Raw genomic sequence first — 62,410 nt, 5'->3', positions numbered from 1 at the left:
ATACATTTGCAGTGGGAGAGTGAGGGAGAGAGATTTCTACACATCAACAATTTGTGCCTGTGGTGCAACATGTTATCCATGTGCACTTAACCGATCTAAATTGGCAATGTGACTTGATTTGATTGGTCTAAATTGAAAGCAAGAAAAAAAGATATCTCATTTACCATATTAAAATACTAAATTTTCCCCTAGAACTTAAATTCGTAGAATTTAATGTTAAGGAGCTAATTGTTCCAATTCTGAAAAGTCAAACACAAGCAGTTTGATTATAGGTAGTTAAAAATATTCACCTACACAAATATCAAGTTTTGTGAAATCCAGATATGGCAAGTTGAAAGCATTATTGTATGCTGTCAGGTTAACTGACTTGAAAATTGGTTTAAACTAAGAAATAAGCACCCTAATGGCAGTTGACGATGAAATGACAGTATTGCATTATGTATCTGTATATAAGGCAGAAGAAAATGTAGATAACAAACTAAAAGAGGAGAACCCTATATAATCACAGTTTAATAATAATGACAATGTGGGGGTGGGGTGGGCCTGACGGCCTTAAAGTTGCCTTGATAAGGATTCTATCAAAATAAACACCTTAAACATCTATGCAGAAACACAATATGCACGTACTCATAAAAACAAAATAGAATAAAGGAAGGGAAAAGGAAATTGATTATACCACTGGACTAGGAAGCTGGAGTTCCACAAAAAACAAGACACGAGCATGTATAGAAATAAAAGGAACTGAGAAGGTGACTCTTGAGAACATCAATCATAGATCAGGGCTACCCTGAGTATAGCCAAAGAACATGCAAGTTACAAGAACCTGGCCCACTCTGTTGTGCATTTTGGATCAGCTCATGAGCCTCCAAGTCAAATGCATATCTACCTGCTTGGACTTAAAAATAGACGATACATAGAACTGGTGAGAGGTGAAAAAATTCAATAATTGTGCTAGATTCACAATTACATAAATGGCTAGACTTCTACGAAGAATAAGCTTCACATGAAGACTAAAGCAAAATCGGTATGGTTTAGGATCTCATACAGAAAAACGCAAAATCCATGCAATTTCCAACATTGTGCAATTATCAATCACTAGCAAAACAAATTTGTGACCTGGAGATCAAGAGCAATTTAGGGGCTTGAACAAGTTCAGTGCAAAGCAAAGGCTTGAGAATGTGGTACCTAGCAAGCTCTCCAGGATGCTGGCTACAGATTACTAGGTCAGATTGCAGCAGATCAGGCAGTGAAGGGATCAAAATTCTCGGCCTCTTCTCATCAAGACAAGTGGTGCCCAGACCATCATGCAAATTGGAGCAGAATTCGATCTGCAAATGCACAATGTATCAATGACTGCTGGAACTGGGAAGGCATGGAGAAATGGAAACCTATTCTCAACATGCCACATTGTTTGGCACATAACATACTACCATAGCCAATTTTATGATCCCAGACTACGAAAAGATTATAGAGGATTAATCCATTGCCAAAGCAGCTGTCTCCTAATTTTTCAAATAACCACATGATTAGTGCTATCGTAGCCTGCATGATGGACTTCCCTATGGAAGGTGAACTGAAATGACCTCCCAGTAGGCTCAAACCTATTTGTAAATGATCAAGAGCAAGACCAGACACATCACTCTCTTGGGTCCAGTTTCCCGCCTCAGGTCCCACCTTTTGGCGTCAGTGCTAATCATGAGTCTTCAGTTCTGAGATCCCTTGCGGACCCGGAGCATAGTCGAGAGCAGGTGCCCCTGCGTAGATACTCGAGGCGCACCAAGGGTTGAATTGTAATTTTGGTTTACATATTTTGTTTGAGATCCATTTTGTAAGTATGTTCATTGTATCTTTGTGGATCCATTTGGATCTAGAGTACTTGTTCAGGATCCGACCCGTTACTACTCTTGCCCCTATAAATGGGCGATGATTCATTTTGTATGTTATGTTGAAGTTGAATGAAGTAGAATGTTATTTTCATTAGTTTTGTCTCTTCTTCTACTTTGTTGTCGACACAACGCTTCAAAAGAGATGAGTTGTGCACTCAAAGAGAGTGGGGCAAACCTTCATTTATATAACAATTTTCAGTTCATACAAAAATCACATCATACTTCTCAATATACATATGACAAAAATGCCTCCAAATCACAACATTGATGTCTTACAAAAACAAGACATCAACGTGACCCAAAACAAGACGCGCCGATACTCCAAAAGACCCAAAACCTCTCCCGTAGGATGTGAGTAGAGCCATCTGATCAACCTGCTGCCCCAGGTCCACCAACACCTAAAAAAGAATGACAACTGAAGGCTTAATATTCGTAGTATGACAACAAGCTAGATAAATCTCTAACCCTTTAAGGTAATGGCTCAAATATGAGATATAACAAATATGAAAGCAACTCACTATGATATTGTGATAGGGCATATATTCACATGACTTGTCATGAAAGCCCCTCACATATATCATGACATGTAAAGGCCACTCAATGGCTACAATCATCATATTTCATAATCACATTCACTTCATGCATATTCACTTCATCCACATACATTTCATTCACATTCGCATTCTTGTCATTTACATTAGCTTTAGTGAATTGATAGCTCCTATGGGTACAAACACAGACACGTGCACACCGCGACCGTCCTACACCTTGGAGACAACCCCCGTGGTGGCCCGAAACAATATAGATCTATTCACGCTGCAGCAGAAGAGCACTCGTCTATGGATGTGTGAATTCCAAGAAAAGATACTCAACTTTCCCTATGACACCCAGTGTGGGAAGGCGGAAGCCCAATGCTCCAAGCACATTACACAACAATACCCTGAGACCTTGCACCACCTACGCTCCGAACAGGCGAGACCAGTGGCGAAGGTGGGACATCTCCCAAACACATTACCACAACCCACTGGCCCCTCTCATCTCTTGTTCTTCCTTTCTTATCATTACGATTGCACATTTACAAAATGATTGGCTAGCTTATGAGGTTGGTTCACTTCACGAGTGCACTCACACCTCCAATTGCCTTCACATGAGGGCTACACATATCATTAACATTCTTAGCTAGCTGTCATAACAATATAGGTACAACTATCATTCATTTGTATTATTTTCATGGCAATGCATATGAAACATTATAACATTCACATCACACATCACATCAATTATATCTTTGAAAACTTAGCCAAACCACAGAAAGTAGTCTCAATCCGTGATTGGTTTGTAGTTGTCCTATGCAGTTATTATTCTAAAATGCTTTCTAATGCACACTTGGGGTCGAGGAGATATTCGACTCGATAACCCACCTCATTTGTCCTAAGCAGTTATCATTTTTAGCATACAAATGCAATTGCATAGAAATTTTAAAAACAAAACTAAGTACATAAGCACTCAATTCTCATGCATACATTCATTCAGTTACATTACATTCATTCAATCACATTACAATCCTAGGATTCAACGATTCTGGGAACACACATTCACAAATTGACCCCAGGCAGAGATTTGCCTGGAATGCCGTCATACCTGTTGTGCGTCTACAAAACACCCAAAATGTCTCGAGCTTCACGTCTTATTGCTCAAGGTCTACTGGGCGTGCCAGATGTACCTGCAAACACAATCAAACGATAAGTTTTCTACTCGCTTCACTTTACAATTTATACAAGTATGAAACATAATCATTGAGGCATGTCATCTCCTCAAGAGAGTGTCGACAGGTAGTGTCGACCCACAAGCCCACTAATAGTCCTCTCCTCAAGTACTTGAGGTTGTCACCAAATGATTTAAGCTCCGCACTTTCAATTTGAACCAATCACTAATCTGTTTCTCCCTTGCTTTCATAGTTGAGGCGACTTCCCAATAGTTAGACCCAACTCACGTATTCTTTCCCAACTAACACCATGATTCACACATTTACAAGAGCATGCGCCACATGTTCCCGAAAGCAGTTCTAAATCTTCTCAACCACGCTAAATCTCTACTATGTTTCCTAATCACTTCAAAAATTAACCCAACATGCTAAAGAGATAGATACACACGTGGATCCTCGTCCTTTTCAAAATAGTCTCAAACTTTCTCCAAAATAGCAACATCGCTAGCATGCATTATAAATAATCAAATCTTAAGTCTAGCATGCTCAATCATTAATTATACATGTGTTAACATGAAATATTAAACAATTTAGACTCGATTAGGCCTTGCTCACTCCAATCTTAGTGTTAAAATTGCTGCAATGTTCCCGACAGCCACCTCAAATATTTGATTGATCCCCAAACGCCTAAAATTAACTATTGTCATCGCCTCTCATGCCTTCAACTCGTTGGTATGAGGGGAATGATGCGTCACCAAGCTGCAATCCAATCCAACAGCCACAAAAGAGTCAACATGGACAAAAATGGAGTTCAAGATTGGGGTTTGTCATTAGAAGGAGGCAATCGGCTGTGAGGGAGACAATGGGAGAGGGGAAACCAAGGTTTCAGGTGAGGGGGAAAGGGATTGGCGCAAGAGAGAGAGGGCACCAATAGAGAGACGATGAGAGCGAGAGAAGAGCGTGTAGAAAAGAGAGAATGCAATAGAGAGTGAGAGGGTTGTGCAAATCGAGAGAGTTTGGGTAGAGGGGAGAGCATGCGGGAGGCTGGAGATGAGAGGGTAGCAGAGGAAAAGGAACCATGCGGGAGAGAACTAGCGGGAAGAAGAAGGAGAGTGGCGAGGGAGAGAGAGCAGATGCGAGAGAAAGAGGGTATGGGTAGATGGACAGACAGTCAAATAGCGGGACAGGGAGGAGAAGGAAGAGAGGAGAAAGGAGAGAGAGAAAACTGGCGAGCTTACCTCAATGCCACCGCACCTCCGCCACTGATCCTTCTTCTGCCTCCTTCTTCTCTGTGTCGGGTCACCTGCGGCTGAGCGGGCAACGAAGAGGGACATCGAGAGGAAAGACGAGGGAGAAGAGGGAAAGATGAGAGAGAAGAGGTGTCGGCTCCTCTTTGTGTGTGGAGCTCAGCTCTAGGTTTGGACCCTGATCTGACCCGACCTGACCAAAATAAGTAACGTTACAGTAACTATTTAGTTTTTAGAAAGTTTGATTACATCAGTTTGATATTAGAGCGACACTTCGTCCATATTGTGTGCATGGCTGCAAAAGAAGCAAAAGATAAAGAAAAGGCAAGCAACTTTGTTGCTACAGAAAAAAAAGTTGTAGAGTTTGCATCGAATGCAAATGTAGAAAATCCAACATAAGTCTTGTAATCGGAAGAAGAAAATCAAGAACTCTTACAACAGACAGTGGGGAAGCATGATTATGAAATCACCCACATTAGACAGGATCTTGCAGTTATAACCAAGAACATTGACGAGATCAAAGGAATGCTCTGCTCGTTTTTACAGTATGCAGAGAATAAAACAAAAAATTACCAGGCGTTTCCTGCTGTAAATGGTATTCCCAATGTTTGTGTTGGGAGCTGAAGAACGGTAGCAGATTACTCTGCAAAAGACACTGGGGCTTTGGGGGGAATCTGGAATGCATCAATGGAAGGAGTTCCCGCTGGAGGTCTGTTGCCGGTAGGTGTAGCAAATCTGATGTCAAGGCTACCTGCTAGAGCTCCTCTATTTCCGTTTGGGGGAGATGGAGAACCAGCTGCGCCCTCCTCCCATCGTCAGGCGGAAGTTTGTCGGACGAAGGGAGCGTCAGCGGCAATGACTCTTCTCATCATGACGAGTGGACAAGGTGAAGCACGGTGGACATTGCCGTTTCCGTCGCCAGCCGGTGGTGGTGTACGGAATACAGCCAACACTTCTGCAACCTGGGGGCGAAAACAAGAGGTGCCTCCGTCCGACCGGCGGCCATCTGTCGCTTTGCCTCGCGCCAAAGTACGAGATCTGAGGGGAGGTCACCCGCCACTGCCGTCCACACACCATCATCATGGGTGGGGGGCGGTGGGCAGTGGGCACCCCACCCTCCGCCGATGGTTTCCCCTTTCTGCCTGAGGTGGAAAGGGGGAACCCTGACCCCGACCACTCGAGTTCTTTCGAGAGGCCCGATGGGTCGAGCCGGTCTCTCATGAGAGCGGTTCGAACCGATTCGGGCCATGGCCCCAATTCGGAACCATATCACTCGATTCATGGATATATAGGTTTGAATTCGAGTTCAAGCTACATAAACGCCCGATATTGTCTTTTAGTCTGGTTCAACCTTGTATATGTGGCCTCGAACCTACCTTTAGACCCAACCTAGACCATAATCAGACTCAAAACCCTCCCATTTTGTGTCCTGGACCTGGTCAAAACCAGACCCATCCTCTTACGGATTTTGGATCGAGTTCAAACCCAGCCTACTATCCACAAAACTTGATTCAGAGTCCAACCCAAACCACTCTGGGTCCCGACGAATAGTTTAGGAACAAACCCGATCCAAACCTAAACCAGCCCGAACCCTTATCCAAACCAACATCCAAATCCGTATTTAAACCCATATCCAAATCCTTCCATGAATCCTTACCACACTCTATACCCATTCCCAATTCCATACCCATATCCCCATTCGACTATCCATGTGACCCAAGCCCCAGGTCCACTTCCATTTGGTGCAGGTACAATCATGGATCTGCCACTTCCTCAAGCTCACGAGCAGAAGTGTTAGCAAATGGGTTCCCTTGCAGATCGGGCCCGCTCGAGGTCTCCTCCTATTGAGCTGCACCGACACCATGCACCAGTCAAGGATGACAATGACTCAGCAACGCGCCTCTAGATATGGGTGAGGTTGAACCTTCCAGAGTTTGTTGGGAGATTCGACGCACAGGAGTACTTTGACTGGGCATATGCAGTCTAGTTCTTCTTCGACTACCACTAGGTGGAGGAGCATCATAGAGTGCCATTAGCCATGACCAGGTTGCATGGACTTGCTTAGACGTGATGGTTTGAGCTTCAGAGATTGTATGAGCGGTGCTGTCAGTGACCGGTGCAGGCTTGGGGCAAGATGTAGAGGATGATGTAGACAAATTTGTACCTTCGGACCACATTGAGAGGGTATACAAGGAGTACCTCAATCTTCGTCAGAGCTCGAGATCTGTAGCGAATTACATGGCAGAGTTCATCAACTATCACTGCGCATCCAGATTGTGGAGACCGAGCGTCAACAGATTATCAGGTATGTTTCTGGTCTTCGTCCCTCTATTTCTGATGAATTTAATTGTGCAACAGTAGATACTTTAGATCAAGCAAGCAGTTATGCAATGAACATAGAAGAAGCCTTGAAACATAAGCATGAACCCGTGTGTCTAGGGGTGACACTTTGTACCGTCTCAAGTCGAGTCATCCAACCAGAGGAGCTAGCTCCTCGAAGCCTGTTGAGTCAAGGCCTGTGCCACCTTTCCTAGGTAAGGGCGAGCGGTCATGTCCTGCCTATAACACCCGGTCTAAAAGTCGTAGTTCAGACCAGACCATCCGTTGTTTTAGATGTCTTGAGTTAGGTCACTTAGCTTCAAAATGTCCAAATTCCCAAAAGAAAACTCATTTAATAGAGACTATAGAGGAACCGCCAGATTCTGATGGTAAGGAAGTCTCAAGTGGCTCGTCTGATGCAAGTTCTGATTAGGATGATGCTATACACTTTGATGGTGATGACATAAACAACCTTTTATTAATTTGTCACATCATGACTGTAGCAAAAGGAAAATCTGATTCTTCATTGTTGCGTAGTAACATTTTCAGGACTCGATGCAAGTGTGAGGGGTATATTTGTGATGTGATTATTGATAGTGGTGCATGTGAGAACTTAGTTTCACAGGATGCAGTTACTACCCTGGTTTTGAAACTTGAGAAGTGTACTCAACCTTATAAGATGACTTGGTTTAAGGAGGAAGAATAAGTTCATGTCACCCAACGGTGCCTGACGAAGATTTCTATGGGGCCACACTACCTAGACGAGGTGTGGTGCAACGTTGTTATAATGAATGCATGTCACATTCTTCTTGGTCGACCTTGGCAATATGATCAAAAGACTATTCATGATGGGCACAAGAATACATATTCATTTAGATTTAAGGGCCGGAAAGTTGTCTTGCTACCCACTAAAGAAAGCACAACACAAGGAGTTGACTATCCAGTACAACCATCCAATTTTGTGAGATTATCTCGTAAAGAATTCTTGGATCATTGTGGAGAAGACAAGTTTTGCTATGCTTTGGTTGTTAAACCTATGTCTATGACCTCATTAGTCATTCCAATAGAGGTAGTGCCGCTCATTTCTGAGTTTCAAGACATTATACCAGATGATTTGCCACCAAACCGGGATGTTCAACATGCTATAGACTTTGTTTCGGGAGCTAGTTTGCCCAACCTACCGGCTTATTGGATGAACCCCATTGAGCATGTTGAGCTGCAAAGGAAAGTGAATGAATTGTTGCAAAAGAGTCACATTCGAGAGAGTGTTGGTTCGTGTGCAGTTCCAGCTTTACTAGCTCCAAAGAAAAATGACACGAAACAGATGTGCATGGATAATCGAGCTATCAATAAGATCACTTTAAGTACCGTTTCCCCATTTTGAGATTGGATGATATGTTAGACATGCTAGCGGGAGCTCAAGTGTTCTCGAAGATTGATTTGAAAAGCGGATACCATCATATAAGAATTCGAGAAGGAGATGAGTGGAAAACTGCGTTTAAAATGCGAGATGGACTCTATGAGTGGCTAGTCATACCATTTGGACTGTCCAATGGACCCAGCACTTTCATAAGCGTCATGACACAAGTGCTTCAGCCGTACATTGGAAAGTTTGTTGTGGTGTACTTCGATGACATTTTTGTCTTTTGCCTTACAATTTCTGATCATCTTGGTCATCTGCATCAAGTCCTAGAGACCTTGCGTAAGGAAAAGTTGTTTGTCAGCGCCAAGAAATGTAGTTTCTTCACCTCAAACCTTGTCTTCTTGGGGTTTATTGTTTCATCAAAAGGAATACCGGCTGATCCCTCTAAGGTGCAAGCTATTGTAGATTGGCCAACGCCGAGAACAGTGGGTGATGTCAGGAGTTTTTATGGTCTAGGCACTTTCTACTGGAGATTCATTTGAAACTTTAGCACCATCATGGCTCCCATAACATAGTGTCTCAACGGTGAAACTTTTAGGTGGACTTCAGCGGTTGAGGATGCCTTTTGCACTATTAAGGATCACATGACTCATGCCTTAGTACTGGCTTTACCAGACTTCGCTAAGGTATTTGAGGTAGAATGTAATGCTTTCAAGGTTGGAATTAGAGCCGTGCTTAGCCAAAATAAGAGGCCTGTCGCTTTCTTTAGCGAGAAACTAAAAAAGCAAAATGCTAGTATTCTACCTACGATTTGGAATTCTATTCTGTTGTACAAGCACTATGGTATTGAAGACACTATTTAATCTACAAAAAATTTGCCCTGTATATAGATCATGAGGCACTTAAGTATCTCCACAGCCAAAAGAAGATGAGTGCCCGCAAGAATACACCTTCTCAATTCATCATCAATCAGGAAAGCTAATTAAAGTTGCAGACACCCTCAGTAGAAAGAACAACCTCCTAATGTTCATGTCTTTAAAGGTAGTTGGATTTGAAAGCTGTAAGGATTTGTATCATACTGACCCGGATTTCGGTCACATTTGAGCCGAGTGTTCTACAACATTTCAACCGTTGGACTCTAACTTTTCCATTTATGATGGCTACCTTTTTCGTGGAAATAAGTTGTCTATCCCTCAGTACTCATTACGATTATAACTTATCGCAGAGCTCCATGGTCAAGGAATGTCAGGACATTTTGGGCAGGACAAGACATATTCCTTGATGGATGAACACTACTATTGGCCTAAGATGAGGAACAATGTTGTTAAATTTAATGTTGCCATACTTGCCAAATTGCAAAGGGGCATAGTCAAAACAGTGGTTTGTATGCTCCTCGACCTATGCCAGACAGGCCCTGGGAGCATGTTTCTATGGATTTTGTTGTTGGACTTCCCAAAACCATCGGTAAAGTGGATTCAATAATGGTGATTGTAGACAAATTCTCGAAAATGGCTGTTTTCATTCCTTGCAAGCGAACAACAGATGTGTCATTGGTGGCCTCTTACTATTTCAAAGATCTAGCATGGTTTCATGGACTTCCTTGTTCAATCACATTGGATCGAGACACGAGGTTACTGAGTCATTTCTGGCATTCACTATGGTCTCTGCTAAATACTTAACTTTAGTTCAGTAGTGTTTACCACCCTCAGACTGATGGCTAAACTAAGGTAGTCAATAGAATTCTAGGAAACTTACTTAGGTGTCTTGTAGGATAGAGTACAAAAACTTGGGACTTAGTACTACCACAAGCTGAGTTTGCATATAACAACTTAGTCAACTGTTCCACAGGGAAGACTCCTTTTCAAGTGGTATATGGTCGGTCCTAAACCATACTGTTGACTTTCCCCAGTATCAGGTGTTGGAGAACATGCTCTGGCAGCACTAGATGCTATTGAGTATATGCGTGATGTCCATAGTCAAGTCAAACTGAAGCTCCATAAGAGCATAAAACCTACAAGTCCCTTGTTGTTCGGAGTTGTTGAGATGTCAATTTTGAGGTAGGTCAACAAGTTTGGTTCTACCTGCGACCTGAGCGATGTCCTATTGGTACCTATAGTAAGTTAAGTCCTAGGAAATATGGCCCTTTCCGTACCAGTTATCGTCTAGGAACAAATGTTTATCTGCTTGAGGTCCCTAAGGATTAGCAAATTTTGTCGATCTTCAATGTTTCTGATCTATTTCCCTGCTCTGGTGACAATGATTTGTTGAAGATGACTTCTCTCCAACCAGGAGAGAATGATGTAGAGCAGGACCAGACACGTCACTCTTCTGGGTCCAGTTCCCTACCTCAGGTCCCACCTTTGGGGGTCAGTGCATATCATGAGTCTTCAGTTGTGAAATCCCCTGTAGACCTGAAGCATAGTCGTGAGGAGGTGACCATGCATAGATACTCGAGGCACACCAAGGGTTGAATTGTCATTTTGGTTTACATATTTTGTTTGAGATCCATTTTGTAAGTATGTTCATTGTATCTTTGTGGATCCATTCGGATCCAGAGTACTGGTTCAGGATCCAACCCGTTACTACTCTCACCCATATAATTGGCGACGATTCATTTTGTATGTTATGTTGAAGTTGAATGAAGTAAAATGTTATTTTCGTTTGTTTTGTCTCTTCTTCTACTTTGTTGTTGCCTAGCGTAACTATTTAGTTTTTAAAAAGTTCGATTGTCTGTTCTACAAGTTTGATTACGTCAGTAAACAAACCACACAACCAATGCAAGGAATATCTGAATTCTGCTGTTTGCTAGATGGCATAAAATGTGCAGCAACTTCAATATGGAGCACATAAAAGATGTGCAAGCATTTGCTTGACTTGCTCCCAATGACATTGTTTAGATTAATCTGAAAAGTGAAGTAAATAAAAAATGAAGAAAATTGAGCATGAACTAAACCGCGGCATTCATAAATTGGTGGAAAAATTTAAGATGGTAATAGTTACAGTAAAGGTTCAAAGATAGCAACTATATAATCAAGGAAAGAGAAAGAAGCATTTACTTTTGTATGCATTATAGTGACATTTTGCAAAAAAGTTGGTATAAGTGGCAATAGTTAGAATTGAATTTTGACTAAAGTGGTTCCAAATTTCAAATTAGAAAAGAAACCATGAAAGGAATGAAGAACCAAAATTGTTGAAAGTGGTTTTCCTTTTGAAAATGAATTTCAGTAGCAAAATCTTGCAAACTATGACATAAAACCTAATGAAAGGAAAACTGACCAAGCATTATAAAGAATATGTCCACTTTTTGTGGCAAAAACAAATGCAGCAAAAGACCAAACTCACCATTTCCATGTCATTGAAGAGGAAACAGTTATCATAAACATAGAATTTGATAAACAGGATCCACACCATAAAATTCAAATGATTAAAAATATAAAAGCAAGAAATGCCACAGAAATCCTCGTGAGAAATGTTGAAAGCAAAAAGACAGTGATATTTTCTTACGAGCAGCTTGAAATAATTTATTTGTTTAAGCTTTTATCAGAAACATATTTGTACATAATACTATGAGACCAGAAAATAAAATTAAAAAAAATGATTATAAGCATCAGCCATTTACTGCACAGTCTTTGCTATTTTGGAAACAAAAAGGCTTGCCCTGTTATGAACGTTTCAGCATCATAAGGACCTTACGAAACTCTAGCATCAGCTAAACCTACATTTACATCTCCTAGCACCCAGACACAAGTAAGATCCAGAATGCTGATTGAAAGAAAAAGAATGTAAAAAAAAATCAAAAGTTGGCTAAGTAAGATCACGAAAGCGAAAGAAGAATGAGCAACAACTCTACAGTCCCCCAGGCCCCAAGTTCTCTTCCCTGCTTTTACTTTGGTTCTTGTTTCATATACCTTTCCTCCAATCCCATCAACTATGTTAATCTACAGTTTTCAAGGATTTCAAGGATTTCAAGTTTCCATTTTTTGTTTCATATAACTGTTTCTAGTAGATTTCTATTATTATTATTATTATTATTATTATTATTATTATTATTATTATTAGTAGTAGTAGTAGTAGTAGTAGAAGAAGAAGAAGAAGAAGAATAAAAAATGGTGGGGTAACCATGCCGGTAATGGCGCCCTGCCGGATTTCTCCCAGCCGATCACCGCCTTCACGGAGCAAAGGCCATATGGCCACGGTGAGAATGATTAGCGCTCTCCAGTATTTGTCTCTAAACTAATTATGCATTTTCATTCCCCTCTTCTCATCAACCACATAGAGACCCTCCAAAATTGAAATTACTACAAGAAACCCATGGGACATACTATGGAATATTAATCTATCCAAGAGACGGTTTGATTCTAACATCCGTTTTAAACCCTTGAGTTGCTACATCTTTAAGGGCAAGGCCGCTTAAATTGGAACCAGCGACTATAATTCACAATGAAATAAACCTGAAAAAACTAAAAAGTGGAAAAAGAAAATTCCTACTATAGGATCAAAGTGAAAGAACGGAAGCCCTTACTAAAGATGCTTGCAATCAGGGGCGGAACCAGGATTTTTTCTAGGGTCGGGCCAAGACGATTTGCGGGCCGGGCCAGGGTCGGGCCAAGAGGAGCGACGAGGAGTGACCGGTCGGGCCAAATTAAAAAAAAAATTGATTTTTTCAATGTAAAAAAGGAAATTTTTCCTGGGCTCACCCGGGCCATGGCCCGGGCGCCCCCCCCCCCCCCCCCCCTCTCCCTCCGCCCCTGCTTGCAATCACTGGCTTCGCTGGACCGCAGATCTGCATGTAAATGCCTGCAATCACTGTCTTCGCTAGATCCGCAGATCTGTGTATACGCCCATCCCGATGGCCATGAAATGAAACCCTAACTCACCAGCATTCGTATTCCCTTCTTTTTCCTCTGTAGATCAAACAACTGAGTTGCTAACTATGAAGAGAGATCGGGAAAATGAGTGCAGGCATGAAATCGGGTGTTTTAAAACTTTGGCGCCAAGAAACCTTTTACAGTACGTTGCTCGATTTCTTTATGAATAACTGCAAAAAGCTCATATTTTTAGTGTTTTGCATCTAGCTGCTTAAACTCAAATAGAAGGCGCACGTTCCCACCTTTTATCAATTTTGACAATTTTATAGGGAAAAGTTTTATTTAATTCCTACTTTTGCCCTTATGGGTGGAAGGCCTTCTATGCAATCAATAGAGGCGTTTTGATCATTTTTAATCCATAAGACATGGCATCCCGTTAGAGGCCATAACATATAACTTGCTTCACTCAAATTGCTCACCATTAAGAGAATGTCACAGCTTGAAAAAGAATAGGTCTTGTGAAAACTTTAGCCTTATAACCGAGTTTGGATGACAATTCTTGAGTTTTAGGAAAAGTTTGAATGTTTGGTGGATTGGACTGTTGGTTGGGGTGAAAAGAAGTGTTGGTTTTCCAAATGGAGCCCATTCAAGAAAAGGTAATACATTCCACCCTGAACATGGAAAATAACCAGAAGAGGGGACCCCTTTAAGGGAAAAAGCTAGAGGATAAAAAGTTTTTGACAAAAAAAAAACCCTTAAAACATCACGTATAAAAATCCATTGATTCTACCTTAATGAGTGGTAATCCTGAAAATATTGTCTAGAATTTGTTTAAAAGTATTTGGACTTCTCGTATTACCTGCCAAGTCAAACTTGAATTTGTAGAAACTTGATGAACCTGGAGAATACTGATAGTTAAACCCAAATGCAATTGTAAAATTGTCAAAATACTGATCGAGCATCACCTGGAAATCATTTATTTGGTTAGATCATTTTTATTTTGGTGGCAGACCCTTATTTAGTATTTTCCTACTTGATGTTTGATGGCATTGTAGACACTCTAAATTTTTTTATTGCCAAAATAACCATTTTACCTCTCTTAATGTGCTGATTTTTTCAAATATGTTTTGGATGCAAAGGCCAAGGATCACACAAACATTGATTTTATAATCCAAGTGTTAAGCAACTGTACCCAACCACCTAACCTGCCGCTAATAAAAAACAATGACCATTTTGCCCATGGGCCTCATTTTCACCAAATCTCGACTAATTTTCATGAAATAGCTCTAGAACTCCTGAGAATTAAGTTCTACCATTTCAATTATGAAAATTCTCACATTTGAAAATTACCAAGAGCTTCGACAAGCCATTTTTCAGCTTACATTTAGTCAAATTTAGCTCAAAATAGTCTATTTCTGTTGTTTTTTGATAATTTCTTCACACTAGGTCATCCACTGATCCCACCAACTTGATTTTTCAATTTTTTTTAGTATCAGCAGACTATTTTCAATGAAACCCCCAATTTCTAGGGCCAAAATCCTTTGGAAACCTTCCATTTCCCTTCATTTCAACTTAAATGAGCTCACTAGTTCAATGATTCACATAATTCTGAACACTGATACCTTGACAGTATTCTTGAAGGTCACGTTAAGGTTTCCTGAGTTCCAAGAGAGTATATTTGAATTTATTTTCCGCTAGTTCATCACAATTTGATCTCTAGAGAGTTTCCTAACATCAAAGTCATGCTCTCTTCTTCATGTTAAGTGTCAATTCTATCAATATGGGGCTAGTCAATCTATGTCAAGCTAACAACATGTTCTTTAGTGTCAGAGCTGACTATCTTTAGCTGAATTCAGATTAATTCATTTGAAACCTTGCTCATTTTCTATTTCCACTCGTTTCTCTTAAATATCTGGAGCCCCTGGAGCTCCCATTGACAACTCAAACTTCTGACTTGAAATTCTCACAGTCAGAAATTTAAATTGGTAATTTCTTCACACCAGTATGATAAAAAAGATTTGAATAGAATATTATCATCTTTAGTTCGGATAGAGAACCTTAAGAACATACAACAAATCACTGTTGTGGATTGCACTATCTCGTCTTAATCCGAACATTATCATTTGTGGCTTCAAAGCTAAATTCTGTCACTCCGGGATTCTGATTTTCAATTTGAGCACCTAATTAATTCAGTCACTCGAAGAGTCAACACATTTATTTCCCATGAACAACTTAAAAATCATTCATTTCCATTTTGCCCTCCACATTTTCAGTTTACAACTTGGTCAATTTTAAAAATTTTGATTTGTTAAGGAAAACTCAAGTCATATTTACTGAAATTTCACGTAAGCATATACTTTTACATGGTTTATGATCTTACATGGTCTTATGTCCAACATGACACTCATAACCTAGTTTTATGTTAAGGGCAAAACTATTTTTTTGGCCAAATGTGCACCATTTTCACATTTTCTTAAGTTGGGAAACACAAAAAAACTAACACAAATATTTCAAGCATCCAAACTAAGCCCAGTGTGGCTCAAGCAGAGCCTGAACCCAACTTGGAAATAATAAGCTGAATTTGACCTGAAACTGCCAGTTGAACTTAAGCTTAGATTGGGCCTACATCCAACCTAGCTGAAACTAAAAACAAGCCTAGGTCAACCTCCTAGCACTGAGCTTGAGCTCACTGAACTCATGCTGAGCCCAAGTTTTGTTCTTGGATCTCATGTTCCAAGTTTATGCTCCAAATCTGCAATTTGGATTTAAACTGCATTGTTTCTGATTTGGATCTTGTATTTGATATCCAAAATCACTGTTCTTGATTTAAAGAATGATCTGAACCTCTGACCCAAATCGAAATTCTAAATCCATATCCAAAATCTAAATCAAAATCTAGATCAAGCATCATATCTCCAATCAAAAGTCTTGAACTGATCAATCTTGAATCAGATCGATCAGGGTTGTCCATCTCAGGGCTAGCCAGGATTTCTCAACATTTTCAAAAAGGAAAAACCTGGAGTGCCACACTAATTTCTTAAAATATTAATTTAATTACAACATCATCAAGCCAATGTAGGCCCTTTAGTGGATTCTTGGACAGATTCTGACCATTGATATGTCTGACGCATCATGAATCCATGTTTTCATTTTCTAAAATTTTAATTCAATAGAATTAGCTGAAATTTAACAAAAAAATCATTATAAATAGAGGGGAGGGGCGTCCAGCCATCCATTCCTCTCTATTTGGCATGGTTTTCAAGGTATGCTATCCTGCATCTTTCTTGATTTCCTTAGTTTATTTTTTAGCTTTTGCTAACTAGATTTCCCTCTATTGGCATGGTTCCCAAGGTACTCCAAGATGTTTGGACATGGTCTAGCAGAAGAGAAGAAGAACAAAGAAAGAAAAAGGCAAGTCTCTCTTTCCCTCCCTCTTTGATTTTCATGCCTCTCCCTCTCCCTCTCATGGACTTCACATAAGCATCCTCCTACTCATGTCCCATTGGTCTTCATTAATTTTATTCTTTTACGTAGATCACATGCACATGCACATAGTCTTTGATCTCATGCATAACTTGCTTATTTTGTTTCATTTTATTAATGTATCTAATCACTATTTTGTAGTTTTCTTGCTTTATTTTGAATTTCAGCATGATTCATTGATTGATTTACATGATTAATTGACATGATTAATGTAGTCTCATTTGAGTATTTACTTTAATATTTGGTTTAAGAGATGTTAAATATTGAGTTAGATGAAAAATAGACTTGTTGTCATAAGCCAGATTTTCACTTAACTTCAAATGACTACATCTCTTAAACCAGAAATCATTTTTGTAATCCATAAAAAAACCTAGTCTTGTGTATTGTTTAGTTTATGTCTACCAATTGTCTATTTTATGTCTACCAATTGTCATGTATTTTCGTTATGATGTGACACCTCTGTTGCATCAATTTACAAGACTATTTTTTCTATCTCAAATTTCTGACTGAATTAAGTCCTGAAATTTTCTTAGATTAATTAACTTAGTTCTCTCAGTCCAGAGGGGCTATATATGTTTAGTTCCTTCACCTATATTTTCATATAATTTTTGGCAGCTTTCTGTAACTTTTTGCAGAACTCTACAGAAAACACAAATTCAGGTCAACTTCAGACTTGAATTATTTTTTGTTTAGTTACTCTTTTCAAGTGCTTTCAAGTCTCATAGTTTCTCTATCATGTCATGAGTCTACCACAAATTTTTAGCCAAAATCCAAGTTTTCTACCCCCTTCAAATAGGATCATAAAATTGGGTACTTGAATAGTTCACTGCAGAAAAACATATTTTTAATTACTTTGTCGCTTTCTTATTTTATTATATGAAGCTCTGTTTTAAATCTGTAACTTTATGCAGACTCTCTGGTATGTACTGAATTATAGACTAAATAATAAACCAAAATGGACTTTAAAACCTTACTTTACATCTCTTTGAGGTTCATGCAAAAACCTAAACCGTAATAAGGTTAGACATGTGGTTATTGAAGAAATTAGATCTAGATTTGAATGATTCGGGTATTCGATTTGAGCTCAAGCATAAATTGGATTAAATATAGATCTAGATATTATGAGAATTAGATCCTAGGGTTGGATTCTACATCAACATTTTAGATTTGGATCTCATGCAATTTGGATCAAGATCTTAAACACTTGTTATAGGCTTTAAGATTCCTAAACCCTGAGATTGGATCATTAAATTCATTTTGGATTTGGATCATTAATTTTGAATCAAGAATCATTTATGAACTGGAACAAATCTCAGATAAGGGTTTGAACTAGACCCTATTAGAATGACCTTAAGACTAAACCCTAGATCTGGATCAACTATTGAATGTTTGGATCATCTTTAACCAATGAATTTGGATTTCAACTTTGAATTAGATCTTCCTATGTCCACGTCCCAAACTTAGAAAACATATCTCCATTATGTATTTAATCTAGTTTTCCATGCATTTATTAGATCTAGGAATTAACCTTTGCATGGATTTGTGATGATATACATCATGAACTTTTTACTTGATTAAAGAATTTCTAGTTCTTGCTCCCCAGTTTTTAATGATTCACTTAGTTTTCTAAAACTTCTCTATTTCAAATTCAGTACTCCCATTTTGCATTTATGTTTGACGACAATCATATTGTGGGACATTAAATACTTAATCTAGTCCTTGATCAAATTACCCCTGTTAAATACGGTAAGAACATCAAATCTCGTACTGATGAGTCGTGGATTCCCACAATGAGAATACAGAGGTGAGTTAGTATTTTGATCATTTTTTGTTCATCCTAAATGAACGGTCATGACGTGTAAGATTGTGAAATTTTAAATTGATCAACAGAAGTGACAATTGTGATGAGACTTGACCTCATTTTTTACTTGATTAAGTTTTAAAGGTCCAAATGTAATTGTCGTCCCACCTTAGATCCATTTAGGAGTCCCCACAATGTTTGTGCATGTTAGTTATTTAAGACTTAGAACTGAGAAGGATATTTTATGCCCTCCTAGATTCAGATCAAATACAACCTTTCCCAATTTAGAAATTCATTCAAAACAATGTTTACTCTCTCATGACTTTAATCTCCATCTTAGGCCCAAGTACATTAATGCCCTTTATTTTAACATGTGTTCATATTTTTAGACCACCTTTGACCTATGCAATGTCTATCTCTACATGCCATAGTACTTTCCCATTAAGCAACAACTTCAGGAGGTTAAATGGCCCCACCAACCTACTGGGGGCAGGTATTAGTTCTTCCCCTACCATCTATTTGGGTTAAATAGCTCTATATATAGGTAAGGACCCAAAGAAAATGAGAAACCCCAACTTGTAGAATATATGAAAGAGTCTATGCCACGGATATTGGTTTCCATCCAAGTATATCAACATACCACGTTATAAAACTGCTGATGATTACAAAAAATCTTAGAAAATCCAGTGTGGATGTCTAAGCCCATTTTCAAAACAATCGTGTTAGAACTGCATCTCTAGGGAGTGTTGTATTTGTAGCCTTGTTTGATACTTGTGTGATGACATCTTGTGGAGTTTATTAAAACTGGATGTAGTTTGCAAAATGTTCTTCATTTTGCCTTGTCAACACCATCCAAAAAATTAAAATTCAGTAATTCTGCCACTTAGGACTTATCTTAGTTTATTCTAAGCCAAACATGTCCATCATTTGTCCTCATTTAGTCCCGTTTGGTTATCTCAAGATATTGATCAATTGTCTGTCTTGACCCCCACTGGTTTTTGTTTTCTAGTCATAATGTTCTGAACACATCCCTGCCATCACATTGTACACTCCATCATACGAGGAGATCTAGACACCATGACCTTTCCCATGGATATCCCCATTGTATGATGGTTTTCAGAGTGGCTAAAGCAGTTCCTGACAGCTAAACTCAGATATCTTGATGAAATGCGGATTAGAGACAATGACCAATGCTTATAAAAATGAGGTGCTAGCTGAGAGATGGAACCTCTGTATGAGCACATTCTGGTTTCCATATGGAGAGATGGCACTGCCCATAGACAAGTTTTTTGACGTTCGTGGCCTCCCTGACTCAGCAGACGATATTGGAGACCCAGTGGAAAGTCGGTTCTTGATCGGTGATTTAATCTTTAAATCCTCATGTTTGTGTTTGGGTAGGGTTCAAGGAGTCGTTGTTCGAATTCGATCGAAATCAGAGCTAAAACAAAGAAATTATGTGTAAACCAGTGAAATTTGGCCCCAAAAGGTAAAATTGTCTTTTTCTTTTAAAAGAATACATTTTTTAAATCAAGCGTGAGTTTTTGATTTCCAAAACATGCTTTCCATTTGGGCTTGCATTTTTATTACAAGTTGCTTAAGTTTAATAGGATTAGAATAAATTATTTAGTAAAGAAAATAAACCATCTAGAACTATTTTGAAAAGATGAGTTTACAAAGAGGCTTCTTTTTGGAAATCTGACTTTTTCATGGAATTTTTATGAAATTTTTTGAGCTGGACAGAAACCCTGGCTCGTTTTAGTAAAGAAGAGCCCGACTAGCAACTCTCTCTGTCTCTTTGGAGCTTCCTTGGTGAAGCCTTAGGAGGAGGAGCTCCATCTGACTGCCTAGGTGATGCCTCTTGGTGGAGAACCCTCAACCCATCATGATCCATTCTTCTTCCATGCCTTATTTCTCTCAAAACCTAGTAGCCAAGCTCGGTGGGGTGAAGGATTGATGTCAACCAATGATTCTAGAAGCTGGATGGTGTGCCAAATCTGGGATTCAAGGAGCTCAAAACCTGTTTTAGGTAGGTCTTCACGATTTCTCACTTGATGTATCATAGATTAGACATTTTTTCATGATTTTCAGCCATAGAGCTTTAGGATTTCATTTTTTTCAGCAAATGAATATCTGTTCTTAGTTATTTTTCTACCAAATCAATGTTTGAGTTGTCTAGATCGTGTATGCATTAGCTATTTTTTGTTGCAGCATATCTAAACCTTGTATGCATACTTTGTTTTGTTAAGGATTAGTGAGCCTCTCTCTAGCTAGGTGGAGCTTGCTGGTCATGGACAGCAACTCTTGTGATGTAATTTCTTTTAATTTTGAATTCTCAAGCATAAATGTAGTGTGTTTTAGCATGTCTTAGGTATAGACTCTAGTTATATTACTGTTCAACTAGTTAAAGTAGATAGAGTTTAGGTGTTAGTGGCATTTGCTTTATGTTTAGTAGCTAGGACTGTTCATTAGTCCTTTTTATAGGTTTCTACCTAGTTTCTAGTAGTTAACTGTTATGTTTACTTCAAGTTCTTGTTTTTTTTAGTTGTATGAATAAGTTATCTGGTGTTTGATTAATTTTTATTTGTATCCTAGTTAGATGTAATGATGTATGCTCAATTTAGTTTTTTGTGTTGATGCTTACCGCATTTTTTAATTTTAGATTAGTGTGTATACATATTAGTTTGTTGCTTACTGTATTTTGACTGCAATTTCTATTATAGAATGGTAGGCTAAATAGTTATATTTCAATTGTATTAGTTTTAGATAGAAATATAGTTGTTAATCATTATTTATGGCTAGTCTAACACCTTGAATTGTCGCACGGTATATTTTCTAGTCTAAATGTGGTGCATGTGTATTTTAACATGTTTCTTAGCATGTTTTACTTCAATTTCTGCTATAGGTCTATAAATTAAATAATTATCAGTTTGTTTAGATTATTTTGAAGTGAAAGTTAGTTGTAAATCATTAAAAATACTTAATTTTGGCTTGAAGACTGTTCCTTACTGCAATTTCAGATTCATATTATAGCCTCCTTAACTGTTTATTAAAGATATTTGTGTGCTAATTGAAAAGAGTCCATGCAACACCATTGAGCATTGAAATATCTTGTGAACTTTTAATTTCATGTAATATAAGCACTTCAATTGAGTAATTTTCTGCTTGTTCTATATTGCTTCTTCTTAAATTCGCCATGTCTTGACTATATAATTCATGATATTCAATTGTTGTCCCTAGAGTTCAACTCAGACTCACCACTTGTGAAATCCGATACAAGTATAACTGGTGCATGGTTTCACTTTGTATTGCAATAGGTTGTTCAATTTTAATATATGTGAATAGAGATTTCAATTGAATTATATTGTAAAATTGCATCTATATCCAAAACTGCCCCAAGTTTTTGGTTTGTTGCCAGGGACAACGACAAATTAAAGTGAATCAAGTGATACAAGTAAAGTTATGCTCATTTGGATAACTTCTATTTGCTTTTATCTAGAATTTGGTGTTGCATGCTAGAGTAGATTTAAGAAAATTTTATTAATTTCATGCATATGTTTGTTTGTAAAATTGATATTGTTTGTTTAGTTTAGGAAGTGTTATGTAATCATGGTGAGTATTCCCACTTGTCACTCATAAGTGCCTGACACCATCTCATTGTAGGTGTATGCACAGAAGAAGATCATTGCATAAAGAGCATTAGACACCATTGTTCGATCTGTTGTTGAATCTTGAGACACTTCTCAAAAGAAATCGAACCACAAGAAATCAAATAATGGAAGTCACGCATAAGTGCCTGACACCATCTCATTGTAGGTGTATGCACAGAAGAAGATCATTGCATAAAGAGCATTAGACACCATTGTTCGATCTGTTGTTGAATCTTGAGACACTTCTCAAAAGAAATCGAACCACAATAAATCAAATAATGGAAGATGAAGCTCGTTGCAACATAGAGCCAGAAAATGTGAATGAGGAACAATGAAGATCAACCTCGCTCACTTAGGGAGTATTTCAGACCTACCAACTATGCTCCCACTTCTGGCATCACAAGACATGATGTTGGAGCAAATCATTATGAGATCAAGCCTTCAATCATTCAGATATTACCATCGTTCTATGAGCTACCTCATGAGAATCCCTACCAACATCTTGATGAATTCCTCGATTTGTGTTCCACCATCCAGATCACCAACTTTGGAGATGACTATCTAAAGATGTATTTGTTCCCGTTTTCTCTCAAGGACAAATTGAAACACTGGTTAAGGTCATTACTCATCAACGTAAACACTTGGAAAGATATGCAACAAGAATTTTTGAGAAAAGACTTCCCAATTGGTAAGACCAATCAATACAAAAAGTCGATCACTAGTTTCTATCAGCAGTAGGGAGAACAGTTTTATGCAACCTCGGAACGATTGAAGGATCCCTTGAGGGAGTGTCCCAACCAAGTGCCAAAGTGCCAATTGGTTCAATACTTTTATAATGGATTGAGTGATAGACACCAACAAATGGTTGCTGCAACGTGTAGAGGCACATTTATGACAAAGAGTGAAAATGAGGCTTGGCAGATGTTTGAGATTTTGACTAAGAATTTCATGCATCATCATCAAGATCAAAGAGATCTATTGGGGCCATGAAAGAGTAGAATAAAGGGATGTATGAGGTAGGCATTTCTCCATATTGGTAGAGGAGATTGAGTAGAATGGATGATTAATTAGACCAACTATTGCAATTAAACAAGGCCACCAAAGAGATATGCGTATATTGCTATAGTCCTGTGCATTCATTATCACAGTGCCAGGTGGTACATCCTCCTAAAGAAGTTCAAGCAGCACAAGGGTTTACCAGACTAGGTCACAACCCATATTCAAATACTTACAATCTTGGTTGGAGGAATCATACCAACTTTTCATAGCACAACAACCATGCTCCCATGCTTGGTCCTTCTCAATCACAACAAGGAGGATACCAAAAGCAGTCATTCTAGCCAACACAGCCATTAGAGAATTTCAGTTGAGACAACTCTCTAGATCTTAAATTAGGATGCATTAGTGGAAAATAACTTCAAAAATACTCTCTTAGCATTGAGAAAACCTTAGCGAGAGATCCATGGGTACTAATAAGGTGTCAATGTTGAGAATTATGTAAATCACTCAGATAGTTATACTAACACTGAAAAGGATTTGACAATCAAGTTGGTGGGATCAATGGATGACCTAGTGTAAAGAAATTGCCAAAAAAAAGCAGAAATGGACCATTTTGAGCTAAATTTCAACCAAACATGAGCTAGAAAATTAGTTGTGATTGCTACTAGTGATTTACAAACGTGAGAATTTTCATAATTGGAATGGTATCACATATTTCTCAGGAGTTCTAGAACAAGTTCATCAAAATTGGATGAGATTTGGCAAAAATGAGTGATCAGGGGCAACATTTTCCTTATTGGCAACAGGTTACGTGATTGGCATCTGGTTTGCCAAACACTTGGATTATGAAATCCACGTCTATGTGATCCTTGGCCTTTTCACCTGAAACATATTTGAGAAAATCAGCACATTAAGAGGGGTAAGATAATCATTTCGGCAATAAAAAAAAATTGCGTTGCCTATAGATATCTTTCTTTGGTACTAAGCCAGTGGTAAGCCGAGGTTAGTGGCAAAGATAAAACACACCAAATTTAAAAATGAATGCCCCAGTGTAGGGCAAAGTTCTTGGTTTTTGAAAACCATGATGCAAATGTTCAGAGTAGAATTCCTTTTGGAAAAATAAAATGCCCCACTATGAATACTGGGCAGTGAATGTTTATTGTTCCAAACATTGCAAGAATTAAGAATTGTGAAGATTTGTTGCTCCAAACATTGTGATAGTCAAAGATATCCCAGCTTGAAATTTGTGAAAATTTGTTGCTCTAAACATTGTAATAAAAGATGGCTCGAGTTTGAGAACTGAGCAGTCATTGTAAAAGCTCATGATCTGGTTATGGCCCTTTCTCTTGTGAGTTCTCTAGTTCCATTAATGTAAATGCCTGGTATGCAACTTGTTGGTTGTCAAACATGAACTTATGCTGGTTCATCATTGTCAGCCTATGGCAAGGTTTCAAGGTCAAGTTACTGATATTGATCTGGCCTGGAAAGAAATGAAAAATATGAAGGATGAATTGGTAAGGAGACTAACTTCTTTATTTTTTAATGGGCATATAATAGTTAAAGATGTATAGAGCCCTCTTCTCATGTTAGTTTTCCCTTTCTTCTCTTTTGCCTTAGTTATGTATTACATAGTGCATATTTTTATGTCCCTCCTCTTCTATATAATTTTAGAATCACTATAGTGAATTTTTTTTGGTACTTGATCTATTTTCACTAAATGGGGGAAATTGTATAACTGTGAAGTAAAAAACTCCAAAAAAATAACTATCTTTTGTGGTCAAAATTGTAATCTAGTGAACCCACTCTAAGTTGGATGCCTACACTAAGGTTCAACTTTTAATTGCTCGAGCTAGTTTTACTTTTTATGTAGGAGACTGCTAGAAATAGTCACCGAAAAATTGAACTTTTGTTGCAAGGTCACTCTTCATGCAAGTCATATAGGTAAATCTCGAGAGCAGATAACTTTATTTTTTGTAGAGAAACACCAGCTGAAAGGAAAAACTCTTATTCAATTTTGTATGGGTACTCTCCAACGAAAGAGGGAGTGAGTATTTCACAGTATTGTTGCTGATCTAACCATTATATGGAAAAGTTGAATTTTCTTAATTAACTGTAATCACTCTAAGCATTAAATGGATGGCATTATTATGATAGAAATATTTCCATTCTTGTTAAAAAATGTCAAAGTTGAATTCTCTTAATCAACTTCAGAGTTCTTTCCTGGGTTTTGTTTCTCTTTCCAGCTTACCATGTTTTCCAGCTTAGTGGTCTTTGGATTGAGTTGATCCCAGAAATTGCTAAGCCTTTTCTTCTTTTGGGTTTTTTTCTGCTTGTACCTAATAGTGGCATTGTTTTGTTAGGTGTACAGGACTCACCAAAGATTAGCACTTGACGCTGCTGATCTGCCTGAGTTTAATCAAGTTGGTACCTCATTGATCTTACATGCACCCTCTCTTGCTTTCTCTATGTTCAGCATCCTATGTAATATGCACCCATCTTCTTTCCATTGGAAGATAATTAGTACGGTAAAGCATATTGGAAGCACAGTAAGTCTTAGGAAAAAGCACACTTCTGAAATTTTTTGGCTGTCAAATACCTCAATATTAGACATGCCATATCAACTATTGGCTCTTCTCTTTGTAGTATATGGGAACAACCAATATGTTTTCTCTTGATTTCTTTTTACTTTCCTTTTGGATTTTCATGTAAGTACTATGTTCTATATGCTGTTCATTCCTGTTTCTACTGGAGTTCAGTATGATAAAGAGTTTATTGTTTGCAATCTTCTTACTTTTAGGACTTGTGGAAGGTCTTGGCAGTGTATTTGAGAGTCTAGTATTGTGATTTTACATATCCATATTCCTTTGGTTAGCACATCATTTGCTTTTATTCTCTAATTATCTAACAGATCATATTGCATGGGCATGGATGAAGAACACAAACTGATCCGATGCACCCAGGTCTTTATCTACTTTGATATATTTTTTTTGTTGAGAGAGAGATTGATTGAGCAAGTTCTGGAGTCAGAGAGAAAAGGGATGCACCATTTCTTTCATTGAGAGAGAGAGAAAGAGAGAGAGAGAGAGGGATCTAGACACATGGAGAGAGAGAAGGGGTCATCAAGAAGGTCGAGAGGGAGAGGGAGAGGAGCAAACCATCAACAGCCCCAAAAGCTGGTGATAGAGCCAGCACACCCAGGACTCCAATTCGATGTGGGTTCTATGAACTTGTTCTTCTCCCATCTTATTAAACCAGTTCAAAGAATGAGAGTTATTTGAAACTTTTTTCTTTTCAGAGGTTGGTGACTTTGATCCCACAGGAAGCCATTTGCCGGCACCATCTCTTCATAAGCAGTGATGCACATAACCTACACCGTTCTAATAATGGACCTTGGAAGAGGTCATTGGACAATGATCAAGGCTATCATGGGAATCAGGTTAGACATCCAACTTTCTATGCACTTCCCCAGTTTCATATTCGATTAAATGTAGCAGAAGGGAAATGCTGAGAAACAATTACAGAAAAGAAGGTGATCGAGGTCCTTGAGTGCAGACAGTGAGATAAGCTATAATAAAAAGCTGTGCATATATATTTTCAATGTAGCAGAAGGGGAATGCTGAGAAACAATTACAGAAAAGAAGGCGATCTAGCTCCTTGAGTGCAGACAGTGAGGTAAGCTATAATAAAAAGCTGTGCATATATATTCTCAAAATATATGGCATGTTATCCATAAGGAATGCATAGTATGTTAGTGAGAGATCCTCACTTTTTAGTTTGTCTTATTTGTCTATCACTCTGCTTGTGGTTGAGGTGCATGCAATTTCCGCCTGTGCCACAAATTTCATCTTCAGTCGAAGGTGATTGGTCTTGTCCATGTCTTTTGGTACCAGTCTTATTTTAACATGCATGGGTCCTTGGTCAACATTGCTGATTATTTTTTTGTTTTGTTAATGTATAGCAGATTATTATCACCATTTTGCTGAAGTTAGATTTTTTTTTAAACAATTTTTCAGTTAGTATACACGGTTCTAGATCATAATTATTAGATGGTCCAATGCTCCATTTCTTATTTAATTGTTAGATTGAGTAACATCCTTATACATAGGTTGTGCTTGCTTCTATCTTCACCTACCATACCTTACCGTTTTCTGAATCAATTTGGAGTTGTGATGCTTGATTTAAATGACCTTGGAATATGTTTTGCTTATATTTCATTCCAATGCTCGCTACCTTTCTTGGGTGGTGAGTAACAATATTCAGCTTTGAGACTCAACTTTCATGACTGAGATATGTATCTTCAAATGAGTCCAATATGTAGCTTCTTCTGTTAATCCATTCTTTTTAGTAGCACACACTAGTCACCGAAGCAAAGGTCAGACTTTAGATGTTCTACTTGGTTGAGGTATTTCCATCTGAAAGGCTTATATTTCATGTGTTGTCTTGATGGTGAACTATTTAAGCAAGGCTAGAAAGGGAACCAGAACCAATTCAATGGCCCCTAAGGTCAGGTTTCCTACCTTCTTATCTATTTATTATTTTTTTTTTTAGAAAAAAGGTGTAGCTACTGCATAAGCAGCATTTTTTCTTTTGGAAAATGGAAAGACCTATAGGCGGTGACAAAACCACTACTAAAGATAATTTTTCCACCACTATAGACCATATTGCCAACAACTTCCACCCTTGCCAATAAGTTGGGAGGGTTGCTAATAACATTATTGGCAACAGTTGACACCCTAGAGAATGGCTTTTCCCAACGCTACAAAGGGCAAGGGCAACCTGATGTATCCCCTAGGGTGAGGGTTGTTCCCTATAGTGCCATTGGCGATGGCAAGTGCTGTTCCAATAGCAACTTGTTGTGTTTGACGATGCAACTGTCCTCACCAACAAATGATTCCCTCATTGTGTGGCCTGCCAGACCTCCGAGCCTCTTGTTGATGAATGAGGAACATCGGGGAGTGAGGCCTCATTAGCTTGAATTCCTTTCCATGACCTGATTCTTTCATTTATTGCTGAGATGAGGGCAAACGGGGATGCCTCCACTACCGACTAGAAGGCCATTTTATCCTAGGCCACAAGCTTGGAAGCAATGGTGTTTTCTTGCCTGCAAGGATCTTCACTGCCAGCCTCGATACATCCAGCCACTCTGGACTGGTGATTTCCCCAACATATTTGTTCTTTCTCAAGGCACTTAATTCCCTATTTTCTAGGGTATCTATTATTGTCATTTTTTAGAAATTTTGAACTATAATTAGTTTCATCTGATTTTATTGTAGGTTCATGATGGCCATCATGCTCAACATGCAGTATTAGTGTACTTATTTACAGTATACACTTGAATGATTATTAGCTTATAAACCTGCACCAGCTTGGAGCTGTGCAACTACTTATGCGTGGAAAAGATTGAGGAAAAATTTTGCAAAGCCACGAGCGCACCTCCATCAACTCAGTCTCAGTTTATGTTTCTTTTTTTTTTTCAAATTGAGGAAAAAAAATGAAGTTTGATTGAAGCTCTAGATACTGCTAGACAAAGCACAATTCAGTTTCTTTTTTTTGCTAACAAATAACATTGGATTATTTGATCACAATGCATATGTGATCCAGAATGTGATTAGGCAAGTGTGCCTACTGAAGATTATCTCAAGCCTGTATGTTCATTTGCAAATCTAACAGCATTGACACCTTCATCGTATTGGACCATTCTTGAAGCATTTTATTTTTAAAGCTAAAATATTTATGAAAAGTTTATGCTGTTCATGTTCAATTGCTATAAAAACTTACACCAATCTTAATCAAGCTGCATAAATCCTCATTTTTATTCATTTAACTATATAAATTGCATCCATGTGGTTAAAATTGCAAAAGTACACAATCTTCTTGGTAAAGCATGCAAATCTTGGTAATTCAGTTTGAATGATAATAAGGCTCTATGCACACTGCTTGCTTTGGTGGTTGATTATTTTTCAAATATGAAATGGGTGCAATAGATCCGATCATTTAATAGTGATTTCATATATGCAGCATACGTTAAAATATCAAGCCATGCATCTATTGTCTATTATGTATAATTTTGCATTATGTATATATTTTTAAAATGTTGAAATACATGTGTGTGTGTGTGTTAGGCAAGAAACCTCAGAAGTTAGTTTTTTGTAGTAGTCACGAATGGTGTTGCATCTTTGGAAACCTTCAATATTTTTATAGAAGCCAAAAGCCAGATGAATCCCAACAAGCATTTCAGTGTGGACAAGTTCTTATGGTTTTTACCTTTATATACCTTCTGTATCTAAATTTTGCAGATGCTAACTTTTTGCTCTCTTTTCTGTTTATCTTTTCTTGTTTCCAAATTTACCATAAAGAAACTGTCTTGCCAAAGAAAAAATAGAATAAGAAGCACTGTATGACATCAGCTTATGGTGCCATTGGCAGCATAGTGTTTCTTTTACTAGAAAAAAGATTTATCATCTTCACTTGGAACAGCCATCTAGCTGAACTATCTATGAGTATCATAATCACTCGCTCTACAAATTCAGAACAAAAATCAATCTGACATTTTTGCAATTGAGCAAATTTTTGAAAAATCAAGGGGATGATGTTAGCAGATAGAAAAGGGTCTAGAAAATTGATTATACTGCTCCTATTTACTATTTTTCGGATTCTAGTATCACAAGTTCAATAAGGTGGTGCAACATTGTGTAAATTGTGAACTAATTTGCACAGGTATGGGTTTGGGTTCAGGTTCAGGTGCAGGGACAGTAAAGCGGGTACAAGTGCAGCAACTAAGAAAACCTGGGTATTGGGTACACCAAAATATATATATATATATATATATATATATATATATATATACACACACACACACACACACACACACACATATCTTTGTGTGTGTCTGTGTAATTCCACAAAAACAGAAAATCAAAACAAAATTCATACACAATACATCAATAAGACAATGTTTCATGGATCCTACTTCCTACATATAATCTCATAGAACATACATAGGCCAAAATCATGATGATTATCCTCTTCTATGTCCACCTCCGCACCCTCCTCCTCATCCCCCTCTACCTCCTATTGTTGTATGGATGGTTTATTTAACCCTAAATTAAAAACGTCAAGATCATCTTCTCATTCGAAGTCAAATTCCTCACCATTCACCTCCCAATTTTTGCTTCTTCCTTCACTATAATTCAAGTCAACAAAGTATAATTATTACCAAGTAGTTAGTCAAGTATATAAAAGTATATAAATAAGAAAAACCTACACGTCAAAAAAAGTTGATGTGCCTGTATTCACTTTTGTTTCATGAAAGTAACTAAAGGTTGGAATGCACATAAACTAAATCTTATGCACTTGCTTGAAAGTTTATTTCTCTTGAGGTTGTGGGTTTATAGGTGCTCCAATTCCTTTCAGAGCATGAAGATGTAGCAGATTGAACTAACAACCTCAATCCAAGGTACTAAAGAGTGGCATAAGCATGTCCATGTTTGACCCACCAAGAAATAGGTAGGTAGATGTCTCTATCTACAATTTCAGACATATCCTCATCTCATGTAAAAAAAGCTTGCAAACTCATTGTGAGCTTGTTCATTTTGATTGGAATATCTAAAAATTGTATTGAGACATGCCAACCTATGCCTTGATAATTTTGGATCTATATGTGGTGGGGTTCTTCCAACACCTTCAAAGAGCCACCTTCTACCATAATACTTGGAGTTCAATGAGTATATCCCATCTCATCTAAGTCTTCAAGGGTGAAGTCCTTCTCATGCTTAAAAGTGACTTTTTGTATTTTTTCAATGACATTCCCCCACATCTCATCAACACAATGAAAATAGGCTTATCACAATCAAGAGCCTTCAACATTTACCAAATAGGTTTTGTTAATGCAAGAGAATAAGATATTTTATCTCATCAGATGTCATCAACAATCAATCCTTGAAGACTTGAGTCTTGCTGCTTCATTAGCATGATAGAGGTTTCAATAATCATCTATCAAAATATGATTAATGTGTCTTTAACCTTCCTTATTTTTTTCATCAGAATGATGATAGAAGCATAAGATGTCTCTGTAAGTCTTAATAACTTTAGATCAACATGCCTATCATAAACAGAAAATGCATGTCAATGATTTCCGGTAAATTTCTAATGTTTTTAGCATTCCTTTCCAAGTCTTCAATCCATGAACACAATTTATAAGCATGAAGATCTTGTTCTTTGCTTGGCAGATTGCATATACTTTTTAGTTTCAAATTTGAACTACGAACTACACAAGGTTTCTAAAAATTATGAGGATAATCATGTTCCACGCAATACTAGCAGTTCTACATACAAGTGTATTAGATGTAATTGTCTAGACAACATTATATTTTCCAACTTCTTTAATAAACTCTACAAATAATCCTTTCAAATACTCAGTATTTTTAAATGCAATGTATGCATATATTGCCTTTAGAAAGATTAGTCTATTAGTTGCAGCTGCAATAAAGTTAATAATTAAGCATATTTGAATATTTTTTCCAGCCATCAGATACAATTGAAACTCCATGTCACTCTCATGAAAACTTTTGATATTGCAATGATTTATCTACATGTTTCTTATTTTGTTGGAGGATGATAGCTTTCATCTTTTCATTGTTTGGTGGAACATATCCTAACAAGTTGCTATTTGCCAAAGATGTAATTAGGTCCTTCCAATATGGCTTTCTAGCTTCACTAAATGGTATGCAACTAAAAAGAAGAACATTCTCAATTTTCTATCTATTTCTTGCCTCTTCTGCAAACAAATTACTTAATTTAACTTTTGAGTTGTACTCACCTTTCTTTTCTCTCTACTTTCATTCACATTATGACAACAAAGTATTGAAATACTGTTAATAAAATCGGATGAGGAAGAACTTTTCCTCTTCTCATAATGTTTCGCTCATTCTTCAACTCATTTATAATATCATTTGTAATCTGTTTACCTATTTGAATACCCTAGCCTTTAATTTGCATTTGATCTGCTTGAACTCTTGTATATGTCTCATTGAACTCCCTTCCACAAAAAGGACATAAAGATCACATTCCCACCATGTCCAAGCGCTCTTCCTTTCTTTTGCACATAAGCCTAGCATTGCTGGTCATTTATGATTGTGATAAACTAAATATAGCTGCAGTTACTGATGCACAATGTGAACTTGTAGGAGTAGAAGATGTTTGCTTCCCTTCACTTGCCTTGCTATAACAAAGATAATTGAACAAACAAGTAACGTAAATATAAAATAAAAACATGTAATTTTAAGACCTTAAAAGTTTAAAGTTTAAACAAAAGAGTTTGTGGTTCATAGGTGTTAATGTAATTATAAATTTATGACCTAAATAAATCACAATCTAACTATGAAATATTGCCAGTAGAAACATAACAATACTTAAACAAGAGCAGCATTTTTTATCTGTTTAAAATGAAAAGCTTTAAAAGTTAAAAGTTCAAAATAGAACAGCATTTATATCTTACAAACTATAAGTCATAACCTAAACAAGAGGGCAACACAACAGATTTTAGCAGCTCAAAAATATTAAATGAAAAATATGGCAGAAGTAGCTGATTAAGAGATATAGTATCAATGACAGGACAAAAATTGAACCCAAAATCATCAAATACATGGAAAGCATAAATAAAACAAAAGTAGAAAAACAAGCTATTCAAAACCAAAATCATGAAGAAACATCAGTAGCAATAATAGAAGAAACACAAAAAAGTGAAAAACAGCAATAAATAAAAGTATTGAACAACAAAGGTGGAAACAATACAAAAATACCCTAAAAAAATAGAATCAAATGAGAAAAAAGATCTTATGTCATTGGCAATGCTGAAATCTGCCACCATCCCTCACTAGTCACCATTGGTTGGTGAAACTCCCCACTGCCGGCCATGTGCCTTTGTGATTGCTGAAGCCTGAAGGACTCTAAGAGACATCGAAGGAGGAATGAGACATCATGCAGAAAGGGTTAAGACTTTAAGATATTGTGGTTTGGATATATTCCAACCTAGAACCGATCTAAACATACCCACAGATAACGGTGGACTTGGTTCAGTGTACCATCATACTATGACCACATACCCTTGTGACTTAGATTTTGAATGCTTTAACGTATCTTTGGACAATCACATGGTCCCTAATATATTCCTTTATACTTGTGTAGAAGATCAGCTTATAAATAGTCCGTTTTTCTCTTTTTGGTGCAAAAAATGAATTAATTGAATGAAGATGTAACTGAATTGATACTTTGGTAAATTTGGTATGATTGCACTTCTGCTACTGACTTTGTTTGTATTGTAGCTTAACAATAATAGGTTATATTATTGTTCATGGTATTATTTCCTTGGGAATCTTCATTTATGGGCCCATGGTTTGACAATAGTTAAAAGAAAAAGATTGATAGTAGAAAGGATGATACATAGGATGACACATATCTCAAGCAAAGACATGAAGAGAGAAAGAGGGAGTAATAGTTGAAAGATTAGTTTTCATTTGTTATTGTGGCTGTTGTAGTGATCTCTTCCTTTTAAACCATGATATCATGTGGGCAAAGCATGTAATCAAGAGTTTATGTAAATGCCCACTTGAAGAATATGCTCAAACAATAGAGCTTCTTGTTAGAAAGAGCAAATTCCAAACTAATTTCTTTCAATTGTAACTAGAGATGTCAATAGATCAGATTTGAATCAGATATATCTTTTACCATATCCAATTTTTTGGATATTGAAATATTGATGCAAATGCGGATGAAGAAAAGGCTATACCATATCTGAAACTGAGTTTTAAGTCATATCCGAATCCGATTGGATTCTGACTTTTAAGCCATATGCAAATTTGTTTCCGACTTTAAGAAAAAAAACATATCCAAAGAAGGTAAGTGCGACTGCATGCTCCTACCATAAGTACCAAGCCATTTAGGTTCGATCTTGGCATTGTATTCTATTTAATAAGACAATAATTACCAATGAAAAATCATCACGTGTTCTTACTATTTTCTTGGACAAAACAATGTGTAACATGTTTCTTGTCTAGGCTGAACCAACTTCATAAATATGTATAAGACCAAAACATGACCATTACTTGAGAGAGAACGAACAGTCCAATATTTCAAATGAAGCACGCAAGGATCTAACCATTTTAAGAAATAAGAATCATAATAAGGTAATATATACAGAAACATATAGTAAGCACCAAATGAACTTTTGAAACCCAACCTGAACCTCACACCAGTCCAAACTTAAGCAACTGGTAGTATTTGTCAAGCCTAGTGAGAGAGAGCAAGAGAGAGAAAGGGAGGAGATAGAGAATAAACATAAGAAATTATATCAGTCACACCATATCATTAAACTTCATTCTCCTAACCGTTCAAAGTTCAATTTTCAAAATTTTACTTGTCCATATAATACGTTCATGAAAGCCCTTAACAAGAAAACATTTCTACCATATAATACGAGCATGCAAGGATTCCCTTTCAATGGCCCAACTTGCCTAAGTGGATACGTTATTTATATTTTCCTATATACTTTTAACATATTGACACTATATTGAGGATAAACGTTATCAAATTAACATGCATTATTGTTTACATGCAAGAATCACAATCTTACATATAACTGCTCGTATGAGAAAAAACTTTAAAATGTACTCACATTAGTACTTTTTGTGGGAAATCACAAGAGATAGAACACGAGCTGTCGGTATGCGATCTAACCATTCCTGGCACCTTAACTAGGGATAATTAGATCAAGGAATTGAATAATTCTATATTTTAAGTTATGATTGCCATCTATATCCTAAATGCAGAAACATGTCTTATATTTTAACTATGGCTGTTGGTATGCGATCAAAAATTGGAATGCAGGAACCAAAGGAAAGTACATTTGGAACACAAGGACACAGTTCATGATCTGTATCATCATTGATCCATGCAACAAATCCTAGATCTAATATGATGATCTAAATTATGTCTAGACATAGTTTAGATCTAGTATCTAAGGCCTTTGGAAAGTGGATGTAAAGAAATCTATGATCTCAAATCCAAAATATTGAGATCAAAATCTAAGTTTAAGATCCAATTTATGACAAACCAAATTTACTCTTGATGATCCAAGTCAGAGATCTAAATCTAAGGGTTTGGAATTAGGGTTTTTGGGTTAACTAAGGTTGAAATTTGAGTTCAAGTCCAAAATCCAAACTTGTAACATCTAGGATCTAATCTTATAAGGTCTGAAATCATGATCCAAATTCTAAGATCTGAGATCCAAAGTTTTAGGTATAGTATCCAAAATCTAAATTGAAATCCACTTTCGTGTAAGATCCGAAATTGTGATCCTAATTCATCAAAGTTTAGGTCCAAATTCCAAACATGAGATCCATATGGAAACTCAATTTACTAATATGGATATAAGGTATGATCAAGTCAAATCCCAATTGGAATGTCTAAAATTCAATTCATGAGATCGAGATCCATTCCTGGTTTAAATAGCTAAACCTACATTAACTCAAAGGAATTGACTTAGGCAAATTAACAAGGATCAAGGTTTTAGCCTAGTTCCAATGTGGGTTAGGATTAAGTTCATTCTAGCGGGCTTGACACCAAGGCTTAGTTGACGCATCGAGTGAACCTAATACGGTTTAGGTAAATCAAATCTAGGGTTTAGATCTCAATCACGTTTGAACCAAGTGTTTTAGACAAACAAGTTTGAAAACATGTTTAATTTTGAAGACATGCAATTCAGAATCTATGCCTTCAAAAATTGTATCCACATAAAAGTCATTTTGGACTAAGAACTATTATCATATGCATATAGTTGATCAACCCAGCCAGATTCTCACATGAACTAATTCTAAATGCATGGTTTTCAAATTAAATGCATAATGCAAGGTGAAAACAAACTATATGAATGCATAACAGATCATGTTAAAACATAAATAATACAGAACATACATGCAGGGGCCAGGCAAAATAAAGAATACACGTGTAAGGAGCGTTGTCATGGATCACATTGTGTGCTAGCTCGAGTTTCTTAGTGAATTTGAATGCAAGTTTGAAACTAAAGGTTGCACAATGGCGTTAAAAATCAAACACAATGTCCAAAATAACAAGAATATAATCCAACACATCTCGAAAACAAAACAACTTTACTCAGTGGCTGAATTTGACAAGTTCAAAAGTTAGGTTAACCACATTAGACTGTCCAGAAACTAGTTAGGAAGGCTCTCTATACATGAGACAATCAACTCCAATTTGTAGATTTGAAAAACATTTTTGGATCTGAAATGATGTAGGATCAAAAACCTATAATGGAATCTCAGAATGCATAAAATAGAATCTGAAAAACATGTTGAACTCACACATTTGGTCTAACTAAAACCACAACAAATCTAATCAGATCTAAAAATTAGTCTATAGACTCTTTGCATAACAAGGATCAAGATGACTTTCCATATTCAAAAAATATGGAAGAGGTTAAAAGTTATGATATTGCAAACTTAGGAAAAAAGGCACGAATGACATAGAAACCACAAAAACAGAATTAACATAGTAACTTCATCATCACATTTGGAACGATGAAAAGGGTACCAAATTAACTTATTTATTCTTAAAAAAATGGTCTATAGATTATCTATTTAAAGAGCATCAATAGTAATTTATAGAATCACAAAACATGGATGAACCAAAAAGTTATAGTCTGACAAAATTGTGCAGAAATCTGATCCATAAAAAAATTAAAGAAAACAAGTCAAACATGTAACTTCACAATGGGATTCAACTAGGTTAGGGACATCCTTCTTAACACCCCAAAATTTTCCACCCTAGTTGATTGAAGCATTGTCAAAAAATTTTACAAAAAAATTTCACAAAAGATTTGAAAAATTGCAATTTAAAACCAATTTCGAATCTAAGAACAATCTGGGTTCAAATCATGAATTTAATTCATGACATGAATCCCAAAGCATGATTACGACCCAAATTATTTTAAAATTCAAATCCAATTCCAAATGTCATTTGAAATCCCTATCCAATTGCAAAATCCAAATCTGGATTTAAATCCAAAAATTAGATTTAATTTTGAATCTAGAACGCTACATGGGACCCACGTGTGGGCCCCACCTAGCTCATGCAGACCTCTCCTTTTCAAAATATCTCCTCTCAATTACTTTACAAACTCATTTTCAAGGAGAAAGAATGAGGTCATAACTAGAAACCTAGGAAAAGAAAGACATTTACGCTTCTCTTTATTCCTTAACTAGATCCTCTTAAAAGAGGGTTCAACCTCCAAGAAGTAAAAACTAGGCTGACCAAACCTACTTAATTCAAGTAGGTTCGACCCTAGTGCACCCAAATGTGGCACCAAATTCAGCTGAAATCAATCAACACGAGCTCATCTTAGCCAAAAGGGTAGGTCTATCCCACCACCCAATTAGTAGGCAGAAATAGACCTTGACCAGATCAAATCCACTTTGACTAAACTCAATCAAAGTACAATTTAGCTCAATTACGAGCTTTCTTAGCTCAGATTCATCAAATTATCTCAATCAAATCAATATCAGCTCGCAAATGAGTTTTGACTTTGATCAATTGGTCAAATTTGACCCAATCTGAATAATTTGCCCTTCTATGATCAAATTGAGATTACAGAACCCAAATTCAGTTTCTATGAAAAGCAAAAATACATTTGAAATTGTCCAATGCACAAATCAAATATTTAAAACCAAATTTTGGTTCAACTGACATCTATTTTCAAGCAAATTATGGATGAAAATGCCCTTTTCAAACCAAATTTGATAGAATTTTTAAAATTTATTTAAATTTATATTGAAGTGTCATAATTCAATAACATTTAGAGCTTAGTAACTAGGTTTTAATCTAACAAGCATAATTTCAAACAATGAAAAAAAAGATAAAATGAAATAAGGCAAAACCCTGTGCAGGGACATTTTCTTCCAAAATTTTGGTCAAAATTGGGCAGCTAGGTTTGAATCAAGGTTGACCACACTAGCCCAGCCCACCTAGCTCGTGTAAATGAGCAAGGTGTGGTGAATTAGAGCCATTAAAAAACCATTTAATCTATTTTACAACTTCCTAAGCCTTGAGCAAACTTCCAAGGCAAATTAAAGAGGTGGTTGAACACCTCTTCCCCTATATGAACCCCCATTGGCAGCCAAGGTGGGGACGATTTTTTGGGACTTTGGATAAGAGGTCTTCATTTGCTCGTGGTAGCCAAGGATAGAAGAAGAGAAGTCGAGGAGAAGAAGACGAAAATTCATCCAAGCCCTCTTTCCTTTCTCTCATTCTCTTCTCCTTTTTTCTCAATTCTCTCTATCGATTTTGCTAAGATAGGGTGCTTAAGTGAACCCTTAGCATTTTTGTGGTGAGAAACTCTCTCTTCCCCATTACAAATCTCAGCAAATAAGTCATCTTTCTTCTAGCTTTGCTAAGCTCGAATCCAAGTTTGGGTTCTTGCTAAGGATTGCTTGATTTAAAAAACATGCAAGGAGGAAGATCAAGCATCAAGACCAATCATAAGGTAGGTGACTCTAATCCATTTTTCATCTATTTCAGCTTCTTGCTATTATTTTAATTTAAGCACACGGGGGAGGGATTTATTTTCATTTATTTCATCGCTGGAAATGATGTCCAGCTAGGGAAAAAGCCACAGATCAACTTTACATATAATGCACGATGCATGCATGAAGCAGTTTCTCCAAAACTAAACCTATGAATCAAGTTTTTAAAAGGGCCCCGAAGCCACGACCCTTTCAAAATCAACCAACCTAACTCCATTTTGAACCCCCTACCATGAGTGATTCCCACGGCGAGAGAGGAGTTTGCTGCAATATATATAATATAAATACCAATTAGGGATGGACACATTCTCGCGAATGTGATCCACCCTTGCATGGTGAAATTAAGAATGAATTGGTTTGAGTGTTCTTTTGTTTCCTTCCATTCAAAGTCAATATGATTTATGTTTATTTTATTTCAATTGATCAAGGGTGGTACAGGGGATTAAAAACCAGTTTTCAATCTCCCTACGTAAAAAACCTAGCCATGAATCATCATGATTCATATGTCATATGCTCCCTTGTCGAAATTTTCATTTCAAGGGATAACGTGTACATATATATATTATTATATATATGCACATGTGACCTCTTGTTAAGAGTCATGTTTCTCTTTTAAAATCTGGTCAAAACATGTTTCTAAGTTGATTTTAAGAAAAAGGAATTTTTTTTGTCAATTTTAGTGGTGCTGTTATGAAATCACTTTCATTGCATCTTAAAGTTTGCTTAATTTCAGTAACTCATACATAAAGTTTACGTAAGTTGCTGAAATTAGAACTTACTTTACAAGAGTTAGTTTGAGAATTTTAAAGTTTAAATGCTTGAAATACTAATGTTCAAATACAAAGTGGATGTATTGTAAAACAATAAAAAAAGTTCTAATCCTACCTAATCGGCCCCTAAAAGCCTTTTAGGAATTGTTGTTTCATTCATCAATTTCTAGACTTACATGTGATTGATTAAGTTTCGAGAACAATATAAGATCATATTTAAAACCCTAATCTTTATATCCCCTAAAGAACAAGATCAAAAGTGTTTAAATAGTCCAAGAAATGGATTGTTCTTTTAGCACAAGAATCTGGAATTTAGTTTGATTTTGGAGAGACAGAAAGATTCTTAGAACTGCACGACATGAATGAGAGCATATGACACATGCTTTTTGCCGATTTAGGTGTGTGTTTAATTCATATGTAGACAACCCAAATTTTCATCATTTTTTAAGAGTCAAACAGTCTTAGCACCGATATTTTAATTTTAAACCATTTAAATTAGAATAAAATCTGATATTAATGGTAATTTTGAGGAAAATGGATGATATCCATGTTTCCCCAATGTTTCAAAGGTGGATTTCATCTTCATTTGCCTAATCTTTAATTATTTTGAGATTTTCATTCATGACTCAACCTTATGAACTGCATCTTCCATACTTGTGCATAAATGTTCCAAATGAATGAACTTTGAGAAATTATAAAAGAGTGAAGAATGTATATCTCATATAGTTTTCCTTCCTATTTCACACGTTCACACTCACTCAAAGTCAATAGCACCACATGCACATTCTCAAGAAATTAAGTGATCCAAATTTGAGTTGCAAAAAGTGACCAAATCATATTGCAAAAAAAAATTATCAACTTCACTTCACTTTAAAGAAAACACAAGCAATGTGTTCATAATCTTAGCCAAAATATGTTTAGAAAACAATACATTTTCTACCAATTTGGAAACTATGTTTCATCGAAAGAATGAACTTTAGCTAACCAAAACACAAGTTTCTAATATCTTAAACCAAATCACATGATTTGGCAAAAGAGAATTCAAAATCAAGTTTGCCTACTAAGGTAACTTAGCCATTTTTCAAAAAAATGATCATAAGACAATCACAATTGATCATAAGACGATCATAGATTTGGTATATAGGCATATCTTGAATTTTGGATAAACAAAGAAAAATTCACTCATTTATTCTCCATAGGTTCTAAGATCAATTTTCAAAACAATGCATATAAGCAAGAGTCCTAGCAAATACATTATCAATTTTTCATTAATTACTTGTTTGGATGCATGAGATGTGATGTTTTACTGTGTCTCCAAACCCATGTCGAAACTTGTTTCTCGAGTCTCTATTAGGTCAATTCATGTCAACATCTAATACTTTCTTTTGTCCAGATAGACTCAGAAAGCATTTTTCCATATGACCACATCCTATTCGGGTCGTGTCAAGGTCGATCCAAACTTCGCATCATCCCAAGTGGAGTCTACCTACCTCAGTGGTATTTTTCGTAGTATCCAACTTTTCAGTGTATGTTTTCGGACCACTTAAAAGATTGCGGTCTCAAAGAAACAATCAGTCTTGCCATGCAACATATCAATGGTAGTTTTATCCATGCAGTTGCTGAGAGATGGAACCCAAGGACTAACCACATTCTGGTTCCCATGGGGTGAAATGACAATCACTCTAGATGAGTTTTCAAACATTATGGGTTTGGTAGAACCAAAAGGTGACTCAAGAAGACCAATTGAAAACCAGTTCCTATGGGACCGATTGTAAAACATATTTGGTTCCTTTGTCATTACAAGAACTTGGTGAAACATATTCCTAATATGTCAACCCTGCTTCACTATCTATAAGTGTTGCAAATAAATACAAAAATTCCATGGTGACTTGTACCGTAGGTCTCATCTTCTTCAACAATGAACACATAATGGAATTTCACATAGTTTCAGAAATTGGGGGCATGTCAAAATCCATCACATATCCATACCAATGGCAGCCTTGGCATTCCTTTACCGAGGGTTAACCAGATTCTCAATTGGGGATGCAGACTCGATAAAAGGATGTGTCTTCGCATTACAAACATGGTTTTACAAAGACGTTGAGCCACAATCATGCCATTTTCAGAACACCAATGGCCAATTATCGAATATAGAGCACTACTGTAGGAAGATTAAGGAAGTGGATGACTCTGCTATCATTTGGGACTTGTTTGATTGAGAAGTCATCAAGTCAAGATACACCTACAACCTAGTCAGAGGAAGTCTTCTATTGGGACCATTTTTCATAGTTGAATAATATCCAGACATTGCCTCAAACAATTCTCAATGCGTCAAAGAAAAACATATCCAATTGAGTCAGAAGGAGCCATTGTGGAGTGTGAAGTGAATACCGATGAGTGGTCCGGAATATACACCCAAGCCCATCAACATTGGGAATCATTTGCCCACTTGTATCTTATCCATAGTTTATGAATGGGTCCTGAATATGTAAAATGGTGGAATGAAGTTTGTCCATCTATCCTTTCATCCTAGATCATCATGCCTAGTTCATTATGGTTAATCAAGCCAAATTTTTGTCAAGTTTTGTCAAGTTGTGTTGAATTTTGTCAAGTCTTGTCAATGTCATTTTCCTTTCAATATGCAATCAAAATTTGTCTTTTTGTCATCTGTATAAATTATCTCTCATCAATTCAAATCCTGACATTTTCAAATTTTTTTCTTACAAGGTGAACATCTGCTTTATGGTCGAGACTAGAGGCCAACAAAGAAAGAAGATTGAAATGGAGCTAGAGAAAACTTTTATAAGAGACAAGGGAGAAGAATCTTCCTTATAAACACCTCCCAGGAATATGAAGAATATAAGAAATTTTGGAGATACATGATTATGTTCAATGAAAAGCAAGCTCAGGTAAAGAGGGCCAAGAAAAAAGGGAAGAAAACAAAAAAAGGGAAGAAAACAAAGAAATCTTCATCGAGCAGCTCTAATTCTTCTAAAGATGCTACCACAATACAGTAGTGAGGAAGAACCAAAGACTCCCAAGAAGAAGAAGAAGGGAGAATCCTAGAAAGCAAAAATCCAAGAAGTTGAAAAGAAGTTGAATGCAGTTCAACTCAAAGGCAAGAACAAAAGGAATTTCATCTGCAAAGATTTCTATGAAAGTTTTGAAAACGACAAGCATATATAAAACTTTCCTAAGAAATTTATCAAACTTGATAGACATGAAGACCCAAAGGCACATCGGGCCATGTTTTTTTGCAGAATGCTTTAAATTTCACCACAATGATAGAGATTTCTTTCGATGTTTCCTAAGGAGCTTGGAATGAATTGTAGTATAGTGGTACCAGGAGCACATCAATCCAGTTGAATTGAAAAATTTTGACAAACTAATCAAGCTTTCATTGAAAGGTTCATTTTGAATGTCGAAACTGCACCAACGATCACCACATTGTGTTATCTGAAACAAAGGCCAGGTGAGAAGGTCAGGGATCTTATTCAAAGATAGAGGCCTTATCACAATAAGATGAGGGACCCAATTTCCCAATCCCATGCACTGAGACTAATTACCAACAATTCGACACAATCACTGAAGAGCCTCATTTCTAATGCTCCAATCAAATTTTTCAATTATCTTACCAAAAGAGCAAAATACATCGAATCTGGAATTGAAAATGGAGCTTTTGATGTTGTCATCCTAGTAAAGTTCAAGGAAGATACAAAGAAGAACAACAAGAGTCAAAATGCTCCAACCAATATCATAGCCAATGCCTCCGCTTTCAAAAAAGAAAGGGCAGACTATCCCAAGAATAAAGGAGCAGTAGACAAAGCCAACAGTAGTGGCAGTGGCATTAAGAACTAACATATTAGATTGGGATATGATAGAAATACACCCCATTAGAACAGAGCTACAAACAAGTCATGCACATGCTGATTAAAAGAGGCACTCTGTTTCTTCCAAAAATTTCCAACCTTCTACCAATGATGAGAAAAAATAAAAAACAGTACTGCAAATTTTATCATGCCTTAGGACACGATACAAAAGATTTTCTTGTGCTCAAAAATATTGTACAAGATGCAGTCGACAAAGAAATCATCAAGGAGGTCGGTGAAAATGAACATCCTCAAAAACTCTTTTCCTAAACATGGGAAGGAAATAGTTGTCATGGTCAGGTTTTCAACAAATTATCAAGTTATGGTGGCAAACAAAGGGATAAAGCATCTCTAGATTTCTTTGGGTTACTTTCCAAACATGACAAACGATCCATCAATGCACAGACCAGACTGGGCAAACAAAATAGTCCAGCAGAGGTCGATCAAAAAAAGTAAATATGAGATCCTAAACTTTTGGAATCCATTTTCAAGTAATTAGTCCCCCTACCTCAAGTCAAGAAGGGATGATTTAGCCCTAATCAGGGAGATGAATGGGCTTTTGGACTATACAAAACTGGTCTGATCACATTTTCTGATAAAGATCTACCAAATGGAGGTACATCGCATAATGATGCCTTGCACATAGTGGTAGAAATAAAGGACACCAGATTCTCCCATGTTTTAATTGATGGAGGAGTAAGCCTAAACATTTGAACACAACAAATAACTAGCACATTAGGCATAAAGCAAGCCGACTATCCACGTCTTTAGTTTTCATTCATGGATACGACGGAATGGGACAACCTTGCATAGGATGTATATGTTTGGATCTGAACATCTTCGAGACATATCATCGGGTTTTATTTCATGTGGTGGATGTAGAACCCTCATTCAACCTGTTGCTTGGTGGACCATGGATGCAAGCTACCAATGCGGTTCCTTCCACTCTACATCAGTGTGTCAAGTGAACTCACAACATGAATACTATAACAATCTATGGAGAGGACATGCAAAATCGCTTTGTGCATCTAATGATTCTGGTACTAACATATACAATTGAAGTGTTTAGTATTCGATTCTGCAAAGAAGAATAATTATCTCAAGGCCTCAGCAAATTGAATATTCAAAAACCAAAGAAACAAATGTGGGTGAAAAAGGGTACTAAGCCTAAAACAAGTTACAAAAGCCATCTATTATCCAAAAATTTCTGCCATAATGAAAAAGGATTGAATTTACTCATACACCATGGCTACCAGCCCTTCACTGGTCGTGGCAAACTTGAAAAGGGAACCTTGGAGCCAATTACCTTGATAGGACAACGAGGCACCCAAGCCCTGGGATGTCAAAGTTATGAAAAATGGATGCCGAGGAAGAATTCAAGTCAGTGCCTTTTGTTAAGAGCAACATCATAGGGGGATGTTCACCATTAATTTGAATCAATAAATCCGCTATCATTTTGTCATCTAGTCATCATTTTGTTGTCGTTGTACTCCAATAAACCAAGTGTCTTCATTTTGTAATACATTCAAATATGCAATGACATATGCAATTTACTTCCATATAAAATGTCTCAAATTCCATCCAACCTTTTTATAAACTTTAGGATGGCACCTGAGGATCAAACATCAAAAGCCTTCAAGGAGATAAATCCAGAACTCACTGAGGCAGAATATCCAGAGTTCATCCAAATAAAAAGACAAGATCAACTATCACCTTTGATTAATGACCTGATTAAGAAAATTAACATTGGTAAGGAAGAGAATCCAAAGATTTTGCAAATTGGAACAAGTCTCTCAGTAGAAGAAAAAGAAAAATTGATAGACTTTCTCAAAAATCATCAAGAAGCCTTTGCATGGACTTATGAAGACATGCCTGAACTCAACACAAAATTAGTTGAGCATCGATTGCCATTAAAATCAGAATGCAAGCCAATCAAACAAAAGTTGAGGAAACTAGACCCCCATCTTGAGAGACAAGTTAACAAAGGTCTAGAAGACTTACTAAAGGCAGGGTTCATCTGAACAATTGACTATCCTGAACGGTTAATAAATATCATGGTAGTCTCCAAGAAAAATGACAAAATTTGACTCTGTGTCGATTTCAAAGATTTGAATAAAGCCACACCAAAGGATGGCTATCTACTTCCAAACATCGATTTGTCGGTAGATAGTACTGCAGGCCACGCTATGTTCTCCTTCATGGACAGACATTCTAGCTATAACCTAATTAAGCTGGCCACTCAAGACCAGACCAAAACCACATGTGGCACTTTCTGCTATACTGTAATGTCGTTTGGTCAAACGAATGCTGGGGCAACATATTAAGGGGTTGTGGCAGCTATTTTTCATGATAAAATGCATCAAATCATGGATGCAAATGTGGATGATCTGTTAATTAAGTCGAAAACTATGGAGAATTACATCAGCATTCTTTCTCAAGTTTTTGATAGACTCTTACAATATAAGCTTAGATTGAATCCACAGAAGTGTGCATATAGCATAGAATCTAGTAAGCTTTTGGGATTTACGGTGAGAAAAATGACAATCGAGATGGATCCCTCCAAAGCAAAGGCAATTATTGAAATGTGACTACCAACAAATCTAAAAGAGTTACGCAGCCTGCAAGCAGGATTCAGTCAATTAGAAGGTTTATATACAATCTTGCTATGGGGTGTGAACCCTTCAACCATTAACTACGGAATCCTTCAACCATTAACTACTGAAAGGAGTCAAGTTTCAATGGGGACACGAATGTCAGGTTTCATTCAAAAAGATCAAGAAATATCTTCTTTGTCTGTCAATTTTAAAACCCCCAATTCTAGAGAAACCTCTACTTGTGGTGTTTTTGGCTCAATATGAAAAATAATGTCAAATAGAACATGATATTTATTATATCAGAAAGACATTTGTGTAGTATGAAAAGAATTACTCACACCTGGAAAAAACTTGCTTAGCCTTGATATGACTGTGTCAAAAATTGAGGCACTATCTATTGTCATGTGAAGTTAAAATTTTATCCAAACTTAATCCACTCAAATACATCCTTGAGCAGTCTTTTCTGAATGAAATGATAGTAAAGTAGCAAGTTCCGCTAATGCAATATGATTTGAAATATGTGTCGCAGAAATCCATCAAAGGGGTGAAGTCATCGCAGATCAATTGGAAAATTCACCTCTATTTGAAGATATTAAAACAAATGATGATTTTCCTAATGAACAAATCCTAATGATCGAACTAGAGCCGACGTGGGAGATGTATTTCAATGGATCTAAAAGCATAGCTGGGGCAGGTATACTTTTCATCACACCAGAGAAGGAAATGACTTCTTACTCCGTCAAATTGAATTTCTCCTGCATGCATTATATGGCAAAATACAAGGCCTTAATACAAGGATTCAAAATGATTCTCAAATTTAAAGTGCAAAGAATTCATATTTTTAGAGATTCTCTCTTAGTTGTAAGTCAAGTCAATGGAGATTGACAAGTCAAAGATCAGAAATTAAACTCATATCAAGAATTAGCAACTTCCCTCTTAAAACAATTTGAGGAGTATCAACTCTTGCATGTCAAAAGGGAATTTAACTTGATTGCAGACGATTTGGCCAGTTTAGGCTCCACCATCACCTTCAAACTTGGAGAATCTATCAGATCTCTTAAAATTGGAATACTCAAACAACCATATTTTGTCATACCAGAATAGGTGTTACAAGAGGAAAGTAGAAAAACACCATGGTATCATAACATTAAAGATTTTCTCCAAACTAGAACCCTTCCACCTGAAATGTCTCCAAAAGAGCAAAAAGCTATGAGACACATGTCATCAAGATATTTCATTTTATCTGACATTCTATATAAAAAAGGATTCAGTACAAAATATGCTAGATGTTTCGATGCAAGACTACAAATATCATTTGAAATCTGTATCCAATTGCAAAATCCAAATCTAGATTTAATTCCAAAAACTAGATTTAATTCTAAATCTAGAATGCCACGTGGGACCCACATGTGAGCCCCACCTAGCTCATGTGGTTAGGAGCCCCCCAAGAGGTCACACACCTCTCCTTTTCAAAATATCTCCTCTCAATTACTTCAAAAAATTGTTTTCAAGGAGAAACGAATGAGGTCATTACTAGAAACCTAGGAAAGTAGAGGCATTTATGCCTCTCTCTCTTCCTTAATTAGATCCTCTTTAAAGAGGGGACAACCTCCAAGAAACAATAACTAGACTGACCAAACCTACTTAATTCAAGTAGGTTCGACCCTATTGCACTCACATGTGGTGCCAAATTCAGTTGGGCTCAGTCAACACAAGCTCAGCTTGGCCAAAAGGGTAGGTTTATCCCACGACCCAATTAGTGGACAGAAATAGACCTTGACTAGATCAAATCCACTTTGACTAAACTCAGTCAAAGTACAATTTAGCTCAATTAAGAGCTTTCTTAGCTCAAATTCATCAAACTATCTCAATCAAATCAATATCAGCTTGCAAATAAGCTTTGACTTTGGTCAATTGACCAAATTTGACTCAATCTGAACAATTTTACCCTTCTATGATCAAATTGAGATTATAGAACCCAAATTGGGATTCTATGAAAAGCAAAAATATATTTGAATTTATCGAATGCACAAATCAAATATTTAAATTGAAATTCAATATTTAAAACCAAATTTTGGTTCAATTGAGGCTCGTTTTCAATCAAATTATGGATGAAAAAACCCTTTTCAAAACAAATTTGATAGATGTTTTAAAATTTATTCAAATTTAAATTTAATTATCATAATTCAATAACATTTAGAGCTTAGTAACTAGGTTTTAACCTAACAAGCTCAATTTAAAAAATAAATAAATAAATAAAATAAGGCAAAACCCTATGTAAGGGCATTTTCGTCTAAAATTTGTGTCAAAATTGGGCACCTAGGTCTGAACCATGGTTGACCACGCCTAGCCTAGCCCACCTAGCTCGTGTAAATGAGCTAGGTGTGGTCAATTAGAGTCATTAAAAACCATTTAATCCATTTTAAAAGAGGTGGTTGAACTCATCTACTCCCCTATATAAACCTACATTGGCAGAAAAGGCAGAGATGATTTTCTGGGACTTTGGAGAAGAGATCTTCGTCAGCTCGTGGCAGCCAAGGATAAGAGAAGAGGAACTCTAGGAGAAGAAGACACAAATTCATCCAAGCCCTCTTCCCTTTCTCTCATTCTCTTCTTTTTTTTCCCCAATTCTCTCTATCGATTTTGCTAAGTTAGGTTGCCTAAGTGAACCCCTAGCATTTTCATGGTAAGAAGCTCTATCTTCCCCACTGCAAATTCCAGCAAATAAGTCATTTTTTCTTCTAGCTTTGCTATGTTCGAATCCAAGCTTTGGTTCTTGCTTAGGATTGCTTGATTTAGAAAACAAGAAAAGAGGAAGATCAAGCATCAAGACCGACCACACGATAGGTGACTCTATTCCATTTTTCATCTATTTTAGCTTTTGCTATTATTTTAATTTAAGCACTCGTGGGAAGGGTTTGTTTTCATTTATTTCATGACTGGAAATGATGTCCAGCTAAGGGAAAAGTCACGGATCAAATGTACATATTAATGTGTGATGCACGCATGAACCGGTTTTTCCAAAAATAAACCTATGAATCAACTTTTGAAAAGAACCCCAAGGCCATGACCCTTTCAAAATCAACCAGTCTAAATCCATTTTGAACTCCCTACCATAAGTGATTACCATGGTGAGAGAGAGGTTCGCTGCAATATATATATAATAAATGCCAATTAGGGATAGACACATTCTCATGAATGTGATCCACTCTTGCATGCCAAAATTAAGGATGAATCGACTTGAGTATCTCTTGTTTCCTTCCAATTAAAGTCATTTTGATTTGTGTTTATTTTATTTCAATTGATCAAGGGTGGTAGAGGGGATTGGAAACCATTTTACAATCTTCCTATGTAAAAAACCCAGCCATAAATTACCATGATTTATTTGCCATATAGTTCCTCGTCAAAATTTTCATTTAGAGGGATAAAGTGCACACACACACACACACACACATATATATATATAAACATGTGACATCTTGCTAAGAGTCATGTTTCTCTTTTAAAATCAAGTTAAACCATGTTTCCAGGTTGATTTTAAGAAAATGGAATCATTTTGTCAATTTTTGTGGTGCAAAAGTATGAAATTGCTTTCATTGCATCATAAAGTTTGCTTAATTCCAGTAACTCATACATAAAGTGTACGTAGGTTGCTGAAATTAGATCATAATTTACAAGAGTTAATTTAAGAATTTTAAAGTTTATATGCTTGGAATACTAATGTTCAGCCACAAAGTGGCTATGTCTTATAGAACAATAAAAAAAAAGTTCTAATCCTACCTAATCGACTACCTAAAAGCCTTTTAGGAATTGCTGATTTCAGTCATCAATTTTCAGACTTACATGTGTTTGATTAAGTTTTGAGAACAATATAAGATCATACTTAAAACCATAATCTTTATATTCCCTAAAGAACAAGATCAAAAGCTCTTAAATAGTCCAAGAAATGGACGGATCTTTTAGCACAAAAATCTAGAATTTAGTTTGATTTTGGAGTGATAGAAAGGTTCTTAGAACTCTACGACATGAATGAGAGCATATGGCACATGCTTTTTGCAAATTTAGGTGTTTAACTCATATGTAGACAAACCGAATTTTCATCATTTTTTAAGAATCAAACATTCTTAGCTCCGACATTTTTACTTTAATCGGGCCTAGCCTGGCCAGGCCCGAACTCGGGTACCGGGTATCGTGCCTGCACCCGGTCCTGGGCTCGGGTTTTGGCATCGGGCTGACCCCGGCCAGGCTGGCCCGATACCCAGGTCTAATCAACACCATAATATACACATATCTGGAAAGCAACCGGATATCAATGAAATTTTATAACAACATATAGGACAAAGAAGAATAAAATTAACCACAACAACATCTCAACACCTATGGTTGGGTGTCCGGCCAGGGGCCCGTCGGGCTTTCGGGCCCCCAGCCCAGGTAGGGTCTGGCTAGGCCTGGGCCATGAAACTGGCCACGGGCCGGTTTGGGCCCATGAAAAATTTCGGCCGTGTCCAGGCCTGATAATTCTTTTATTTTTATTATATTATATATACATATACATATATATATATATTTAATTACTTTTTAAAATAAACTGGGCCCAGGCTGAACCAGGCCATGCTGGGCCGCCAAAATGGGTCCCGAGCTGGTCCGGCCTGATGCCCACCCCTATCAACACCTCTCCCTTGAGGTGATAGAACACGAATTCCCTGGATAGCCACCTAACATGGATAGACACCCCCCCCCCCACACACACACACACCTTTTCCCCAAACCCAAAGAAAGAAAAGGAAATAAAGAAAAAAGGTCCATGGTTCAATATTTTTAAGTGCAAATAACATAAATATTATAAAATTTTCATAGGGTTTATGTGCACACCATAACATTATGCAAATTCAATAGCATAATTGAAAGACTACCAAATAGCATTTCACTTAAAAGATTAAAGTGAAGCGTCTGGTCCATCTTGAATTGTCAAGTCGGCAACCAACTAAGACGTTAGCAAAACTGATTTCATAATGTTAGGACAGGTTTTTGGCTTAAACTACAACATAGAACAATAGCTTTCTGTTTTAAGATATAGAAAGTGGTCTCAAATTCTAATGCAAAGAGAAGGGTGTGAAAGCTAATGTATACTCAAAATTTCTATAACCACGTTTGTGACTCCCAATCATGCTTCTCTTCTGGTTATGGAAAAATATTAAAGAAAATCAGCAGTGTGTAGCTCATCAAACTCAAGATTTATGCTGGCATCTTATCAAAGGAAAATTACAAGCTTAAGGTTTCTTACAATGTCTATCTCTAAATAGAAAATTGTCTCCAAGGATGTCAAAAAAGACTTGGGAGATAATAGAAACTAAGCAATATGTAGTTGTTAGAGAACAAGGTATTGAGCCGAGCTCTGCAGGATGGCTCGCCACATTCTACTGAACACAAATCTACAACTAAATAAAGGAAAGTAGAATAGCCAAAAAAAATGAAATAAAATAATAAGTACAGCTCTTGCCAATGTCAGAATGAAAAGGATCTCAACTGAATAAGAAGTTCCCTCCTTCCTCTTACCACTGCCATCTCATCTTTCCATTCACCCTCAGCAGTCCCCCATTTTCTTTTGTCCCACTCTACCGTGACTCTTTTTGTTGGACGGTGTCTCCAAGAAGAAATGCAAGAGCGAGCGAGAGAGAGAGAGAGAGAGAGAGAGAGAGAGAGAGAGAGCAAATAATATCCACAAACATGGAATGGAAGATCCAATAGCTTCTACAAATATATTTAGAAAGAAATATGTAAACAGGTGGGAAGTTGAAAAGAAATAATGAAACATGCAGACTATTTTCAAAGATATTTAAAATTTCACTCTATTTTTCTTTTCAGCTAGTAAACATATGGTTACATGTAAGTTAAGTGCGTTTTTAATTTTTAAATGTTTTTAATCAACTTTCAAATAAAAATAAACATATATGCTGTTACCACCTTAAGAAGAGACAATAGTACTTTTCTATTGCATGCATATGAAATAAAGTCATTTAATTACCCATTAAATTTTAATTTTTTTAAATATCATACAAAACTTGATAGTACCAAGATTAGTCATTTGAATTTAAAATTTCTTTTAACTATATCAAATTTCATTTCTGCAATGTAATAGATCATTTTTATTAGTTTCTTAAAAAAAATGACTTGTCAAAGGCTAAGCAAAGCTTGTATATTGATTATTAGTTTTCACTTTTCACAAGACATCCAACATTTTGCTACACAATTTTTTTTTTTTGTGGTGATCACTGATTAATGATATTATTTCCTATTGAAATTCTCAAGTAAGGTTATTGGGAGTTTGTAAATAAGTTGAGCTATATTATTTCATATTAAACAAATGCATTACTTAAGTCAGTTGCTTCATTTGATGGATTTCTGTTGGAATAGTTTGTTTTATTATATCAAACTATTTGTTTAGTCAAGTAAAATATCTATTAATTGATTAAATAAAAAATAACCTTTTCTATTAAAAAACTTTTGCTTTCAAAGTGGAAAATGATATGTTATAATATTTTTAAGTCTCTATGGAAGTAGTGTTAATATTTTTATTAATCAATTGAACATAATACAATATTTTACATTTCTCATGTTTTAAATTTTACCTATGTGAAATATGGTTACAGAGGTATTGAGTCTCATAACGTATGCCGCAACTATAAGGAACCACTACTATTATTACAATTTCTTTTTACAATACGAGCTCATATTAAGTTAGTTCCCTTTGTTCCTAATTAATTATTTTATTTTTTTTCAAAATATTATTTTTATATTATTATTATTTATATACTATTAGTATTTTGTTATAAGTAACTTCGGCCTTCTAAGCAAGTTTTGTTGAAGGTGTTTATATTGTTTTCAATTCATTTTGTAGACCATTAATTTTTTTGTTTTGATTAATTGATTGCATTAATTGACTCTATTGCAGTTTATCAAGTTCAATAATCCAATTAATTATTAGAGTATGCAAGTTTGATTTAATTAAAAAATTGTTTAGATAACAAAAGCTTATATGAAACTTTAGATAACAAAAATCTTATTTACAATATGAATTCAGGATCTCATTATTGCACATATATGATAAAAACATTTGGAGTATCAAATAATGATCATAGGTCATTATTCTTATATAATTAAATTTGTTTTCTTTGTATGATTTTATATTAACATTGTTTCAAAAGTAGCAGTCATTTATTTTCATAAGTTTGTATATATAATATTAACTCTTCATTTGAAATAAGTTTGTTTTGCTAAGTTTGTATTTAATATGATTGGCATGAGATTCAAATTTGATTCAATCATACTACAGGTTAGGGTGTACGCAGGGGCAAAAGCAAGGGGGTGCTGGGAGTGGCCATTCCCCCAAAACAAAATTTTACTTGTAAACTTTAAAAAATTTAGTGTAACCTATATAAAAAACTTGAAAATTTATATTTTGGACTCTGTTAAAGTTTTGAAACTATAGTTCAGCCCATGTAACCAAAAAATCCCAGCTCTACCCCTGGAAATATGAGATACAAAATAGGGTCAAGATTGACTAACTAAGAACAAACTTGTGCCTAGCTATTGGTTAATATAAGAACAAGGAATCTACGTAAAACATATAATATTTCAATGATAATATTAAACAATTAAAAGAAAAATATATAATATTTGAACATGTTGGCTTCTATGATAGGCCCACGTATGTTTGTGTTTGGTCTTTGCATGTTGAGTTTTATTTAAGAATTATGTTGGTGACTAATGTAATAAATTTATGTTTGTTCTTTCAGTAAAAGCTTTTGTCAAAGTGCCACTTTCTCGTGTTGTGATTTCAAGACCCATGGAAGCCATTAGCATCTGATTATATATACCCTTATGTAATTTATGTTCCTTTGGTATCACGATTGGCACTTGTGATTAGACTTTATACCAAAACATTATACCATTATGGTATGTTACCACTTCAAAACCTACAATGGCCACATCATAACATATCACTCATGGTTTGGTTCAGATTCAAATGTATTGCTTAATGGTAAATAGTCAACTTATATTTCAAAACAAAAATAAATTTTTACATCTTGTCAAGACTCATAAAAGTATCATATCATTGGACAATCCAATCCTCGATAGTTTGTAGTTTTGATATAAAAAATTATTAAACAGTGCAACAATAATTGACTTTAGCTCATTTGACTCTAAACTTACATGATTTAAATACAAAATTCAATATATGTTATTATATAAATCATGAAACTTTACATTTTACATCCTATCACATGATATGAGCAATAAGAAAAACATGCTTGGATTGCATGGGAAGGAAGATTATATACATGCATCAACAGATTATCCTTACATGTGTCAAATGATAATTATATTATTGTGATCATTGTGAGCATCCTTCTAGATAAACGTTCATCTAACATATACCAATGCCATTTGAGATTCTAATGGATAATTCTAGGTTCTACAAGATAAAACATATTACAGTCTCTCAGCATAAAATGCTGAAAATTTCCATCTCACTCAATTAAAAATTGAACATAAAATGCTCAAAATTATCATCTCAATCAAATAGAGATGTTGTAGATCATAAGTTCACCCTTGGAATAATTGATGACATACATGATTTATTGCATAGGATATTGAAAAATAAAAACACCAAAATAATTAAAGCGAGTTTTATAAAGAATCAAAACCATAAAAGAAATTTTATGTGCAAAATGATTTTTCCAATTAAAGGAACTTTTTGTCTGACAAATAATTATGATAGTGTGGATGATAATGAACAGTAAAACAATAACCCCAAAACAAACTACACTGCTAAAAGTTAAGAGAGAGAGAGAGAGATCATGTTGGGATGGATTTGCCAAAACTATATAAATTGAATATTAGAAGCAAAATTAAAATGGATCAAAGTATATCTATTTAGTAACAACCTAAAACTCAACCCAATCTTATCCTCTCCCCCTCAACCCCCAGATAAATTGATCCTTCTTTTGTGTTTGTGATGCAAGTATTTCCCTTACATTTAACAAAGTTAAATGTGCAAAGTCACTCCAACAAGTTTTTTTGTTACCTTTAAAGATGTCGCAATGGAGCCAAATTCTGTCTGCTAGTGTTGTTTATGGCCATTTATTAAGTAAAAGAATGTATTAAATTGATGAATATTACAATGTCAACAATCTATGCATCCACTTGAATTATGTAATAGTTACAATGAATTGACGAGAAACATCAATGGAAAGGCCCATTTAGGTAGCCCTAATATATATCCAAAGAAAATGGTATCCAGAAGATATAAAAAAAATGCTTTCTAGTATCGTGGTGTTTGAATAGAAAACCCATCTAGAATCCTTGGGGAGAAAATTCTATTTGAGAAAAATGTGGCAAAAGAAAGAGTCTACATCTGTCTTTTGTATTTTGTTCATTATGAAAACAAGCTCATTTGTTGAGCAAGCTTATGTTAGCATGTGCACACACACACACACAGATATATATATATATATATATATATATATATATATATATATATATATATATATATGTGTGTGTGTGTGTGTGTGTGTGTGTGTGTGTGTGTGTGTGTGTGTGTACATATAATCCCATTTAAGTATGTATGTCATGTTATACTTTTACATATAAAATATAATTCCTAAAATTTTTCTTTTAAGCACTTATAATGTTTAGCAGAAAATGCAATTTTTTATTCATAAGGGCAGATTGTTTGCTCCATAGATACATTCTACAAGCAGAGCTTTGGCTGCCAGTTGAATTGCAAGACATGAACGAAGCATGACCTTTTTATAAGGTGAAGGTGGCCATATGCCCTTTGTGTTCTGCTTGTGCAACACTTTGTATGAGAGGACTCAAAATAATGTTAGACAAAATTCTTAAGGTATCCATAAACTACAGTGCATTTACGTAATTGATTTGACTTATATATATATTTATAGTTTTAACCGATGAGAGGTATGAGGTGGGTCAGCTTTAGTAGTGATGTTGTTTTCATGTCTTGTTTACTAGCACTATTTTTTATTATTGTCATAATGTTTTATTATAATGTTGCCTTAGTAGACCTGATCTTGTTGCAAGAAAAACATGCAAATCAATAGTCTTGTTCGTAATTTAATTGACTCATATAACAAGAAGAATTATAGCATGCATTCTTATGTAAAAGGAATCAAAGTCTCATTAATTAGAAAAGAGACCAAGCCTGGAGCTTATTAAGATTGCTTTTGCAAGATAATGTGCCAGAAAAATATCACGAGTTTGTCAAATAGCTGGAACATTTACTTCATCACCCTCGTATTAAGAGACAAATGTTATGTGTTTTCTAAGCATTGAGAGATTTCACTAAGATTCTATATATTTATACCATAACCACCTGAAAAAGTAGGTAGTAAAAGTTAATGCTCAAACCTAGGGAAAAGTGACTACAAAATAAAAGCATAAACTTGCCTCAAAGTCATGTGGAACTTAATATGAAAAATTGACAAGTAATTTATTTACAGATAATTAATTCACATAAAAAATTTACAGTTAACTGCTTGAATGTATAAAATAATTTACAGAGACCCAGACTTCATGAATGAAAAATTTTGAAATATACTTGAGTTATAGCCACATGTCAGTTCAATTCCTGGAGGGTGGTATCTTGAAGGCATTGAGGAATGTTGAGTTTGGGATGAGGGGTGCCATTATAGAGGCCAAGTAGACCGGTTCTTGTCCCCCTTTTTCCCCCTTCTCTTCCTCTTCCTCCTCTCTTTCTCTCTCTCTTTACAATCACTAAAAGAAAGGTGAAATTATAAAGATGGCCATGAAATATGTAATGTCAAGAACTCTCTATTTATAAGTTTTTTTATTTAGAATTAAAAGTTTTAATTTTTTGTGTTAGTGCGTAATTTATCAAGTTAGTAGTTAATTATAATTTCTTGAAATGCTAGATAGTTATTTAATGCCAAAATTTTATGCGGTTATTAGTAGATTCTTTACATACATACACACACAGACATACATTCTTCTTCTTGCAAATTTATTCTCTTAAACTAATTACTAGATACTTTCAAACAGCAAGTGCTATGGAGCCTGTTGGAAATCAGAACAAAAAAAATTATAAAGGGTAACCTACTGCAATATGCTGACAGTTTTGATTAATGGGGTAAGAGAGAAGAGGGTGAGTAAGAGATTTTTTTTTAATTTTCAAAGATCATACTACTTCAGGGGCATTTGATTATCCTAAATTCAAAGCTAACCAAACTGCAAATTTAGTAATCATGCATTTGAGATTCCACTATCTCTCCAAGTGGTGGATCTATAGTTTGAGGGGAGGTCCATATATTAACATTTTTAAAATTACAAATTCATACTGTGTTTGCACCCCTTCCGGTTCTCCAGATTTTGGTTGTAGAAACGAGGAGTTATGCAAAGTAGTAAATTTCAAATTGGTTTTTCAGAGAAAATTTCAAGTAAAAGGGATACACCCATTGGCACAATGTCCAACTGTTCCTTCCACCTTTAACGAGGGTAATCGGACCAAGGACCAAGGATTTTTTAGTTCATTATAAGTCATTTTATTGGTGCAAATCCTATATGCTTGTGCATAAAACTTTTGAACTTGGAATTGAAATTTTAGTTTTAGACAAGCAATTTTAAGCTTGTTTTTAGCAAATTGGAGTAAAATTTGCACAATTTGTTTGGAAAATTAACATGGTTTTTATATATTTTTTAAAAATTCAACTTGTTTTGAAGAATTTGGGTAAATTCTTTTGAGAAAAATTGAAAATTTTCTAAATTGATTTCAATTGAAGACCAATGTTTTGGTCAAAATTGTGTGTCATTTGAATTGAACTTTAAAATCAGCAATGATGTTGAAGATAGTTTCAAATGAACTGGATTGTGGTTTTGATCCATGATTTTGAAAATTGCATTGTCAATTTGACAATTTGGATTGTACACTTCGATTGGAGTTTTGATTGATGATTAGGAATTTAGAGATTAGAAAATTGGGATTTTGGAGATTGGGATCTAGTTCATTGTCGTGAACTTAAGATCATCTCACAATGTTGGATTGAAAATTGTGATCAAACTTTAGGAAAAATAGCTAAGTCTACTTAACAAATGAATTGACTTTGGAGTCTCTCTTTGGCAAATCATGTGATTAGGTCTAAGAGACATGAATTTGATTTCAAACGAATTCTTTTTTTAGAGAAAAAAATTATAAAATTGCTTAAATTAGTGAAACTTACTCTGTTTGAAGAGAGATTCCGAAACGTTGGAAAACATGTTGTTTTCAAATGTATTTTAGCCAAATTGGGTATGATGCTTGTGTTTTATTTTGAAACTAAGTGAAATCTTTAAATTCTCATTGCAACATGACTTGGTTACTTTTTTGCAACTCAAAATTAAATCACTTCATTTTTTGAGAAGGTATGCGTGCTGCAATTTGAATTTGTGTTGGATACATGAAAAAACATTATATGATACATTCATTCTTCCCTCTCTCATAATCTCTCAACATTCATTCATCATAAAATTCAATGCATGATCCATACATACAAAGATTGATTTTTTTTAATTGGAATGTTGGACTCTCTCTACATATGTTTAACATATTATTAAGCACAAAAGTTAGAGATACAATCGACAAGCTTGAGACTTGATATAAAATCTCAAAATAATAGAAGATCCTGTAAATGAAGTTAAAATCAATCTTCAAAATATATGGTGGACAACATCCACTTTTATCTCAAAATTACAAAAAAAAAATTATACTGATTTAAATGGCTGAAAATCAGAAATGTTGGTTCTAAGAAAGGTTGTTTCTTAGATGATGATAATGAATCATTGAAAATTTACTTTAACTTTTCCCTAAGTTAAGCATTTAAATGAGCAAGAAAAAAGTTTCTCTTTAGAACATGATCCCATTAGTGTTAAATATACGCGTTGGGTTATGAGATTTAAGAATTGGCTTTTCTTGAACCAAGTTTAATTTCAAATTTGATATCAAGAAATTCATCTACTCTTTGGATGATTTCAACATATTGGATCTCCTCTTTTAGAGAAAAGAAAGTTAGATTCTTAAGTATGATTGTGCAACATTTTGGAATAATTATTAATCTCATACAAATTTGAAAATTGGTAAATGAAACCAGCAACTCTCAAAAGAACTTTGGGGTGGCAATTTAAATAGAAAGTTTCTACAAAAGAAGCTGATTCATGACTGAAACATGATATCTCAAGAGCTTAATCGTTGAGATGTTAAGCTAGATTTCATGAAATTGTGGTTTGATTTCAGCAATATGTATACATTTTTAAGCATATATTGCTGGAATAGACAACATTTTGAGACAAAATATTGAACAATCTTGTAGTTTTGAACTATGAAGATCAATATGAAGGTTCTCTTTCTTTAGAATCAGCTTGAAAACATGTACCAACTGACTTTAGAAGAGAAAAATGATTTTAAATAAGAGATTATAGTGTGTGTGTGTGTGTACATGTACCTTGCCTCTTAAAATGGAAATTTTGGTAAGGGACCACTTAGCATACGAACATAGCTGGGTTTTTTTTAGGTATGAAGATTGAAAACTAGTTTCTAATCTTCACCACCACCCTTAATCAACTAAAACGTGAAAGCATGAATCAAATCGACTCAAAAATTGAAGAAATCAATAGAATGTTCAAGCTTGTTTTTCAATGTTGTTGCTAAGGGTATATTATATTCATGAGAATGCATTCATCCCTAATAGGCAATTAAATTATATATTGCAGCAAATGTAAACCTTCCTCTTACTGTGGAATCCTCTCGTGGTGGGGAGGTTGAAATAGGTTTACGCTATTTGTTTTGAAAGGGACATGGCCTTCGAGCCCTTTTTGAAAATTGATTCATGGGTTTTCTTTTAGAAAAACTAGTTTATGCATGCATCATGCATTAATATGTACATTTGATCGTATTTTTCCAAGCTAGACATCATTCCCAACTATAAAATATAATCAAACTAGAACCCTCCTCACGAATATGAAATTAAAATGACAGCAAGAAGCTAAAGTGCATAAAGAATAGGCTAGAACTGCCCCTACCTTGTGGTCGTCTGAGGTATTTGAAGTTCTTGGCTAGTTCTCTAAATCCAGTAATCCTAAGGAAGAATATAGATATAAGATTTGAGCTTAGAAAAGCTGATAAGGGACTTCTTTTTTGCTAGAATTACAGAGATAAAAAGGATTTCCTTACAACGAAAATCCTAAACAAGGGTCCACTCAAGTACTCGATCTTAGCAAGTTTGAAAGCAAGGACTAGGAAATGAGAAAGAGAGACAAAGACAAAGGGAGAAGGCAGGGACAACAGCTTCTTCTCCTTGGTTTCATCTTCTCTTATTCTTCCTCTTGTTGATCTTGGCTGCAACTTGACTACACTTGACTGCACTTGTTCTTGGCTACAACTAAGAGAATGTGTTAAGAAAAATCTCAAATTGTTGTCCTCATACTCGGCTCTCAAGGTGGATTTATATAGCATTGGAATTGAATGAGGAAGGAAGGAAGTGGCTGCACACCAACTTCCTTAACTAAGTCTTGAAGCATGCCCAAGTCTTGGAAAATCTGCCCCCTTTTGAGCTGGTGAGTTAATGATTTAAATTTCGGAAAAAAGGCTGAGGTGGCTGCCACCTCAGCCCTCTAATTTTGATTTTTCATTGGCTCAATATATAATACATGGATTAATGACTTGACAAATGAATTCCAAACAACCACATCCAGCCCACACACATGAGCTAGATGCGCTCGGTTATGTCTGGTCAATCATGGTCCAAACCTAGTCAAGTCTAATTTTGGACAATGTTTAGGTTCTAAACACTTGATTTTTACTGAAAATTTGACAAAAATACCCTTAATTCGGGTTTGAATTTTTGAAAATGAGCTTGCTAGGTTTGAGCCTAGTGACTAAGCCCTAGATGTTATGAACTGAAAATTCATGTTTGACAATTTAATTTAATTTGAAGACTTTTAAGAGTCTCACCAAATTGAAAAAAAACATTTTATAATTCAATTGAGAATGGATTTAATTGAATCAAGTTTCAATTTGAAATTTGGTATTTGATTTGTATACTTGACAAACTCAAATGTGTTTTTGATTTATATAGAATCCTAATTTTGGGTTCTATGAATTCAATTTGATCATGGGAGGAAAAAAATTGTTCAAATTTGGTTAGATTTGACCAATTCACCAAAGTGAAAGCACATTTTTTGAGTTAATCTAGACTTGGTTTGAGGTAATTCGAAGAATTTGAGCATAGGAATAACTTTGATCGAGTTCAATTTTGAATTGTACTTTGACTAGGTTTAGTCAAAGTAGAGTTGATCTGGTCAAGAACTATTCTTGTCCAAAAGTTGGATCAACAAGGTCCGAGTATGTGCTTCAAACAGATATCCCTCAAGGCAATTCTGAGCTTATTGTAGGACCCACCGAGTTAGACAAAAACGAACCTATTGCGAGTCCAAAACCCATGACCCTTGAGGCGATCTAGGACCACGGATCCTAGGCAAGTTGTTAGGCCACCCCGGTCTAGCCCAGCACTAACTCCAAAGCTCGGGCGGTTATCCGAGCGAGGTCCCCACCTTGGGCTCACAAGGCTCAAGGGCGGTTTAGATTGAGTTGGGCGCTAGGCCCATTTCGGTTTTTTTGCAATTACTTTTAGCACTTTGCTTTAGAGTTATTTGCTTTTGTTTTGATGTAAATACAAGATGGTTTGTGTCTCACTTTTTTGACCGGTTCTATGTTCTTAAGAACCGAGTCACTCGCCCATGTATATAAGCTTTGAACGCTCCTTGTAAACTATGCAAAATTTGAGTAATAGAATCATTTGTTCATTTTCAATCCCTCTCCTGTCGTGCTCTCTCCTTCTCTCCCTCACGCACTCCCCCTCCCCGTGGTGGTGTTCTCCCTCTCTCCCCCTTGCGTCCCCTACCTCACGTGGCGCCTCTCCTCTACTGAAACCCCCTTGGTGAATCCTGCATCCTCCTTGACATCGGCGGCATCAACCTCTCCAACCAAAGGCTTCTCCACCTCCTTCCTTGGATTTCTCCTTCTCTCCTCAACCCAATCGGCCTAAGGACCACGACAAGGTTCTCCTCAGAAGCTCCGGCGACTAGCGGCAGCCTTGACCACACACAAATCCTCACAGAATCACAAGAAGCTCTTGGTACATTTATCCGAACCACACGGGCATTGAGAGGCCAGACTTCGACTGGGAAGCTTGAAGAAGATCGCCTTGGCGGACTCCTTCAAGATCGAAATCCTAAAGGTTAATACTTGAGAAAGAT

The 62,410-nt window shown here is 36.0% G+C and overlaps 1 long non-coding RNA gene across 4 annotated transcripts; it reads left to right on the top strand.

Annotated features, from left to right (window-relative positions):
• The first annotated feature begins 20,400 nt into the window (after positions 1–20,400).
• Positions 20,401–28,947, top strand: LOC116261016 (uncharacterized). 4 transcript variants are annotated; one of them, XR_004174222.2, is made up of 6 exons: positions 20,401–20,638; positions 25,619–25,678; positions 26,167–26,470; positions 26,554–26,694; positions 26,780–28,409; positions 28,532–28,947. It is a non-coding gene; the product is annotated as an uncharacterized LOC116261016 (long non-coding RNA). The 4 variants fall into 4 exon arrangements; XR_004174223.2 differs by having other exon boundaries at positions 26,554–26,930; positions 27,719–28,409; XR_004174221.2 differs by adding an exon at positions 24,695–24,772 and having other exon boundaries at positions 26,554–28,409.
• Positions 28,948–62,410: the final 33,463 nt, after the last annotated feature.

The sequence above is a fragment of the Nymphaea colorata genome, chromosome 9 (genome assembly GCF_008831285.2).
Source record: "Nymphaea colorata isolate Beijing-Zhang1983 chromosome 9, ASM883128v2, whole genome shotgun sequence".
Taxonomy (NCBI): Eukaryota; Viridiplantae; Streptophyta; class Magnoliopsida; order Nymphaeales; family Nymphaeaceae; genus Nymphaea; species Nymphaea colorata.
Note: the sequence above shows the minus strand (reverse complement) of the source record. Positions and strands in the feature narration are given on the sequence as shown.